At 36.2% G+C, this 72,089-nt stretch overlaps 3 protein-coding genes and 1 long non-coding RNA gene across 5 annotated transcripts in view; 2 read left to right on the forward strand and 2 right to left on the reverse strand.

The window, feature by feature from the left end:
• The first annotated feature begins 1,181 nt into the window (after positions 1–1,181).
• Positions 1,182–2,448, forward strand: LOC117336027. Its single transcript, XR_004534524.1, has 3 exons — positions 1,182–1,468; positions 1,533–1,564; positions 1,757–2,448. It is a non-coding gene; the product is annotated as an uncharacterized LOC117336027 (long non-coding RNA).
• Positions 2,449–2,869: 421 nt separating this feature from the next.
• Positions 2,870–38,569, reverse strand: LOC117336026. 2 transcript variants are annotated; one of them, XM_033896357.1, is made up of 14 exons: positions 38,251–38,569; positions 34,140–34,161; positions 26,324–26,395; positions 25,175–25,305; positions 24,941–25,043; positions 22,014–22,129; positions 21,589–21,661; positions 16,969–17,133; positions 16,664–16,711; positions 13,889–14,108; positions 10,283–10,425; positions 7,458–7,530; positions 5,938–6,124; positions 2,870–5,814 (listed from the first exon to the last, which is right to left on the reverse strand). In XM_033896357.1, exons 1-14 carry the CDS (start codon positions 38,304–38,306, stop codon positions 4,515–4,517), a joined length of 2,709 nt encoding a protein of 902 aa, XP_033752248.1. In that variant the 5' UTR covers positions 38,307–38,569; the 3' UTR covers positions 2,870–4,514. The 2 variants fall into 2 exon arrangements, with proteins under 2 accessions (XP_033752248.1, XP_033752249.1); XM_033896358.1 differs by lacking the exon at positions 16,664–16,711 and having other exon boundaries at positions 38,251–38,568.
• Positions 38,570–51,954: 13,385 nt separating this feature from the next.
• Positions 51,955–72,089, forward strand: part of LOC117336725 — a gene marked incomplete at its 3' end in the record, with an annotated part of 35,544 nt that continues 15,409 nt past the window's right edge. Inside the window, 7 exon segments of the mRNA XM_033897339.1 lie at positions 51,955–52,346; positions 61,829–62,016; positions 62,279–62,439; positions 65,022–65,173; positions 65,784–65,935; positions 69,390–69,537; positions 70,960–71,105. Coding sequence (XP_033753230.1) covers positions 52,289–52,346; positions 61,829–62,016; positions 62,279–62,439; positions 65,022–65,173; positions 65,784–65,935; positions 69,390–69,537; positions 70,960–71,105 — 1,005 coding nt within the window.
• Positions 62,989–64,133, reverse strand: LOC117336777. Its single transcript, XM_033897415.1, has 2 exons — positions 63,830–64,133; positions 62,989–63,342 (listed from the first exon to the last, which is right to left on the reverse strand). Exons 1-2 carry the CDS (start codon positions 63,984–63,986, stop codon positions 63,152–63,154), a joined length of 348 nt encoding a protein of 115 aa, XP_033753306.1. The 5' UTR covers positions 63,987–64,133; the 3' UTR covers positions 62,989–63,151.

The raw sequence follows: 72,089 nt of genomic DNA on the forward strand, positions 1-72,089 counted from the left end.
TCTACGTACTTCTACAGAGCCCATAATGCCTACAGCCATCGTTGTTTTACTGTGATAATAATTTTGCTTATATTTCTAACTATGCACATTGACATATTTATCATATCAAATATGATTTTAAAATAAAGGACTTACAAAGATGAATTGGATTTTGAAGTTTTAACTTTTAAATCATAAAATATTGAAACAGTAAGAATGAAGCTGATAGCTTTGAATAAACCTTGCTCTAGGTTTCATATGGTACGGAGGGTCTTTGGCCCACGTCATCAGATGGTTGGCTGTGTTAATCACCCTCCATCCATGGGCTGTCCATCTGTGAAAAATCTTTGTTACTGCTATTTCTCAGTAAGTACTGCATAGATTTTTTTTTTCTCAAATTATGTACGTTTGTTCACCTTGGTCCCCAATCATGCATGTTAAATTTCGAGACTAATCGGGAAAACAAAATGGGCAATAAGCAGTCAATTTGTATTTGACTATATAAGTATGTTACCACTTTTTCTCAGAAAGTCACTGAATGGCTCTTTCTCAAATTTCATAAATTACATAGTTTCACGGACTTGGTCCATAGTTGTGCATGTTCAATTTTTTAACTAATCGGAGAACAAAATAGCCGATTGGACACCATTTTGAATTTTGACAGTTCAAGATTGTTACTGCTATTTCCCTGAAAGTGCTTCATGCATCTTTCTTTAATTTCCTGTGTAGGTTTCCATTGGCCCCTAGTTGTAAATGGCAATTTAACTAAAAATTGATTTTAGCAATTTTTCAACTGAGAGGAAAACAAAATGCCTTTTCAGCTAGGTAGCCATCATTATTTTTGAGCCTGAGTATGAAAAGAACATAATTTACAGCCAATTTTGAGTCTTTTTATATAACAATGTACGTAATTGTAACTGTAAACACATCCCTTGCTGGGAGGCTGAGTGATCTTACTTCTTGGTGTGGCCTGTATTCCCAGTAACCAAGAGGCCCATTGGGCAAAAATATCATCAGACAGTTTAATCCCGGAGTTTCCTCTTGTCTAGTTGAACATTTTACTTAACCTTCAGACTTGAAAAACCATGCCTCCCAAACTAGATCCAGTTTGTCGATTGAGGTTCGCTCCTTCAGATATAATTGTTGAGAGTTCATAATGAACTTACAATGGTGACAAAGTTACAGAACACAAGTATCATTTTGAACGATTTATTTGCAAGTAACAAAAAACACAGAAACACTATCATAAACTGACTGTCAAAATTCTTAATAACAAAATATTTAATGTAAAAATTGTACTTGATTATATGGAATAAGTGAAAAAATTTACCTTAAAAAAAGTGAGCTAGATTATTCTCATAAAAATATCACAGTCGTTTAAATGGCACGCTCAACATCACAGAAACTAACAGCACATCAACAAATATATTAAGTAAACCTGTATCTTAAGGCACTTGTTCAGGTCATGGTTTGGTTACTGCAGGGTCAGGTCACACTGACGAGATACGACTATGTGTTTAGGTCACACTGACGAGATTGGACTATGTGTTTAGGTCACACTGACAAGTTTGGACTGTGTGTTTAGGTCACACTGACGAGATTGGACCGTGTGTTTAGGTCACACTGACGAGATTGGACCATGTGTTTAGGTCACACTGACGAGATTGGACTATGTGTTTAGGTCACACTGACGAGATTGGACTATGTGTTTAGGTAACACTGACAAGTTTGGACTGTGTGTTTAGGTCACACTGATGAGATTGGACCATGTGTTTAGGTCACACTGACAAGTTTGGACTGTGTGTTTAGGTCACACTGACAAGTTTGGACCGTGTGTTTAGGTCACACTGACAAGTTTGGACTGTGTGTTTAGGTCACACTGACGAGATTGGACTATGTGTTTAGGTCACACTGACGAAATTGGACTGTGTGTTTAGGTCACACTGACGAAATTGGACTATGTGTTTAGGTCACATGGACAAGTTTGGACCATATGCTGTGGCAAGTTCGACACAACCCTTAAGTGTGGTGGACATATATAGTCACATTTCTATTTCTTGCCGAGTAAAAAGTGATTTGACATGCTTAGAGTTGGAGAAACTTATATGATCTCTGCTCGATATGTGCCCAACATGCAGTTTACTCAAGTTCTTTTTGAGGGTTTTATATTTCATCCAAAATCATATCTTGGTCATATTAAATTCCAACCGGTTTGTAAGACATACCCAGATTAACCCCTTTGGGCTCTCTAGATAGTTTCACTCAAATAACTGGCCCCTAGGGGCAAATATGATAACATGACTGCGGTTCTCTTTAATTGAACATAGGAATGTTTCACCAGTTTTAACTTAGACTGATATTGTACCTTAACTTCAGTTCTTGGAAGTACAAAATAAACCACACTCTTTATTTATGTGGAGCCCTTTAGACGCTGGAATGTTCCATACCAGAACTGTTCTGAATATTTTAATGAAAATGAGTCATGCCGATTGGTCAGCTCAACCTGGAGATCTTTGGATAAGTGAGTTTAAACTTGAAGATCTTTGGATAAGCGAGTTTAAAGTTATCGCTTCACACATTCCATTGGACACACCATTGTCATACAATATACATGTATTACTGTAACAGCAAATTTTTGTGAACAAGACCTGAATAGTTAAATCTGTGTTTTATAATTAAAAGATTAAAAAAATAAAATTCATGATCTTAAAGGCACACAAGCAATGATAGCACCACCAAACTGCCTCATTTGGCACAAACACTATGATATTACACAAACACTATGATATTACACAAACACTATGATATTACACAAACACTATGATATTACACAAACACTATGATATTACACAAACACTATGATATTACACAAACACTATCAATAATGATATTACACAAACACTATGATATTACACAAACACTATGATATTACACAAACACTATGATATTACACAAACACTATGATATTACACAAACACAGGTCATGGTCTAAGCTTTGAAAGGCATCATTTATGATGGTATAGGAAAAACACTTCTCTTTACCATGAGTTAATGTCATATACATTAAAAAAAGATGTGTTTTAATCCTCATTTAAATTACAAGAGGTCTACTTTACATTCTGGATGATTTCTTATGGTTCAAGTAATCAAATCATTACTCTGGAACAGATAATTGTGGAAAAAATTATCAAGGGCAAAATAGTTGTTCAGAAATCAATTGGAAGTTACCTGTATATTGGAGTATACATTATATCATGGTCCCCGGATTGTTTGATTAAGTCAATGTATGACAAGCAGAATTTCAGATTTGAAAACGAATGCATATGTTTGTTGTTGGGTTTATACTATATTTAAAGTAGGAAATGAAAGCGGAACTAAATAACAAAGAATTTCAAACATGATCCTCTAAGAGTTGATGAAATGGTAAGTTTCTGCTTCAGTGTCTCCTGATAACAGTTTAAAAACCTGTGCTCTATATTGAGTGAAGTACCTATAGGTTGGAATGATTAGAATGTTGTTGGTAGTTTTTGACAAACATAATCAACAAATTCATCACAAATAATATAACATTAATACAATCAATAACTAACATTCCCAAACTTTTCCTTAATAATTAACATTTTGACGACATTCAACTGACTAAAAACACATCAGTATTTAAAATCTGATGAAGAAACAATGTCATATACCGGACATTTTCACTGAAAGGATGATATAACAAGCATTGATGAGCCCAAGCGTTTACAAGCACATGCATTTGATAAGCCCAGAGTTGAACAATTAAAAAAGCACTTGATGAACCTAGAGTTGAACAAGCACTTGATGAACCTAGAGTTGAACAAGCACTTGATGATGAGCCCAGATTTCAAAAAGCACTTGATGAACCTAGAGTTGAACAAGCACTTGATTAACCTGAAGTTGAACAAGCACTTGATTAACCTAGAGTTGAACAAGCACTTGATGATGAGCTCAGATTTCAAAAAGCACTTGATGAACCTAGAGTTGAACAAGCACTTGATGAACCTAGAGTCGAACAAGCACTTGATGAACCTCGAGTTGAACAAGCACCTGATGATGAGCCCAGTTTTGAACAAGCACTTGATGAACCTAGATTTGAACAAGCAGTTGATGAACCTAGATTTGAACAAGCACTTGATGAACCTAGAGTTGAACAAGCACTTGATGAACCTAGAGTTGAACAAGCACTTGCCGAGCCCAGAGTTGAACAAGCACTTGATGAGCCCAGATTTGAACAAGCACTTGCCGAGCCCAGATTGAACAAGCACTCAACACATGGTGTCTGATACTGATACCCCAGTGAATGTTTCTGTACTATGTTGGGAAAACTAACCTAATGAATATCCCTTCATACATTTACAATTACACAAAAGATTACAAAGTCACTCCCAGATTTGTAAAGCTGATAATTCTTCAAAAAATGATCAAATATACTTTTGACTGACAATAAATCAGTCCAGATATCCAAAGACAAAGATATATCATGTATGTTACTGTCAAAGCTATGACTAAAAACTTTAGGCTAAAGTTGAGATCAATTTCTTCATCAGATCTGTGGAGAGCAAGCCCTCACCTCGCTTCACAAGACGTCCAACTTTGGGATTTTTATTCATCACATTTGACATCTTGTCATCCTCTCTTGAATTTTTTACATTGTTTGAATAATAATAAGTCTCCCTTTTGTCACCAGACTTCTGGTTAGGGAGTGATGACATTTGGTTAGAGACTGAAGGTTTGCGGTTAGACTGAGGGACTGTGGATTTGTTTTGGGTAGACGGAACCTTCCTATCACCAGATTTGACAGTCTGCCGACCCCCTATCTCACCTCTAGACTTTGAGGAACTTCCATTTCTGACCGAGGATTCTGAGCTACTGTTTTGGACTAGATTCTGATTTGTTCTATTAAAGCTGGGCTGTTGTGATCGTCTTTGTCTTTTGATTCTCAATTCTTTTTCAAGCATATCACACGAAACTTGATCTTGATTTGGTTTCTTCTTCGCCTGTTTGGTCTTTGACTTGGTAAGAAGTGTCTGTTCGCTGAGTCGTTGTTTAAGAAGAGAAAGACTAGACTGGAGTTCGTAACTTTGGCGACGACCTATTCCGCTGTCTATAGATGTAGGAGTGTCACGGTCATCGGTGCCAGATTCATCCTCTACGTTGTAAACGTCCTCCCAGTATCGCACCTCCGAGATATTTTCCAGTAAAGATATGGTCCCCATCCCCCCAACACTGACAGGGCGAGGCTTGCTATGCTCCATGTGAGGAACTATTTCAATTGTAGCCTTCTTCAACTGACTGTCATTTTTGGTACTACTTTTCCTACTTGAGGTAGCTGAATGACTATGGCGCGGAGAATATTTTTTAGAGTCTGACTCAGCTTTAAAACCAATGGCCGAGGTATTCACCTTTTCTCTTTTAGATTTTAAACTGGTTAAATCCTTTGTGCTTGAAGTTGAACTCCTGTCATCAAAACTTGAGTATCCTGTGTCCACAGTTCTACAAGACTCTGCACTACTCAGATCAGTCTTACAAGACTCTGCAGGACTCAGATCTTTCTCTGCTGCTGTAAACTCCTTTGACTCGCTAGCATTGTTATTGGAATCAGAGTTGATTTTGACTGGAGCGGTAGAGGGACGTGACTCGTGAACTGTCATCTCTCCAGTCAGCTTGTCTGTGGGTTGATCGGTGAAGTCACCTTTGACCTTTTGCATTGCAGCCATCTTGGAAGTATTTTCCTGAAGACGTCCCTGACACGACAAAGATGTTTTCACACTGTGATTACTTCTTTTTGCCTTCATTTCATGCTGTATTCTGAATCTACAACATGGAAAAGTCAAGTGTGAGTCCACAATAATGCTCATCAACGAAGGTCTGAATAATTTCAACGAATATGATTACTACCATTTCAGGATCACTGAACTCAGCCTCTTAGATACATACCTTGCAGCAGACAGCTTGGTGTGGCAGACACTTGAGTCGGAGTGGGCTGACTTGGTGGCGGAATGTTCCGTCTGTCGTAGATGTAACAGATGAGACTCGGATTTCGGCCGCTCTTTCTTTATCTCCTCTTTCTTACATGATTTAGGTATTTCAGACTTTGGTCGAGGCTTGGGCACATTAGCATCTTCTGCAGGAAAAATGAAAAAAAAAAGATAAACATTGCTGTAGTATATAGATTACTGACAGGGCCCAGCAACGTGTCTATGTCTGTATGAACTTAAGCTTAACCCAAGTTTTACACTGATATGGAATTAAATGTAAACTTTATTTATCTTACAACGATTGTGAAGCAAGTTATATATCAACTTATATCAAACCCTCTTGTTGGCCAGGATGAGAATCTTAGAGTTGGAGGAAACCGGAGTACCTCGGAAATACCTATGAGGGCAGGCAGGCAGGTGACTCCATACCTTTTCAAGTCCGACTAAGGTGAAAGCCAAGTGTGTTACACATTGCCACCTGAGCACCCTTCTGATACTGAATTACTACTTATATGGTCCAAATATTACATCATATAAATTATCAATACGTTATGATAAACTAGATCAATTGAGGGATTCGTTCAAATGTGACCTTTGACCCTTTAATATTGAATGATATGGCAATCCAGATTCAGCAAGACAATTTGGCAAATTACAGTTCCCCACCAGATGTTAAATTACATGCCAAGAATGTATATACATGTATGATAAATTTGTAATAAATAAGAACTCCAGAGTCACAGTGACCTACTTTTGACACATGACACCAAGATGAACCCCTATCCCGAGTATGAAGCTCCAGTCAGTAAACTCCAGTTAATGTAAGGGATGAACAACATTGAGATGGGACTCATGTTGGTGGGTGTCTCGTCTAAAAAATGACGAGAGCAATGTTGCCAAATGCCTTTAGGGGCCATTCAGGATCAAGGAGGTCCACTTTCTCTGAATATTCATATTTTTCTTGTTTGTCAGCAAAAAGAATTTTACACCATCCATCCCTTGATATTTGACGAATTTATTACGATTTTTCGATGTCACATTGCAGCCTTGAGCAGAAATGTGCCGACATTATGACAACAATAAGACAACAGCTTGCCTTCTGATTCTACCTCCGCGTTGGCGTGTACCTCCCCAAACAAAGAGAACTAAATTTCAGGAGTATGCATGATAACTTCCATGGAAAGTGCAAGTCAGAACTCAGAAATTGCATATTGGGAGACTAATGAAAGCAACTTTTACCTTGAGAACTTTACAAACCCCTATTGCATATCTGCATTAATCACAGTACAATATCTTCATGCAAAATTTCAGATAATTTAGCCTTCTGTAACAGCCTTACATCAATGTGTTCGGACAGTAATTCCAGGTTCTGTTCTAGCAGACCTTGACCTTGACCTTAGAAACTCTTATACCCCTATTGCACATCTGCATATAACAGTGTATCAAAATGTGATATTCCAGAAAATCAATTTGACATACCTTGGTGTCTCTGTTTATGACCAGGGTAGTACACATCCATTGTATCATCCTTCATGATCTGGAATCTGCCGTCCTGTTAAATAGGTAATTAGTTAAAGAATGGTATTAAAAAACAGAAGAAATCTGTATATAAAATACTACTTATAATCAGAAAGATAATTTGCCTTAAATCTTTGTATTCTGTCTGAAGGAAGGTACGGTTACCACAATTCTAATTATACTTAGCTTTACCACAATCCTACCAATACTCAACTTTACCACAATCCTACCAATACCCAGCTTTACCGCAATCCTACCAATACTCAGTTTTACCACAATCCTACCAATACCCAGCTTTACCACAATCCTACCAATACCCAGCTTTACCACAATCCTACCAATACTCAGTTTTACCACAATCCTACCAATACTCAACTTTATCCGAATCCTACCAATACCCAGCTTTACCACAATCCTACCAATACCCAGTTTTACCACAATCCTACCAATACTCAGCTTTACCACAATCCTACCAATACTCAGCTTTACCACAATCCTACCAATACTCAACTTTACCACAATCCTACCAATACCCAGCTTTACCACAATCCTACCTAAATACCCAGCTTTACCACAATCCTACCTAAATACCCAGCTTTACCACAATCCTACCTAAATACCCAGCTTTACCACAATCCTACCTAAATACCCAGCTTTACCACAATCCTACCAATACCCAGCTTTACCACAATCCTACCAATACTCAGTTTTACCACAATCCTACCTAAATACCCAGCTTTACCACAATCCTACCAATACCCAGCTTTACCACAATCCTACCAATACTCAGTTTTACCACAATCCTACCTAAATACCCAGCTTTACCACAATCCTACCAATACTCAGCTTTACCACAATCCTACCAATACTCAGTTTTACCACAATCCTACCAATACCCAGCTTTACCACTTTCCTACCAATACTCAGCTTTTCCCCCAATCCTACCAATACTCAGTTTTATACCACAATCCTACCAATACTCAGCTTTACCACAATCCTACCAATACTTAATTTTATACCCCAATCCTACCAATACCCAGTTTTCCCCCAATCCTACCAATACTCAGCTTTACCACAATCCTACCAATACTCAGCTTTACCACAATCCTACCAATACTCAGCTTTACCACAATCCTACCAATACTCAGCTTTACCCCAATCCTACCAATACTCAGCTTTACCCAAATTCTACCAATACTCAGCTTTACTCCAATCCTACCAATACTCAGCTTTACCCCAATCCTACCAATACTCAGCTTTACCACAATCCTACCAATACTCAGCTTTACCCCAATCCTACCAATACTCAGCTTTACCACAATCCTACCAATACTCAGCTTTATACCACAATCCTACCAACACTCAGTTTTACCACAATCCTACCAATACCCAGCTTTACCACAATCCTACCAATACCCAGCTTTACCACAATCCTACCAATACTCAGCTTTACCACAATCCTACCAATACTCAGCTTTATACCACAATCCTACCAATACTCAGCTTTACCACAATCCTACCAATACTCAGCTTTACCACAATCCTACCAATACTCAGCTTTACCCCAATCCTACCAATACTCAGCTTTACCCCAATCCTACCAATACTCAGTTTTACCACAATCCTACCAATACTCAGCTTTATACCACAATCCTACCAACACTCAGTTTTACCACAATCCTACCAATACCCAGCGTTACTACAATCCTACCAATACCAAGCTTTACCACAATCCTACCAATACTCAGTTTTACCACAATCCTACCTAAATACCCAGCTTTACTACAATCCTACCAATACTCAGCTTTACCACAATCCTACCAATACTCAGCTTTACCACAATCCTACCAATACTCATGCAGCTTTACCCCAATCCTACCAATGCCCAACTTTACCACAATCCTACCAATACTCAGCTATACCACAATCCTACCAATACTCAGCTTTACCACAATCCTACCAATACCCAGCTTTACCACAATCCTACCAATACTCAGTTTTACCACAATCCTACCAATACCCAGCGTTACCACAATTAATTCTACCAATACTCAGCTTTACCACTTTCCTACCAATACTCAGCTTTACCCCAATCCTACCAATACCCAGCTTTACCACAATCCTACCAACACCCAGCTTTACCACAATCCTACCAATACTCAGCTTTACCACAATCCTACCAATACTCAGCTTTACCACAATCCTACCAATACTCAGTTTTACCACAATCCTACCAATACTCAGTTTTACCACAATCCTACCAATACCCAGCTTTACCCCAATCCAACCAATACTCAGTTTTATACCACAATCCTACCAATACCCAGCTTTACCACAATCCTACCAATACTCAGTTTTACCACATTCCTACCAATACTCAGCTTTACCCCAATCCAACCAATACTCAGTTTTATACCACAATCCTACCAATACTCAGCTTTACCACAATCCTACCAATACTCAATTTTATACCACAATCCTACCAATACTCAGTTTTACCACAATCCTACCAATACTCAGTTTTACCACAATCCTACCAATACCCAGCTTTACCACAATCCTACCAATACCCAGCTTTACCACAATCCTACCAATACTCAGCTTTACCACAATCCTACCAATACTTGACCCAATTAAGCACCACATAATGACCTCCAGACACTTGGACACACAGCGGACAATCTGAAGATAATCCATGGAGTACAGGTATATATCCTAGTAACATGATGTAAACCTTGACTAACTAATTCACACTCCTTAATGAAGTCACAATGACTACAACTCACAATGGTTTCCATGTCAAACTGTAAAACTTCAAACTTTTTTTGTGCGTCATGGAGATCGTCTTCAGTAATCCCACAAGGTTTCTCCACAGGCTCGGCCTCCACATACAGAGGGCGATCTGATGTATCAGTCATCGCAGTATCACCTACAATGTAAGTCATAATATCTTATATCTTTATTTCAATACAACATGCCTAAATGGATAGGCAAGGGCTAATTTACATAGAAGAGTGTATGTCTGGACAAAGTCTCAGCTAAGGGTTAGGGGTGAGGCCCAGGGCTGTACATGACTGAAATCCCTTGTCTGTTATAACTACCTGGTGTGTTATAACTACCTTGTCTGTTATAACTACCTGGACTGTTATAACTACCTGGACTGTTATAACTACCTGGTCTGTTATAACTACCTGGACTGTTATAACTACCTGGTCTGTTATAACTACCTGGACTGTTATAACTACTTAGACTGTTATAACTACCTGGTCTGTTATAACTACCTGGACTGTTATAACTACCTGGTCTGTTATAACTACCTGGTCTGTTATAACTACTTAGACTGTTATAACTACCTGGTCTGTTATAACTACCTGGACTGTTATAACTACCTGGACTGTTATAACTACCTGGTCTGTTATAACTACCTGGACTGTTATAACTACCTGGACTGTTATAACTACCTACACTGTTATAACTACCTGGTCTGTTATAACTACCTGGACTGTTATAACTACCTGGTCTGTTATAACTACCTGGACTGTTATAACTACCTGGTCTGTTATAACTACCTGGACTGTTATAACTACCTGGTCTGTTATAACTACCTGGTCTGTTATAACTACCTGGTCTGTTATAACTACCTGGACTGTTATAACTACCTGGATTGTTATAACTACCTGGACTGTTATAACTACCTGGTCTGTTATAACTACCTGGTCTGTTATAACTACCTTGTCTGTTATAATTACCTGGTCTGTTATAACTACTTGGTCTGTTATAACTACCTGGTCTGTTATAACTACCTGGACTGTTATAACTACCTGGACTGTTATAACTACCTGGACTGTTATAACTACCTGGTCTGTTATAACTACCTGGTCTGTTATAACTACCTTGTCTGTTATAATTACCTGGTCTGTTATAACTACCTGGACTGTTATAACTACCTGGTCTGTTATAACTACCTGGACTGTTATAACTACTTGGTCTGTTATAACTACCTGGTCTGTTATAACTACCTGGTCTGTTATAACTACCTGGACTGTTATAACTACCTGGTCTGTTATAACTACCTGGACTGTTATAACTACCTGGACTGTTATAACTACCTGGACAGTTATAACTACCTGGTGTGTTATAACTACCTGGTCTGTTATAACTACATGGACTGTTATAATTACCTGGACTGTTAATACTACCTGGACTGTTATAACTACCTGGTCTGTTATAACTACCTTGTCTGTTATAATTACCTGGTCTGTTATAACTACCTGGTCTGTTATAATTACCTGGACTGTTATAACTACCTGGTCTGTTATAACTACCTGGTCTGTTATAACTACCTGGTCTGTTATAACTACCTGGACTGTTATAACTACCTGGACTGTTATAACTACCTGGTCTGTTATAACTACCTGGTCTGTTATAACTACCTGGTCTGTTATAACTACCTGGTCTGTTATAACTACCTGGTCTGTTATAACTACCTGGACTGTTATAACTACCTGGTCTGTTATAACTACCTGGTCTGTTATAACTACCTGGACTGTTATAACTACCTGGACAGTTATAACTACCTGGTGTGTTATAACTACCTGGTCTGTTATAACTACATGGACTGTTATAACTACCTGGACTGTTATAATTACCTGGTCTGTTATACATGTAACTACCTGGTCTGTTATAACTACCTGGTCTGTTATAACTACCTGGACTGTTATAACTACCTGGTCTGTTATAACTACCTGGTCTGTTATAACTACCTGGTCTGTTATAACTACCTGGACTGTTATAACTACCTGGTCTGTTATAACTACCTGGTCTGTTATAACTACCCGGTCTGTTATAACTACCCGGACTGTTATAACTACCCGGACTGTTATAACTACCTGGTCTGTTATAACTACTTGGACTGTTATAACTACTTGGACTGTTATAACTACCTGGTCTGTTATAACTACCTGGACTGTTATAACTACCTGGTCTGTTATAACTACCTGGTCTGTTATAACTACCTGGTCTGTTATAACTACATGATCTGTTATAACTACCTGGTCTGTTATAACAACTTGGTCTGTTATAGACTGGTCATAACTACCTGGACTGTTATAACTACCTGGACTGTTATAACTACCTGGACTGTTATAACTACCTGGTCTGTTATAACTACCTGGACTGTTATAACTACCTGGACTGTAATAACTACCTGGTGTGTTATAACTACCTGGACTGTTATAACTACCTGGTCTGTTATAACAACTTGGTCTGTTATAGACTGGTCATAACTACCTGGACTGTTATAACTACCTGGACTGTTATAACTACCTGGACTGTTATAACTACCTGGTCTGTTATAACTACCTGGACTGTTATAACTACCTGGACTGTAATAACTACCTGGTGTGTTATAACTACCTGGACTGTTATAACTACCTGGTCTGTTATAACTACCTGGTCTGTTATAATTACCTGGTCTGTTATAATTACCTGGTCTGTTATAACTACCTGGACTGTTATAATTACCTGGTCTGTTATAACTACCTGGTGTGTTATAACTACCTGGTCTATTATAACTACCTGGTCTGTTATAACTACCTGGTGTGTTATAACTACCTGGTCTGTTATAACTACCTGGTCTGTTATAACTACCTGGTCTGTTATAACTACCTGGACTGTTATAACTACCTGGACTGTTATAACTACCTGACTGTTAGAACTCCTGGTCTGTTATAACTACCTGGACTGTTATAACTACTGGACTGTTATAACTTACCTGGATCTGTTATAACTACCTGGTCTGTTATAACTACCTGGACTGTTATAATTACCTGGTACTGTTATAACTTACCTGGTCTGTTATAACTACCTGGTCTGTTTATAACTACCTGGACTGTTATAACTTACTGGTCTGTTATAACTACCTGGTACTGTTATAAATTACCTGGTCTGTTATAACTACCTGGTCTGTTATAACTACCTGGTCTGTTATAACTACCTGGACTGTTATAACTACCTGGTCTGTTATAACTACCTGGTCTGTTATAACTACCTGGTCTGTTATAACTACCTGGTCTGTTATAACTACCTGGTCTGTTATAACTACCTGGTCTGTTATAACTACCTGGTCTGTTATAATTACCTGGTCTGTTATAACTACCTGGACTGTTATAATTACCTGGTCTGTTATAACTACCTGGTCTGTTATAATTACCTGGTCTGTTATAACTACCTGGTCTGTTATAACTACCTGGACTGGTTATAATTACCTGGTCTGTTATAACTACCTGGTCTGTTATAATTACCTGGTCTGTTATAATTACCTGGTCTGTTATAACTACCTGGTCTGTTATAACTACCTGGTCTGTTATAACTACCTGGTCTGTTATAATTACCTGGTCTGCCTGATTTGACTTTATCCTGGATCATCTGGTAGGCTGTTTGGGCCGAGAAATTGATGGCGGCTGGAGATGTATCCTTGGGTCTATACATTGATAGATCTGGCGCAGTGAGAGGACGTTCACGAATATAGCCTGCCTTAGCGCGGTACACCCCTCGCTGAGAATTGTTCACCTCTGACTTAAGGTGACGGTACAGTCGCTTCTGTCGTCGTGTCTGTTTGACAGAGAGGAACTTATAATACACAATACTTCTTTGTTAACATCTGATATGATTTACTGTATTAAAGCTTTAAAATACTTTATTATCACAATACTTTGGTCATTCTTAAAAAATATCGGGCATCATAAATGAAACATAAACTGTTTGAGACCACTAATCTTCACATTACATAACTAATTTTCTATTACATATAAAGACATTACCTTGTCAAAATTTCCTGAATCATGAAAACAAACAATTCTACGATTTCTAACTTTCATATCAAAGTAATTCATAATATTATATTTACATTTACACTGCAGCCCCACTATATAACTTTACCAAGCTCACTTGGAAGTTATGAGTCCATAACTTCCAAATCTTTATTATGACGTCATTATTATAGTGACGTCATAATTGTCACGTCGGCGATAACGAAAGATGGCTGTTGAAAAGGCTGTTCCGTCTTTGACGATAATAATTTGTTCATTCATTATCAGAGTAAAATTCCTGGATATAGTCTTTCAAATTCAGCGCTTCATTAAATTTGCCTTTGTCCAGTTGGCATTCATCAGCCCATAACTTCCAAATGAAAGCAGTTCAATGCTTAAACATCGACCGCGATATCAAATTATTTATAATATAACAGCAGTCATGCTATTAACTAGCTAGCTTATGATATAAAAGTGTTCATGCTATAAAATGATTTATTATATAACGGCGACATTGCTATCAAATAATTTGTTATACACATATAATCGTGCATGGTCATGCTATAAAATAATTAATCTTATGACAAGGATCTTCCATGCTATAAAAAATCTATGAAATAACAGCGGCAAGGCTATAAAATGATTTATTATCAAACAGCAACCATGCTATGAAATAGTTTATATAGCGGTGGCAATGCTATAAAATAATATATTATATAACAGTGGTCATGCTATGAAAGTGTCTGTTTGACAGAGAGGAATGTATAATACACAATACTTCTGTTATTCATTGGATAACAGTGGTCATGCTTTAAATAATTTATCATATGATACAAATATATCATGGGAAACTTGATGCGAGGTACTGGTAATCAATGTTCTATTGCCCGACGCCGAAGGTGGACTTCCGCTGGGCCAAATACAACCTGTTGCCTATCATAACCACAAATTTAAAATGCCAAAGTTTCAATGCAAAATGAAAATAAAAACAAAATAAACATTTCAATATTATCTGTCGTGAAAAATGACGTTCCCCTGCATGCTGCCACCAACAAACTGAAAAGCTTTCTTAGCGTAAAACCCTTCAGCCCTATTTTGCTCAATTGATACAAATGTGATTATAATAATCAATAAGTTTATGCCGGTGAATGCTAAACAGTTTATCATAATATAATATTATAACTACAGTTATAGACCTAAACTACTGACTAACCTCCTTGTAGACTTGATACTACAGTTATAATCTACTGACTAACCTCCTTGTAGACTTGATACTACAGTTATAATCTATTGACTAGTCTCCTTGTAGACTTGATACTACAGTTATAATCTACTGACTAGTCTCCTTGTAGACTTGATACTACAGTTATAATCTACTGACTAACCTCCTTGTAGACTTGATACTACAGTTATAATCTATTGACTAACCTCCTTGTAGACTTGATACTACAGTTATAATCTACTGACTAACCTCCTTGTAGACTTGGTACTACAGTTATAATCTACTGACTAACCTCCTTGTAGACTTGATACTACAGTTATAATCTACTGACTAGTCTCCTTGTAGACTTGATACTACAGTTATAATCTACTGACTAACCTCCTTGTAGACTTGATACTACAGTTATAATCTACTGACTAACCTCCTTGTAGACTTGATACTACAGTTATAATCTACTGACTAACCTCCTTGTAGACGTGATACTACAGTTATAATCTACTGACTAACCTCATTGTAGACGTGATACTACAGTTATAATCTACTGACTAGTCTCCTTGTAGACTTGATACTACAGTTATAATCTACTGACTAACCTCCTTGTAGACTTGATACTACAGTTATAATCTACTGACTAACCTCCTTGTAGACGTGATACTACAGTTATAATCTACTGACTAACCTCCTTGTAGACTTGATACTACAGTTATAATCTACTGACTAACCTCCTTGTAGACTTGATACTACAGTTATAATCTACCGACTAACCTCCTTGTAGACTTGATACTACAGTTGTAATCTACTGACTAACCTCCTTGTAAACTTGATACTACAGTTATAATCTACTGACTAACCTCCTTGTAGACTTGATACTACAGTTATAACCTACTGACTAACCTCCTTGTAGACTTGATACTACAGTTATAATCTACTGACTAACCTCCTTGTAGACTTGATACTACAGTTATAATCTATTGACTAGTCCCCTTGTAGACTTGATACTACAGTTATAATCTACTGACTAACCCCCTTGTAGACTTGATACTACAGTTATATACGTAATCTACACTAGCATCCCATACTACTAGGCGTCCCTCATAGCCATGCTTACTGCCGTTTAATGAATGCTACATTAATACCTGATGTGTCCATTCATGGAAGAGGTCCGACAAACTGCTATCCTGTATCTTAAGGAGAGATAGAGAATACATAAATCCTGTACATCAATCCTGTACATAAATCCTGTACATAAAACCCATAAAAAAAGCCTTGAAATGTCATGGTAAATCCATGATTATGATGATGACATTTTGAAAGAAAATCTTGAAGAAACAAGAAATCCAAGATTGATCTAATGGCCCCCACCATTGTCTTTAATTCTAATTGATCATTTTCTCTGAATTTTTCTTCTTTTGAGTAATTATCAATTAAACTGATGGCTCACCATGTTGATACGATCTTCAGCACACCTCACCGGAGGATCTTTAAACATATGGCTACTTCCAAGATGTTCTTTACCAAAGTCCCATTCCTCAAGGAGGTACTCATTATTCAACTTTTCTGCAAGGCGTTCATCATGGTGGGAAAGAAGCTTCTCAAAGTCCACAAGCTGTAAGGCATAAACAAACGTATTGGTGAGTCGGTCACATCACATCACAGTAATGTTATATACAACAAAACACATTACAGTAATGTTACATACAACACATTACAGTAATGTTACATACAACACATCACAGTAATGTTACATACAACACATCACACCACAGTAATGTTACATACAACACATCACAGTAATGTTACATACAACACATCACAGTAATGTTACATACAACACATCACAGTAATGTTACATACAACACATCACATCACAGTAATGTTACATACAACACATCACATCACAGTAATGTTATATACAACACATCACAGTAATGTTATATACAACACATCACAGTAATGTAACACACAACACATCACAGTAATGTTATATACAACACATCACAGTAATGTTATATACAACACATCACAGTAATGTAACATACAACACATCACAGTAATGTAACATACAACACATCACAGTAATGTTATAAACAACACATCACATCACAGTAATGTTACATATACAACACAACACATCACAGTAATGTTACATACAACACATCACAGTAATGTAACATACAACACAACACATCACAGTAATGTTATATACAACACATCACAGTAATGTTACATACAACACATCACATCACAGTAATGTTACATACAACACATCACAGTAATGTTACATACAACACATCACAGTAATGTTACATACAACACATCACATCACAGTAATGTTACATACAACACACCACAGTAATGTTACATACAACACATCACAGTAATGTTACATACATCACATCACAGTAATGTTACATACAACACATCACATCACAGTAATGTTACATACAACACATCACATCACAGTAATGTTACATACAACACATCACAGTAATGTAACATACAACACATCACAGTAATGTTACATACAACACATCACAGTAATGTTACCTACAACACATCACAGTAATGTTACATACAACACATCACAGTAATGTTACATACAACACATCACAGTAATGTTACATACAACACATCACAGTAATGTTACATACAACACATCACAGTAATGTTACATACAACACATCACAGTAATGTTATATACAACACATCACAGTAATGTTACATACAACACATCACAGTAATGTTATATACAACACATCACAGTAATGTTACATACAACACATCACATCAAAGTAATGTTATATACAACACATCACAGTAATGTTACATACAACACATCACAGTAATGTTATATACAACACATCACAGTAATGTTACATACAACACATCACAGTAATGTTACATACAACACATCACAGTAATGTTACATACAACACATCACAGTAATGTTACATACAACACATCACAGTAATGTTATATACAACACATCACAGTAATGTTACATACAACACATCACAGTAATGTTACATACAACACAACACAGTAATGTTACATACAACACATCACATCACAGTAATGTTACATACAACACATCACAGTAATGTTACATACAACACATCACAGTAATGTTACATACAACACATCACAGTAATGTTATATACAACACATCACAGTAATGTTACATACAACACATCACAGCAATGTTACATACAACACATCACATCACAGTAATGTTACATACAACACAACACAGTAATGTTACATACAACACATCACATCACAGTAATGTTACATACAACACATCACAGTAATGTTACATACAACACATCACAGTAATGTTATATACAACACATCACAGTAATGTTACATACAACACATCACAGTAATGTTACATACAACACAACACAGTAATGTTACATACAACACATCACATCACAGTAATGTTACATACATCACATCACAGTAATGTTACATACAACACACCACAATGATGTTACATACATCATATCACAGTAATATTACATACAACACATCACAGTAATGTTACATACAACACAACACAGTAATGTTATATACAACACATCACAGTAATGTTACATACAACACATCACAGTAATGTTACATACAACACATCACAGTAATGATACATACATCACATCACAGTAATGTTACATACAACAAAACACATCACAGTAATGTTACATACAACACATCACATCACAGTAATGTTACATACAACACATCACATCACAGTAATGTTACATACAACACATCACACCACAGTAATGTTACATACAACACATCACATCACAGTAATGTTACATACAACACATCACACCACAGTAATGTTACATACAACACATCACATCACAGTAATGTTACATACAACACATCACATCACAGTAATGTTACATACAACACATCACAGTAATGTTACATACAACACATCACAGTAATGTTACATACAACACATCACATCACAGTAATGTTACATACAACACATCACACCACAGTAATGTTACATACAACACATCACATCACAGTAATGTTACATACAACACATCACACCACAGTAATGTTACATACAACACATCACATCACAGTAATGTTACATACAACACATCACATCACAGTAATGTTACATACAACACATCACAGTAATGTTACATACAACACATCACAGTAATGTTACATACAACACATCACAGTAATGTTACATACAACACATCACATCACAGTAATGTTACATACAACACATCACATCACAGTAATGTTACATACAACACATCACAGTAATGTTACATACAACACATCACATCACAGTAATGTTACATACAACACATCACAGTAATGTTACATACAACACATCACAGCAATGTTATATACAACACATCACAGTAATGTTACATACAACACATCACATCACAGTAATGTTACATACAACACATCACATCACAGTAATGTTACATACAACAAAACACATTACAGTAATGTTACATACAACACATCACAGTAATGTTACATACAACACATCACAGTAATGTTACATACAACACATCACATCACAGTAATGTTATATACAACACATCACATCACAGTAATGTTACATACAACACATCACAGTAATGTTACATACAACACATCACACCACAGTAATGTTATATACAACACATCACAGCAATGTTACATACAACACATCACATCACAGTAATGTTACATACAACACATCACATCACAGTAATGTTACATACAACACATCACATCACAGTAATGTAACATACAACATCTATCCCCACATTATCATCACATACAATAAACCTTTATCCTTAAGTTTGATACTACTTACAAACAGGTGCTGCTTCCGAGGGGACTGTGTGTGATGAAATGTCCCCCACTTCATAGTTATTTCCCAAATTGTCAAATTCCAAAAATGTTCAAAGTTTCATTTATGAAAGATTGCAAATAAAACAACTGCTGTTTTAAATCCAGACCTGGTTTTGAAATAAATCACTATGCACTGGTAGAGTATTGGAACATGTGTATGTTACCACCGTCACACCGGCCGGGTCGGTACAATAGAAGGCCGTCAACACTCGCGACACAGTGCTAGTCCATCACACTCAGTGATAACATCAATGACGTCACCATACACAACACCATTATACTGAGGCCACAAATACCAAAATCATTATCATTTATATTGAATGTTTAACACCATATGGAACACTTTTGTACGTCATAATTGGTACAAACTTACTTGATTAGAAACCACTACAAGACGATCTGGCCAATAAAGGTTGGAGTACAATGTGTATTGACACTGAGGATCCAAACACTGACAGGACTATGATGACTAATCACTAATACTATAATACCCTTTGTAGACAAAACTAGACTAAGAATGTAGTACAACAGTCCAATAATGTACATACTATATATACAAAGAGAGCTCTTGGCACTCGCCTTGCATCATACTTTTGTAGACTGCAAAGGAATTGGAAGCATAGACACCTATTATGGGCAAGAGGTCCAGAGGGTCTGTATTGTTACCATTTGACCTTTAAATAATGTCAAGGTCATTGATGTGAGGGAACTTTATTTTCACCAGTCAAATGAACATGAAGAACACTTTTAACATCCCATCCCTGGAACTTTTTAGTAAAATTTCATGTGCAAGCATTGTTTTAAATTTATTGATAATAATGAATTTAATTATTACTTCAAATTTTAATTATGCTAATGCTAAACCTTCGTCAGCAACTGAAGTTGACCCTTAAGCTGAATATATTTTGCTTGAAGATTCATGCTGATGGTCAAGAAAATGTACCCAAGTATCACCGTTTTAAGTCTGATTGTTTTCCATTGCTCTGTCTATATAATACTATGACTATTGATCTTCAGGAGAAGAAGATTTAAAGAATTTTTTACCAATTGCTGTCCAACTGTAAACTAAGCCAGTGCACTCAAAACTTTTTATCTGCTCTCAACACAACAGAAAAATATTTCACTCAGCTCACATAACATTGTACTCTTTGGTATAACAGCCAAATTCAACACGTACCTTGAAAAGATCTCTGTCTTTTCCAGATGGAAATGCAATATCTTCAGGTGAGTAGTTTTCATAGTTTCCACACCTGCAAAAACAGTGTTTCTCAAAAATGTATTCGTACATAAATGTATACATTTACATATATGTCTCTTGGTTATTGTTTAATGAGTGCAGTATACACATTTGACCCCTGTGACCTTAAAAATGGGTCAAGGGTACTTATTTTAACAAACTTTCTTCATACCAGCATGCTTTGACCGAATACCAATGATCTGTATCTCTGAGTTATTGTGAAGTTGTCCAATGATTTTCCAAAAAACAAATTGACCCTGTGACTTTTGAAAGCATGTCAAGGTCAAACTTGGAAATTCTTCATTCCAGCGTACAACTGACATAATGTCATGACCATTTATGTTGGAGGTACAGTTAAGACATACCACATGACTAGATCTAGAAACTCGTAGAGCTGGATGCGGCCTCTCTCCTCCAACAGGTGGGTCATATGCTTCACCCTGTTAAGTAGCTTCATTGGAGCAATACTTCGACCACACATCTGAAATAAACAAAACACTTGTTATATGAAGAGTATAAAATAACTATAGCTACAACTGAACTTCTCGCTTACAAGTCTTACACTCAACCGATCGAGCTAAAGAGAAGATCTGTCTAGCCAAGCAGTATATTGCTGCTAGTATTTACCAGGGTTACATACTCCCCCTCCAGGAAAAAACTCGTCCTTGAGTTTCCAGGGGTAACAGCTATGTTTGTGGAGCAATCCTGAGTATTTTCCCCCCGAGTCCCTACATGGGCACCAATGTAACAGAGCGCATGATTAATTAAACTTAAATCACTGCCTCTGCTAGCGATCGAACCCGGGACCTCTGTCTTACTAGTCTTAGGCTCAACCGATCGAGCTAAAGAGAAGCGGTATATTGCGGCTAGTATTTACCAGGATTACATAAGACTGAAAGAGAAGATCTCTCCAGCCAAGCGGTATATTGCGGCTAGTATTTACCAGGGTTACATATAACTGTGTCCCTATTTCATTCAAGGATGCTCAATCCATATTTGATCAAAACGTCATACCTGTCTATCATAGTCTACAGGTAAAAACCAGTATAGAATCATGACAATGGGTGACAGACTGTTAACATGGACTGACAAAGACCGAACAAAACACCATATGATTTTGTATTGGCAAGGGTACATAAAAAAGAACAGGACATTTTAACCATAAATAAATCTTAAACATTTAAATGGACATTTCTATAATGTTTTCATGTTCATTGTCAGAAAACCATGTCAGGCTGAATATGACCGCTTCACATGTCTATAATATAGTTATCTCTCTATACACCCGGCGATAGGTGAATAGAAATCCAGGTCAATAAATACCCAGGACTTTAAATAAGTATTGTTAACTTTTGTTGAAATGAAAATATACCAAAGTTTTGTGTAGATGACAATTTATGTAGCTTACACCTGAGACCTTGGTTTAGAATTACCTCCCTTCTCATGTTTTATTTACCTATAATGGTTTGTCATAACATAGATTGAATCGTCACCTGATCCTTAGTTGTAATTATATAATTCTGTGTTAAGATGTGAACGTATCACATTAATCATATATATAACCACGCATAAGAAAATTAATGCTAATGTGAAAATTATGTTTGATTCTTTTTTTTTTTATGAATTTGAACAGATGTGCTTGGTTTTCCCTGGATTACACATTAGGCAGGGCCTATATCTTTAATCATACATTTGTAAAGATACAACTTTTGAATAATTAGCTCAGCAAATTATGGATCCTGTTTAGAAGGAAGATTTTACTGACTTTATTTCATTACATTTTCAACATTCACAATTATATATATAACAAAGTTCATTATTACGACTCCACTGGGGATCAAATTCAGAACCCAAGTGGCTTACTAAAATAGAATAGCTAGAATTACCTCAGGATAGTTTACCTAACATATCAGTGTTTACCTGAAGTGTGACACACCAGTGTTTACCTGAGGATATAGTTTACCTGGAGTGTAACATACCAGTGTTTACCTGAGGGTATAGTTTACCTGGAGTTTGACGTACCAGTGTTTACCTGAGGATATAGTTTACCTGGAGTGTAACATACCAGTGTCTACCTGATGGTATAGATTACCTGGAGTTTGACACACCAGTGTTTACCTGAGGGTATAGTTTACCTGGAGTTTGCCACCAGTGTTTACCTGAGGTTATAGTTTACCTGGAGTTTGACACACCAGTGTTTACCTGAGGGTATAGTTTTCCTGGAGTTTGACGTACCAGTGTTTACCTGAGGGTATAGTTTTCCTGGAGTTTGACACACCAGTGTTTACCTGAGGGTATAGTTTACCTGGAGTTTGGCATACCAGTGTTTACCTAAGTGTATAGTTTACCTGGAGTTTGACACACTAGTGTTTACCTGAGGGTATAGTTTACCTGGAGTTTGGCATACCAGTGTTTACCTGAGGGTATAGTTTACCTGGAGTTTGACACACCAGTGTTTACCTGAGGGTATAGTTTACCTGGAGTGTGATGTACATGTACCAGTGTTTACCTGAGGGTATAGTTTACCTGGAGTTTGACATACCAGTGTTTACCTGAGGGTATAGTTTACCTGGAATGTGACGTACCAGTGTTTACCTGAGGGTATAGTTTACCTGGAGTTTGACGTACCAGTGTTTACTTGAGGATATAGTTTACCTAGAATGTGACATACCAGTGTTTACCTGAGGGTATAGTTTACCTGGAGTTTGACACACCAGTGTTTACCTGAGGGTATAGTTTACCTGGAGTTTGACACACCAGTGTTTACCTGAGGGTATAGTTTACCTGGAGTTTGACACACCAGTGTTTACCTGAGGGTAAAAAAGTTTACCTGGAATGTGACGTACCAGTGTGTACCTGAGGGTATAGTTTACCTGGAGTTTGACACACCAGTGTTTACCTGAGGGTAAAAAAGTTTACCTGGAATGTGACGTACCAGTGTTTACCTGAGGGTATAGTTTACCTTGAGTTTGACATACCAGTGTTTACCTGGGGGTATAGTTTACCTGAAATATGACGTACCAGTGTGTACCTGAGGGTATAGTTTACCTGGAGTTTGACGTACCAGTGTTTACCTGAGGGTATAGTTTACCTGGAGTGTAACATAACAGTGTTTACCTGAGGGTATAGTTTACCTGGAGTTTGACGTACCAGTGTTTACCTGAGGGTATAGTTTACCTGGAGTTTGACACACCAGTGTTTACCTGAGGGTATAGTTTACCTGAAGTGTGACGTACCAGTGTTTACCTGAGGGTATAGTTTACCTGGAGTGTGATATTATACCAGTTATTACCTTGAGGGTGTTGAGTAGAGTCTGTTTCTCCAGATGAAGGCCCATCATATCAAAACCCTCATATGCTTGGTAGGCTATTCGTGTGTTGTACAAATCTTCAAACCTGTCAAATCAAATGAACAGAACTTATACTACAAACAATTTTCTTTACCTTCATAAAACTGATGAAAATAAGTTGAAATGCTCAAATGAACTCGAATTTTAACCAAACTGTAAATATAAGCCTAAACTTACGAAATAGCTCGGTGGTCAAGCAGGGCCACAGCCTTTCGAATGGCATTCATGTTCCACTCTGCTGTATGAAGGTTCTGTGTTCGATGAACAGCTCGCTCCAGAAGCCGATTATCCAACATTTTATACACTTCCTGTGAAGAAAGATAACTCTAGTTACTTCCACTACCTCACATCACAGGGAATTCCCTAGAGCTATATTTAGTATCAAGAAATGTTTATAGTAAACAAGACAACAAGAATACTTGATATTCACTTCCTGAGTAAGAGTATCCTGTAACTGCCACACATACTGATCAACTTTTTTTTTGACGGATAAACATATGCGTTATCCGTCAATGAAATTGCTTTACACATCAATAAGATTCATATGAATTTGTTTCAGACCCTGACAGAACTACTTTTAACTTGACCCTGAACTTTGACCTGAAGTGTAACATTAATGTAAACAAACGCGAGAAAATGTTGTGTCGTAATCCCAAAAAGTGAATTTGTCAGGAATAATTTGTATTTGTGTTAATTTCCATACATATATAAGTAAAATTGAACCCTGATTTACATGAACAGCCTGGAACTATTTTGCAACGACACATTTTCCTGCTCCAATTCACTCAGGGCCACTCATACCCAAGAAAGGTAAACAACAAGAGATCCTACAGGGATTTAATAGCTTTATATAACACAATATACCAGGAGCAACCTGCAATTTTTAAAATCCAAGATGGCCACCTGTCAGCCATGTTGCTTTCTGATCGGTCCCAAAATGCAATATGCACAACAAGAGACCAAGGGGAACCTTAATTGTGATATTTGAGAAAGATCCCTTCAAAACTTTCTGAGAAACAGCGATAACAAACTTCAATTATCAAAATCCAAGATGGCCGTCTGTCGGCCATGTTGTTTTCCAATCGTCCCAAAATGCAATATGCACAACAAGGGACCAAAAGGAACTTACATGTGAAATTTGAGAAAAATCCCTTAAGTGCTTTCTGATAAATAGCAATAACAAGAATTGTTTACAGAGGGACGGACGGACAGACGGACGGATGTACGGACGGACGGACGAACCACAAAAAGACGCAGGGCGATTTGAATATGTAGTTCACCATCTGATGATGGTGGGCTTAAAATTACATGCTATTGGACCCCTACCTTAATACAAAGTCCATGTTCTTCTTGTTCAATTTCATCTGCCAAGTTGTCTTTGAACAGGTCAATAGGAAACTGAAAAGACAATAAAATCAAATTAAATAGATTATGGCTATTGTAAAGAAGTCATTTAAAGGTTTTATGATATTTGATAACCCATGACCTTCAATGTAGATCAAGGTCATTCATTTGAACAATTTTGTAGCCCTTTACATATGTACCTCCTAATACTGCCCACCCTATATCAGGTCTCTGGGCCTCTTGGTAATTGAGCAGTCTTTTAAAGGTTTTAGCATATTTGACCCCAGCTGTGACCTTGAATGTACAGGTTAAGGTCATTCATGTGAACAAACCATTAATGACTGAATACTACAGGTACAATATCAGGGCCCGTTTGTTCGAATGTTCATTAAATTAAACCATCATTAAAGTATCATTAAGCCTTAATGATTCATTAAATATCTAATGATAGATTAGTTAATGAATCATTAAAAATGTGTTGTTGGAAAGGTCGTTTAAGGGATCATTAACAAATTAAGGTTTAATGAAGACTTAATGACAGATCAACAATTAAACCATCATTAACTGTAGGGATTCCCTCTTCCCATAATGCAACATGCGTAAACATCCTTGAGACAAGTAAATATCCAAGATCACAAAGATGGCAAGAGGAAAAAAATGAAACAAACATCTTGCGACCATGTTTGTGAATTTCCTTGTAAATCAATGATAATATGTTCGTGTAATGTTTCAATGATACAAGCTTTAATGGACATAGGAAAATTAAGTTGTTTAAGCTTTAGTTATTTTACAACAATAACGGAAAATGTTATAACATTTATATTAACCACTCATGTTGGTCCAGATGGAATCACGGAGATGTGTGGGAGGAGACCGGAGTATACGGGGGAAAGTACGTAGTCAGGAAGGGCAGGTATCCCTATTTACCTTTTCACATCAAATTGGGGAATCGAACCCCGGTCAGCATAGTAAAAGAACGAGTGCGATATCCACTATGCTATCCGTCCACCATAGATTACGATAACTCTGTTTAGATATAATTTATATATCTTATTGATTTTCATTTTTGCAAAATAATATTGTCAACTAGCCTCATCAACAAGAAAATATTTCAAAAACATGATTTCGTTCAGTATTACGAGAGATTAAGTTTGGTCTGTATACCTTCATTGTCACACATTGCCTGAACGTAACTGATGGAATGGCATCCCTGCCTATTGAGAAAAAGTCGGTCCGTTTCGAGTCGGAGCCTGAATACGAATCTGTGTTCCAGAAAAATAATACAAGGATACTAGCTAGTGATTGTACTTTCCAAATGCTATAATCTTGATTATCCTGCTAAATGTGAAAACTGCATGGGAAAATATTCGTAAGAATCCAGGTTCGAACATGTTATATACTTTTATGTTGCTACATTTTGTTAATGTACCTAAATTCTGTTTTGGAGAATGCTATCGCAGATCCCAGATATATATTTACATAATTATCATAATTTTTAGAAATTTAAGTGAATCGTGACATGACGTTATCTGCAAAATACCATTATGTGCTTGATAGTGACGTTTTCCCGCGGCACAACATTACAAATCAAGAAGGCTGTTTTAAATTTTGTAGTACATCATGGTCTTGGTGAATGTCTAGAGAAACTTTAGAAATTGAATGTTTTATCCGAAGAGAGAATGACATTCCACATATTCATACAGGTTATACCTTGCCTTTCCACTATAACTCAGACTGGCCTTTGCGTTTTCATGTTTACATGACAGAGGGTTATAATGACTTAAAATCAATTTTACGTTTTTATCGGGAGGTGTCTATTCCGCGTGTGGTTTTAAACATAATTCCATGCATCACAAAAATGGACCTTTTTTTTTTTAAACATACATGTACGTGTATATGTATTTGTTTTCTTCAAATCATCAAACATTAATCCATGTGTGCATACAGCAATTTATTTGTTTAGTAATTTATAATGGAAATTTTCATGGTGGAGCCAAGTAACCATTACAACTAAACAAGGACGGAAGAGAGGCAGCTTAGCACTTTGAAATATGCGGGGCCTAATTGTTGAAACGATACCCATGATGTTTTGATGGTCCATCTTCTGCCCTATCATGACACAAACCGAATAACACAGGAAACAGTATTCCGTTATACCTATCTACCATACTGAAGTACCGATGATAATTTATAGTCGTGTCTCTTACATCGATCAGCACCAACGTAACATCATAACTAAGTACATTGTACATAAAAGTGATGAAGGAAAACACATATATTCCCTGACTGACTATATCAATAGAAGTTACACAACGAGTGGTTGTTGGATATGGAATTTATTTCACACGAGTAAGTTATTTTTTTAAAGTTACAAAACACGCGAGCTTTAGCGATTGTCTTTTACAACTTTTAAAAAATATCTTACTCGTGTGAAATAAATTCCATATCCAACATTCACGAGTCCTGTGCCCTGTTTCTACTACAATAATATCGCTTGAATCAAAGGGAAACGTGGCCAAGTATAATTCCGCGTATGCAAATAAAGTGTATCAGTGATGTCTGGAACCCGGTGATGTGACGTCATTTGATTATTGATGAAGTCAATAACAATTGCAGCTTGGGTCAAAGTTTGAATTCTTGACCAATCAAAAGACCAGAAGGTCATATACCACATATATTCATCCAACAGTCGGCACATTTATACAATGGCTTGAGAGTGGAATAACACAGGGTATTGTGGTAGAAAGCAGAGTTACCATTTTAGTGATATTACATATAATATTATCTTAACAGACCGGGCGTTGTCCTTATTTATACATGTAGGTCTCTCCAGTTAATCTCTTAATACATCTGCTGTAAGAAAGTGTCTTCTCGACTAAACCAGTATCTCGCTCAGACTTTGATTTTCGGTATAATCATCTGACACAAAAAAATCTGGGATAGCTGACTGCGTTGTCTTCTAAGTACATCAAACATGATATTCATCGCCATTTTCAGCAATGATGGTTTATTAAAAATGATGCCCCCAACCATCTTTAAATATCGGTGATTTAATTAAGCTTTAATGAGCAGCTAATAATTGATTAGCATTAATGAACGTTTGTGCAACGTCATAATTTTGCCAATGACGTCATGTCATTTAATTCAGGTTTAAGGAAGGTTTAATTTATCATTATCTTTTAATGAACGTTGGAATAACCAGCCCCAGGACTATGGGCCTCCGATTATTGAGAAGAAATTGTTTATGTATTTTAGCATATTTGACCCTGTGACCTTTAATGAAGGTCAAGGTCATTCATTTGAACAAACTTGGTAGCCACTCGCCCCAGCAAGCTGCAGGCCCAATAGCAGATCTTCTAGGCCTCTTGTTATTGAAAAGAAGTGTTTTTTTAATTTTAGTATACTTGATTTTAGCACATTTGACCATTCATTTGGACCAAACTTGGAAGCCCTTTATCTCAGAAATACCTACAGACCCTATATCATAACCCTGGGCCCTTGATTACGGAGAAGAAGTTGTTTAAAGTAAAAAACTGACACCAGCAAGACGGTCGGACAAACGACAGACAGACAGACGACGTACGGTATGTATGACAGACGCTGTACTACCTTTGGACAGGTTAGCTAAAACCCAGATGAAAATCTAACCAAATGCATCTAAATATAGTATAGAAAACAGAATTTTCTTTGTAGAAGGTTAATTCTGATAGTCAGAACAAAGACTGTGTAGTTGAGTGACGATAAAAACAGGGACTTCAAACAACTGGTATCAAAGTCCATGATACTGAAATAACTTTATCAGTTGTATTTCTTACCAGCTTAACTTGTTGGAAATGTCTGCATACATAACATGATGACACATATGTATGATATTGACGAGATCTACTACGTATCTTAGTGACATGTACACAATAACTGGCCAGTGAGCTCGAGGCCAAAATAAAAATATAATTGGTGTGGCGTAACCCACCCGACCTAGAAAAAGTACCCCTACTCAGAAAATTTTATTGGGAAAAATAAAACTTTTTTTTTTAATGACTTAACCTTTCTGGATATTTATGTCCAGAAGTTCCTTTCCAAGTTTGAAAATACGTCTCGCAAACCCACATAAGTTAGGTGTATGTTTCTTTTGTTTAAGATCACAAAATAAATAATGATTTCTAAACAATTTATATTCTGGTTTGTTTTTGTATTGAAGGTTGAAAATCTGTTTTCAGAACTGAATAAAAAAAAAGTTCAGCACTACCTACCCACCATATGTTAAAAAAACCTGGTTGGGTTACACCAAACCAAGATATTTTTAAAGATGGCCTGACGAGTCAGCACCTCCTCAGATGCCAACAGATCAGTGATTTATAGGGTGTCCCTATACAATCTAAGTCACATTCATCTTATATTTGAAAATGTCTTTTTTTTTCAAAAGAACTTTGTAATGCAAATATTGAACTTTCTGCTTCCTTTTTAATAATTCAAGTCTTGTATAAATAGGATGAATGTTTGAGGAGATTTATAATACAAGTCGTGTAAGTGCCCTTATCCTCACCTGTTATCTGAGGCTGGTCACGTAGTCTTACACTGACTTCCAAATCTGAATTATATCTCTTATAATTCTATACAAATTTCATTTTGTATCAACATTTACTTTAATAAATAAGATAAGATTGTTCAACACTCCCCAGAGATCCCAGACTGATTTTATCATATCCACCATTGCACAAACTTTATTGGTTCTATACTGGCAGCTGAAGTTAAGGGAGTGTGGTGTATGTGGGGATTGTATGAGTGTTGTGTGTGTGGGGGGGATGTGGTAGTGTGGAAAGAGTGTGTTGGAAGTGTAGGAAGTGTGGAGAGTGTGGGGATGTGTGTTTGAGATGTGGGGGAGTATGGGGGGGGGGGGGGTTAGAGGGGTGTGTGAGTGTGGGGGGAGGGGAGATGGAAGGGAGTGTGGGGTATGGGAGTGTGGGGTATGGGGAGAGTGGGGTATGGGGAGAGTGGGGTGTGTATGGAGTGTGCTGTGTGTAGGGGATGTGGGGATGTGGAAGGAGTGTGCTGGAAGTGTATACGTAGGCAGTGTGGAGAGTGTGGAGAGTGTGGGGATGTGTGAGATGTGGGGAGAGTGTGGGTGTGTGATAAGTGATGTGGAGATTGTAGGTGTGTATGTGGGGGGATGGGGATGGAGAGAGTAGGTATGTGGGAAGTGCAGGGTGTGTGTGTGTGTGGGGGGGGGGTATGGGGGAGTGTGGGGAGAGATAGTGTAGGTTTGTTTGGAGTATGTGGAAAGTTTAAGGAGTGTGAGGGTGGGGTTATTGTATGTTAGGGGGTGATGTGGAGGTGATGTGGAGGTGATGTGGAGGAGTGTTGGGGATGATGTATGGGTGAGATGTGTGTGAGTGTGTGGGCGTTGTACGGTGGGGGTATGGGTGGTGAGTGTGTGTATGGAGATTGTAGGTGTGTGATGGGTGGTGTGGGGAGTGTAAGTGTGTGTGTGTGTGTGTGGGGGGGGGGGGGGGGGGGGGGGGGGGGGGGGGAGTGTGGGCATGTGGAAAATATAGGGATTGTCCAGATGTGTGGGGAGTGTGGGTGCATGAATGAAATAACATGAAAATGCATTCAACAACATTGTAAGATATATATACCTCATAACATATTCACAAATTTGTTTCCCCATTATAGTGAATGTTTTTTGTGGATATTTGCCTTTCAGCTCATGATCGATCAATAATCGATCATTGACCGTTTACGACATTGTGATGATTGATCACGAAGTTTAAAGAGATCCCCAACACTAGTTACACACGATAATGGATAAATGTACGGGTAGTTGATAATAATTGATCTCTATAATGTTAACCAAATATAACTGTCCCTATATAGTCGTCTCTATCAAAACAACAAGATTTCATAGTAAAGCTATTAAACGCTAGCTTGGTTGGGTTATGTATGTTTTACAACAGTTAAATTGATATATTGACCTTAGGTCACTACTGTTATTGCTGAGTTAAATGTCCAACACTGTTAAACAATGTGTACCTGTCCGATATGTCTCACCTGGATCTAGTGCTCACCTGTAATCTACAGTTTGATCCACAGGTAAAGTAAGGTCTCTGTATAATAGGCTTACAGAATCAGTGGAAATCCTGTCAGGTCGTAGGTTAATCCACTCAACTGACATGTATATATACAACAAGTATCAACACTGTTAGATATGGCCTTAAATAAAACCAGTCTAAAGCATACTGAACCAAACGTCCGCCCTCAAAATATACCACATCATTGATCGATGCATCACATTACGTTATTTTTATATTCTAAGGCGGTCTTCCATTTTGTGTTTGATATTAACTCCATTCAAACTTAAACATCAGAATTTTGATGACTGTATAACATGCAGCTCGTGATAATTTATAGATAGAGGGTCTTTGTACAACAATCCACGATTTATAATGGTTTTCTATATGTTTGAGAGATCTTTGTGCAATCATTCACGATTTTTTTTTTTTTCTTTTTCTTAAGATATATCTTTTCTTTTCTTACTTCTTGACTGTTATATTTAATTACACTTACATCTACTGTGAATGAATTATGTAGTAAAATGTTCTGCAATTCATAATGTTGTGTTTCAGTAAAACTAGGTGTAATTTTATTTAATTGAATTTATTGAATAGAATGCATGTCAAATTTCAAAATGGCCACTGGCAGCCATCTTTAATGTTCAATCAGGTTTAAGAAGTGACATGCAGAGCAAGGACTCCATATACTGAACACTTCCCTTAATATACAAGAAAACCCTAAGCTTTTGTTGGTCCCAATAAGACTTCAAAATCTGGTATCAAAATCCAAAATATCCACCTCAGATGGCCATCTGGAATATCAGGGGCCAGCCTCATCAATATCCCCTAATTCAAGGAAATTCCTTAACTAAAAAGGGATTTCCTTAAATTTAGGAACAATTGATGAAACAAAGGCGTGAGCCAACTCAAAACCTTAAACTCACATGAGTAAGGTGTCAAAAAGATCCTTTTGGCAGTTCCTTTAACAATACTATTAACAGGAATTTTTATGTCAGGGATATAGGCAGACGAAAAGTCAGATGAAATTGCTATCACTTGATGACGATAAGAAGTGGTACGTATCAAGATCTGATTTTAAAAGGATTTTCTCATACAAACAGTACATATTAGATGCCAGAGGATCTTACCTTTATCTTTATTGGTGTTATGTAATTTGATCTTTTTACATTTTTCTTTGCAAATAATACACCTCTTATGAATGTACTTTATTTTGTTATTAGAAAGATTAAGCAACTCTTCATGTACCTGTAGAAGGGGATTCCCCAGAATTTTATGTGCATGATGTCATTGATTTATGTGGCTTTGCATCAGGTACATGAAGCAACAACTTGTAGCACTGTGACTACAAATAGGTCCAAAAGTGTAGACAATTATGCTTGAATGACAGATTTTTGCAATGAAATTTTCTGTAGATTAAGTTTTTGAGCACCTTATTAACAGCCAGGGTCATTTAAGGACGTGCCAGGTTTTTGGAGGTGGAGGAAAGCTGGAGTACCCGGAGAAAAACCACCGGCCTACGGTCAGTATCTTGCAACTGCCCCACGTACGTTTGGAACTCACAACCCAGAGGTGGAGGGCTAGTAATAAAGTGTCGGGACACCTTAACCACTCGGCTACCGCAGCCCCTTGAATTGTCATACTTGGTATAATATAGCATGTATCCTTAAAAAAGGTGATTCATCACTATCAGGTCAAGGTCAAGGTCACATCTTTATTATAACACTTACCCCTAAGGCTCTGGCAAGGCACCTGTAAAAACAAAGAATTAAGTTCAAATTACATCAACTGCTTCACATCATTGTTCATAACTATAATATACGGGGTGTCACATCATTGTACACTACTATATACTATAATATACGGGGTGTCACATCATTGTACACTACTATATACTATAATATACGGGGTGTCACATCATTGTACACTACTATATACTATAATATACGGGGTGTCACATCATTGTACACTACTATATACTATAATATACGGGGTGTCACATCATTGTACACTACTATATACTATAATATACAGGGTGTCACATCATTGTACACTACTATATACTATAATATACAGGGTGTCACATCATTGTACACTACTATATACTATAATATACGGGGTGTCACATCATTGTACACTACTATATACTATAATATACAGGGTGTCACATCATTGTACACTACTATAATATACGGGGTGTCACATCATTGTACACTACTATAATATACAGGGTGTCACATCATTGTACACTACTATAATATACGGGGTGTCACATCATTGTACACTACTATATACTATAATATACGGGGTGTCACATCATTGTACACTACTATATACTATAATATACAGGGTGTCACATCATTGTACACTACTATATACTATAATATACAGGGTGTCACATCATTGTACACTACTATATACTATAATATACGGGGTGTCACATCATTGTACACTACTATAATATACAGGGTGTCACATCATTGTACACTACTATAATATACGGGGTGTCACATCATTGTACACTACTATATACTATAATATACAGGGTGTCACATCATTGTACACTACTATATACTATAATATACGGGGTGTCACATAGTGTTGGGTAATCGGTTGAACAAGGCAACCGATGATCGGTTGTAATCAGATGATCTTGGTAACCGATTATACGATTATAATCGGTTGTTATTGATTAGTCTGTTTGAAATTAAAAATGCAAACAAAACTGAGCCAGAGAAGGCAACTGGCACTTCCTTATTCATTTGCTATTTATATCTATGCGTCAAAAAATGTCTAATGCCATTAAAACATCCTATTGAAATTAAAAATTAACAAACTAGTGTTTATAAAACTTGACAAATTTATTATGACAAGAAAATACACACACGATTGCAGCTTGTAAGTTAACACTTATTGTCATATAATGTTTTGTTTTGATTTGATGAAACATACACTGATACTGCGTGTATATACATTTAAATAAATATGTTTCAGTAATATCATGGTTCACTGAGCTATGAGTATCAACTAGACAACTACATTGCCTCATTTCAATACTGAAGGGCTTTTATATATATAAAGATGCCATACTCATGTGAATAAAGAATATTGAATTTTAATTGATTAGTGTCTTAAGAAATATAATTAGTTAACAATTAGGATAAAAATTCTGATGGCATTATATGTATATAAACATAGGGACCCGATTAATCGATTATGCAAAACATGATCGATGATCGTAATCGGTTGACAATAATCAACCGTTAATCGATCATTCCCGATCATCGACACATCACTAGTGTCACATCATTGTACACTACTATAATATACAGGGTGTCACATCATTGTACACTACTATAATATACGGGGTGTCACATCATTGTACACTACTATATACTATAATATACGGGGTGTCACATCATTGTACACTACTATATACTATAATATACAGGGTGTCACATCATTGTACACTACTATAATATACGGGGTGTCACATCATTGTACACTACTATATACTATAATATACGGGGTGTCACATCATTGTACACTACTATATACTATAATATACGGGGTGTCACATCATTGTACACTACTATATACTATAATATACAGGGTGTCACATCATTGTACACTACTATATACTATAATATACAGGGTGTCACATCATTGTACACTACTATAATATACGGGGTGTCACATCATTGTACACTACTATATACTATAATATACGGGGTGTCACATCATTGTACACTACTATATACTATAATATACGGGGTGTCACATCATTGTACACTACTATATACTATAATATACAGGGTGTCACATCATTGTACACTACTATATACTATAATATACAGGGTGTCACATCATTGTACACTACTATAATATACGGGGTGTCACATCATTGTACACTACTATATACTATAATATACAGGGTGTCACATCATTGTACACTACTATATACTATAATATACGGGGTGTCACATCATTGTACACTACTATATACTATAATATACAGGGTGTCACATCATTGTACACTACTATATACTATAATATACAGGGTGTCACATCATTGTACACTACTATATACTATAATATACAGGGTGTCACATCATTGTACACTACTATATACTATAATATACAGGGTGTCACATCATTGTACACTACTATATACTATAATATACAGGGTGTCACATCATTGTACACTACTATATACTATAATATACAGGGTGTCACATCATTGTACACTACTATATACTATAATATACAGGGTGTCACATCATTGTACACTACTATAATATACAGGGTGTCACATCATTGTACACTACTATATATACTATAATATACAGGGTGTCACATCATTGTACACTACTATAATATACGGGGTGTCACATCATTGTACACTACTATATACTATAATATACGGGGTGTCACATCATTGTACACTACTATATACTATAATATACGGGGTGTCACATCATTGTACACTACTATATACTATAATATACGGGGTGTCACATCATTGTACACTACTATATACTATAATATACGGGGTGTCACATCATTGTACACTACTATAATATACGGGGTGTCACATCATTGTACACTACTATAATATACGGGGTGTCACATCATTGTACACTACTATAATATACAGGGTGTCACATCATTGTACACTACTATATACTATAATATACGGGGTGTCACATCATTGTACACTACTATAATATACGGGGTGTCACATCATTGTACACTACTATATACTATAATATACGGGGTGTCACATCATTGTACAGTACTATAATATACGGGGTGTCACATCATTGTACACTACTATAATATACGGGGTGTCACATCATTGTACACTACTATATACTATAATATACGGGGTGTCACATCATTGTACACTACTATATACTATAATATACAGGGTGTCACATCATTGTACACTACTATATACTATGATATACGGGGTGTCACATCATTGTACACTACTATATACTATAATATACAGGGTGTCACATCATTGTACACTACTATATACTATAATATACGGGGTGTCACATCATTGTACACTACTATATACTATAATATACAGGGTATCACATCATTGTACACTACTATATACTATAATATACAGGGTGTCACATCATTGTACACTACTATATACTATAATATACGGGGTGTCACATCATTGTACACTACTATATACTATAATATACGGGGTGTCACATCATTGTACACTACTATAATATACGGGGTGTCACATCATTGTACACTACTATATACTATAATATACGGGGTGTCACATCATTGTACACTACTATATACTATAATATACAGGGTGTCACATCATTGTACACTACTATATACTATAATATACAGGGTGTCACATCATTGTACACTACTATATACTATAATATACGGGGTGTCACATCATTATGGGGTAGACTGATCCCCCTCTCGATGTTGTACCGACGTACCTGTATCTGACGTGACGTACCTGTATCTGAGTACCTGTATCTGACGTGACGTACCTGTATATGAGTACCTGTATCTGACGTGACGTACCTGTATCTGACGTACCTGTATCACCTGTACCTGACGTATCTGTACCTGACGTAGCTGTATCTGACGTACCTGTACCTGACGTACCTGTATCTGACGTGACGTACCTGTATCTGACGTACCTGTATCCACGATAAACACTGTTGACAGCTAGTGATAAACTTTGTATGTATCTACTTTCAAGTCAAGCTCAGTGTGTGTAAACAAACCACGTGAAATTGTACTTTTCGTACAAAATGTACATATAACCGACCAGAATGAAAATAAACTTACCCTTGTTCATCCCAGGTAAAAAATCCACGGAATTGTGGATATTCTAGGTGAAACATGCTTCACCTGCTGCAGCCCAGGTAATCCACACACCAACGAAAGTATTATGGCTGTTCCCTTTCACTCCCCCGTACAAGCTGCCACACACATGTTGAAAAGCGATAAAATATACCTCAATATAAATCCATTCGTCGTTATGTACTGGGGTCCCGACCTATATTTGTTGTGTACACACTTTCTTCAATGCACACTGCAAACGTTGTATTGTAAAATTGTGTCGTCATTCTTTAGGAGACATTAGGCAGAGAACTCAATATAGGATATTATATTGAAGTATCTGGTTAGGTAGACCTTTCTGTTAAATAACTCTCGACTGTGGTGGATTGGTATAATCGTTTAGAATAACAACCGTGATTAGCTTAGTGATCGTCTGTCTGTGACAGACTTGAAACGAGCATACGTCATTTGTGTTGTAAAGCTATCAAATTAATATATATCTAATTTCATTTCAGTACAATGGTGTTTCAATCTCAGATATGTAATAAATTGGTTGGGACTTTTGATAACGATCTGATTGTTGAGTCTGACAGCTGGCGATCTGCTCCCTTCGTATACACCGGTAGTATAAAATATAAATTGTATCAAAATCCGACTTGTAGATAAAGAGATATGTTATAATTATTGATCGAGATCGATACAAATGTTGAATTGTAGGGGGTGTATTATGGCCTGGACAGCAGTGCGATAATGTGATCTCGGACGTACGTATTTAATTACTTACTGAACTGCGACAATATTAAACTGACACCATATACAATATAACGTACATGGTCCCGGCCTGTATACTATTTCTATGAGTAAAAACCATTTTCTTTGATCATCCATAGCTATATATATATATACATACCACAGACAGATTTCATGTAGATTTAAATTCGTTAGATTTAAATGTAGATTTAAATTCGTTAAAATTGATATAGTAACTTTCAATTGATTCATTATTTCATAATTTCAGTTCTGATCAACAATGCCGTTTTAAACACGTTCGTTACAGCTTTATTTGTTTAACGGGTTTATGTCCGCTATTACGGCCTTAAACGGCCTTTCAACTGTCGCGGAATAGTTATAGGAACGGATAGATTTTACACCGGTATATAACTTGTCAGTCCATATGGGGTAGATCATTAGAAAAGTACATCAATAATCATCATTTTTACCTGAGCTATGATATTTAGTTATCAGATTTGACAATCGGATACTGTTAACTACATATTTCAGGTTGTCCAGTTTTCTGGAATAATTAATGGATTTAAAAAATAAAAACAAAGTTTTAGTGGTAATTCAGGTATAAATGGTCCAAAGTCACGTGACCATTTCCCAAATAGCGATGTATGGTAAGAAAGATCCAGAAATACGGCCGCAATAGAGGTGACATTATTAACTAATGTAAAATAATTATGGTAAAAGTCGTGATATAGAGACTATAATCAGAAAGAAACAGACCGTACAACCGTACAAACCAGTAATTTACCACTGTTAAATTGATCATTATGTTTACATGCATTTTTGGAGGGGGGGGGGGGGGGGGGGGGGGGGCTGTTCACGTTTACAATTAAACTTCAGAGCAATTGCTCTAGTGAGTGTTTTCAAAAACAACTTTAGCCAAATGCATACCACAAGTTCATGTCTAGTCTTATATTTTAAAAAAAATCAGAAATACCTATATATGTCAATATATATGGGTATTTCTGGCTATTTTTTAATACCAGACTAGACATACCCCTGTGCCTACACAGTAACTTCAGAGGGAATTCCTATATGAAAGAGGAACAACTCCGACGCCACATTAAATCAGTCTCAGAAAGAGAAGTTTGACATTAAGGCAGCTCTAGGGTAATAAAAAGTTCCAATATAAGCATAAATGGAAACCAGTTTCATAAGTCCCGTATTACTTTTTGGGGTGCCGTAGATCGTGAGTTCGAGGCCCGATCAGGACACGGGTCATTAAGTTGTCTTCCTTCGTGTTACTTTGTTATATATTAAATAATTAGCACAATACATCATATGCACTATGTACGGAAGAGCATTAGGGCCATGAAGCAAAAAAAATAAATTCATTTTTTCGTGTTAATAACTCGAAATTTCGAGATAATAACTCGAAATTTCGACTTAATAACTCGAAATTTCGAGATACTAACTCGAAATTTCGACTTAATAACTCGAAATTTCGAATTTCGAGTTATTAACACGAAAAAATGAATTTATTTTTTTTTGCTTCATGGCCCTAATGCTCTTCCGTAACTATGTGTTGGTGATCTGAAGATAAAAAATTGAATTTCCTGTCGTAGTTGCACCAATGAATCAGAAAGTTCGACCTTCCAATGTTGATGCTGGTCAGATGCTGGTCAATGTTGATGCTGGTCAATGTTCAGTTCTGGCTCTCGCACACTGTTGTGGGAAACCGTTTGATATCTTGGCTGGTTGATGCTTTAAAAAGAAAATATGTCCAAAAGGTCTAATGATTGAAATGAGTGTTTATAATTTTGTTTTAATCAAGCTTTTGCTGCAGTCTAGTTAAATTAGACTTGTAATTTTCACGCCTCAACGATACACTGTAATATTGCAGTGTATTGTAGAGTATCTTAGAGGAGCGAAAATTGAAAGTCTTATTTTAATCAGATTGGTTTTTGCTGTCAAAATGATCTTTTATTTCATTGTAACTATCCAAGCGTGATTTCTGCTTTTAGTAGTTCCCTCCATTTTGTAACATATATATTTGTATAGTAAATAAATATACTGATTTGCATCAGTTTAAGAGGAATTATGCAAAATGTGTTCGTAAATTCAAATTTTAGTCAATCATTTTTCAAATCATATATCACATTACACACATTTCAGAGCTCTCAAGTTACGCGGAGTTATTTCCCTTTACACAGTCAAATACTACTGAATGTCAGTACATGTACAACTGTACAAGCCCACGCTTGATTGCACTCCGCTATACGCTAGTGCATGTTGCGCAGTGGACCGTGGATAACGTCAATGTATCACGCGTACCGTGCATAATTTCAACTTCATTATATTATTGTATTAATTATTTACAGTTAATTATTGACATTCTACAGGCTGTAGTGCTGACAAAGTTAGGGAGGTTGTAAATAGTTATGGGTAGAGACACGGACCAGTTCCAGTGTCCGCCATAGATCTGTCAGGATAACCCTGAGACTAGAGAACACTTGTCCAGAAAAGGAGACGATCAGTAGGTAGTATAATGTACTTTAATGTAAATATTACACACGGAATAAACCTTTTTTTCCAAAAACAATATGGCATATGAATAAGATTTGATAAAAAAACATTTTGTTTGGAGTATAAGAAATTGGAATAAATGTATTTCATAAAAATGTCAATGCTGCAATCATTTTCATTTTCAGTTTAGAAAGGGTCTGTGTCAGGGCGACCCGATAGCGCCACATGTTTTTATCCCCTATGCAGAAATCTTAGATATCAGATTGCAAAATAATAATAGTAATACAAACATAGGAGTTATTTAAGTGGATACCTATTTAGCTTTAAATGGCTATACTATCTGGGTATCCAAAACAGAGGTACCTGTAGTCTGGATTGGCAGTGAAGAAAACAGTGATGACACATTCCTCCCGAAACTTAACCTGCAATGGGGAGGACAAGCACTTACACGTTTAGGGATCGAGTTTCATGCTAACTTGCATAAGATACAAAAAACTTATTTTGATAAAATGGAAGTAATTGAATGAGACCCGGAAAAGAAGAAATTTAACTCCAATTGGTAGAATCCATGTTATTAAATCACTTCTCATTTCACAATTCAATCATCTATTTATAGCACTTCCAAACCCGGGTGTGCATTTTCTTTCAAAACTTTTTTTTTTTTTTTGAAATCTGGAACAGCAAAACAAACAACGCTTAAAGAGAAGTTATTTCAATATGTTTTACATAAAAGCATTCATAGACTCCTAAGAAGTATCTTGGATCAGATGGCCTTTTTTCAATCCCCAGCCAGTGTTTGGTTCGATACTCCCTATCCATGTCGGTTTGGGTTTCGTGGGAAGCTGTGCTGTTATATGGTTGTGTCCTTGGGCAGGACACTCTAACCTCGTTGCTCTGGATGAAATTCAGCTGAATAAATATGTTAATATAGATTTGTTAGCCAACTGTGGCGATTGACTATGTACAAAAATGGGTTGATGTTTTAAAGCTTGGGATAGTCTGAATTTTTACTTTAAAAAATATAGCCGTGTGAAATATCAAGCTGCAATATATTAATGAAGCAAGGCTGATCAAGTATTTAATCAAGGTAATTTATATAATTCATTAACTATTTTGTGTTTAATTTTATGAGATACCTTACATAAGATATAGGGTGCGAGTTAAATACAGGATCAAAATTGCTCAACGACAACTTAGTCTGTAATACAGGGTCCTACACGGAAAAATACAAATTCAAACATTGATTTTATTGAGTATTTTCCAACACGACCTACACCGGGGTCCATTTACAGACCTCAAATTTATAATTAAATATCACAAAAACATGTATAACTAATAAAGTATAAGGCATATTAACATGAGACTGTCTAAGGTTCAACAAGCCGAATTTAAAATCCCGTTTACACAATAATAACATGCGAAAACATAGATAATCATAGATCAGTAGATTCGTTGGAGTCTGTAGTTTTCGTTTTCAATAAAGGTACATAGTTCTGTAAATAGTATTGTAATTTTATTTCGTATATAAAATAACATTTTCTAACATGTTCCCTATTCTCCATAGAGCCAACCCCACCCCCCATTTAAACATTACTATTGATTTTTTGATATGCATATGTTTATATATTTGTTTTCTTTGCATATGAATGTTATGCAAGTTATTACTGAACACTGAATCTATCCATCTCAATTTCATCTTCGTAAGGGGCGTGTTGAACCTCAATACAAGGCGATGAAATAAAGTGAGATACCAAATTCACGAAATCGAAACTGAACCTTTCCCGTCCAATAAAAATGCAATGAATTGTAATTGTGTAATTTTAAACGTTTTACATACTACCAGGATAACTGTGTGTTTTCAAAAGAAATATTTTTTATTTATGCATTGACATTGTAAGTTTTCAATTTCCAAACACGACTACATTGATTTTTTCAGTTATCCAAATCATTCTCGTATACTCTCTCAATAGTGATGCATACTTATTCTGTCCGTCTTTAAAGCGCACTTGCCCCCCTCGTTTTTCTGTCATGGTAAATTGAGCAAGGGAATGTCTTGTCTGAAATGTCACTATACCCAAGGAGTTTGTGATGTGATAGCGGTTATCTCCCTTTGTCCGTTTAACACTGGACTTGTTTTTCAGACCAATATGGTCACTGTTTTTTTCTAGGCCAGAAAAAACCCAACAAAAACAAAACTGGGATCTGTCATTCCATCCAAATATATGCACGATGTGAACCGTGAATTGGGAACTGTTGCCTAGGGGACAGAAAACAAACCGAACAAAATAAATCTGCATTAATCAAAATTTAAGAAAATATATTTTTTTACCCAATGCCTTATTTTGCGAAACCTCGTTTTCAGCCAAGTTGTGGTGAGTACTGAACGAGGAAGGTCAGATGTCCTATAAAGTTTGAGGTAACCCACTGTTTATTTGGTAAAGAACATGCGCGATAACGCCTGGCCAGAGGTTAGGAAAAGGCCGCTCTTAAAAAATATCTATTAGATTTTAGACGGAAATAAAAATTCTAATTGTAACCATATTCAACAGACCCCCCCCCCCCCCCCCCCTCGCTTCGTCAAGATACCCTGATACTGAAAGTGACGTCATAGCAATGATCATATCAAGGCGGTATGAGGACCAGGAACCTTGTTCTAAACTTATTTTAGTTTTCAGTTTTCATCCTTCCTTACACATCTACAATTCCGGAAAATCTCATTTTTTTAACATTAAGTGTAAGTTTCCATTTATCATTATATTTTAACAAAGCATTCAATAATGATTGCAAGGCAATTTATTGGTGTATCTTCTATTAGAATCGAGTCGTCAGCGTACATAAATAAAAAAAAAATATTAGTTATCATTCCAAATTCAACAAATTGACAACTTTCATTTACGAAATTCATTTCAGTCATTTAAAAAAAGGCTGTATGAAATCGGCGAGAGAATGTCCCCTTAAAAGAGACCGATTTTATTGGGAACTAATCTGAGATATATCCGTTATATCTGACACCAGGTTTAACATTATCGTACAAAGATTTTATTATTTTTAACAACTTTCCCTGTACTCCTTGTTTTATTCGTTTACGCCATAGACTACCTCTATCGATGAGATCAAACGCTTTCTTAAAATCTACATTTGGATAAATCATCAATATATCATGATTGTGGCTTATTTACGGGTTTTTGGCAATGACGTCATCGCAGTGTGGCCTGTATTATGTACACTCTGTATATGTTTATTTTTTGAAAGGACACTTTAGATATTCGTGCTTTGTTTTCCGTGTCCAATTTTCGAAATTTATCAAGTTCAATAACAACAATTATATATATATATATATATATGTTAGTTTATGCGGACAAATCGGTTTGTCAGTTTTTAAATGCAATATTTCAAAAATATATCTTGACGGACCTGCTGATGTTAATACAGGCCTTTGAAGTCTTTGTCAGGGCTTGTCTGGAAACAATATAAAATCACCAGGTCCGTCTTTATTTTAATAAACGAACAAAACTGGTCCTACTGGTCCAACCGTTTGGACCGCAAGAAAGAAATCAGCCCAGACCATACTACACTGGAATACCCAAATGTCACGTCCCTGTGTGTCGTATACGTTATTTATAATCAATGAACGTCTCAATAATTATGCAGATAATATTGAACTCATACTTAAAAAACCCAGCAGCATTCAACTATTGATCATAAACATGTATTTTAACTTTATTCTTTAATTGAACTTTCTAAATAGTTTAAAAGACGGTATGTTTTTTGCTTTCATCGACTTTGAGAACGTGTTCGACATTGTCTGGAGAATAGGAGGACTGTGGAACAAATTGATTTTAAGTAACATAATGATGTTTTAAGGTAATGATTAACTTTCACAACGAAATTATGGTCAGTCTATAATACTCTTAAGTGTAATTCTGGGGTTAGACAAGGGAACAACTTATCCACATATTTGTTTCCTATCTTTTTAAATGATTTCGAACATTTTATGATATCACATGCTTGCAGAGGCCTTTCTAATTTGGTGGGAAAACTAAAGACCGAGTAACTTTACCTCAAGTTACGCAAATAAACTTGTACATATATTCTTTATCTCTGATTGTGTACGTTCAAATTCGGGACTGATTATATAATATGCTAGTAAATAAAGGTGAAATTCAATTTCAGTCGCTGTATCCAATACTTCCTGTATTATTTCTGTATGTTCAATCACTGTATCCAATACTTCCTGTATTTTTTCTGTATGTCCAGTCACTGTATCCAATACTTCCTGTATCATTTCTGTATGTCCAGTCCCTGTATCCAATACTTCCTGTATTATTTCTGTATGTTCAGTCACTGTATCCAATACTTCCTGTATTATTTCTGTATGTTCAGTCACTGTATCCAATACTTCCTGTATTATTTCTGTATGTTCAGTCGCTGTATCCAATACTTCCTGTATTATTTCTGTATGTTCAGTCACTGTATCCAATACTTCCTGTATTATTTCTGTATGTCCAGTCACTGTATCCAATACTTCCTGTATTATTTCTGTATGTCCAGTCGCTGTATCCAATACTTCCTGTATTATTTCTGTATGTCCAGTCCCTGTATCCAATACTTCCTGTATTTTTTTCTGTATGTCCAGTCACTGTATCCAATACTTCCTGTATCATTTCTGTATGTCCAGTCCCTGTATCCAATACTTCCTGTATTATTTCTGTATGTTCAGTCCCTGTATCCAATACTTCATGTATTATTTCTGTCTGTTCAGTCCCTGTATCCAATACTTCCTGTATTATTTCTGTATGTTCAGTCCCTGTATCCAATACTTCCTGTATTATTTCTGTATGTTCAGTCACTGTATCCAATACTTCCTGTATTATTTCTGTATGTTCAGTCACTGTATCCAATACTTCCTGTATTATTTCTGTATGTTCAGTCACTGTATCCAATACTTCCTGTATTATTTCTGTATGTTCAGTCGCTGTATCCAATACCTCCTGTATTATTTCTGTATGTCCAGTCCCTGTATCCAATACTTCCTGTATTATTTCTGTCTGTTCAGTCCCTGTATCCAATACTTCCTGTATTATTTCTGTATGTTCAGTCACTGTATCCAATACTTCCTGTATTATTTCTGTATGTTCAGTCACTGTATCCAATACTTCCTGTATTATTTCTGTATGTTCAGTCGCTGTATCCAATACCTCCTGTATTATTTCTGTATGTTCAGTCGCTGTATCCATTACTTCCTGTATTATTTCTGTATGTTCAGTCCCTGTATCCAATACTTCCTGTATTATTTCTGTATCTTCAGTCCCTGTATCCAATACTTCCGGTATTAATTCTGTATGTCCAGTCCCTGTATCCAGTACTTCCTGTATTATTTCTGTATATCCAGTCCCTGTATCCAATACTTCCTGTATTTTTTCTGTATGTTCAGTCACTGTATCCAATACTTCCTGTATTATTTCTGTATGTTCAGTCACTGTATCCAATACTTCCTGTATTATTTCTGTATGTTCAGTCGCTGTATCCAATACCTCCTGTATTATTTCTGTATGTCCAGTCCCTGTATCCAATACTTCCTGTATTATTTCTGTATGTTCAGTCACTGTATCCAATACTTCCTGTATTATTTCTGTATGTTCATTCCCTGTATCCAATACTTCCTGTATTATTTCTGTATGTTCAGTCACTGTATCCAATACTTCCTGTATTATTTCTGTATGTTCAGTCGCTGTATCCAATACCTCCTGTATTATTTCTGTATGTCCAGTCCCTGTATCCAATACTTCCTGTATTATTTCTGTATGTTCAGTCACTGTATCCAATACTTCCTGTATTATTTCTGTATGTTCATTCCCTGTATCCAATACTTCCTGTATTATTTCTGTATGTTCAGTCACTGTATCCAATACTTCCTGTATTATTTCTGTATGTCCAGTCACTGTATCCAATACTTCCTGTATTATTTCTGAATGTTCAGTCACTGTATCCAATACTTCATGTATTATTTCTGTATGTTCAGTCGCTGTATCCAATACTTCCTGTATTATTTCTGTATGTTCAGTCACTGTATCCAATATTTCCTGTATTATTTCTGTATGTTCAGTTGCTGTATCCAATACTTCCTGTATTATTTCTGTATATCCAGTCGCTGTATCCAATACTTCCTGTATTATTTCTGTATGTTCAGTCACTGTATCCAATACTTCCTGTATTATTTCTGTATGTCCAGTCACTGTATCCAATACTTCCTGTATTATTTCTGTATGTTCAGTAGCTGTATCCAGTACTTCCTGTATTATTTCTGTATGTTCAGTCGCTGTATCCGGTACTTCCTGTATTATTTCTGTATGTTCAGTCGCTGTATCCAATACTTCCTGTATTATTTCTGTATGTTCAGTCGCTGTATCCAATACTTCCTGTATTATTTCTGTATGTCCAGTCACTGTATCCAGTGGCGTTGTAGGTTAAACATCATTGTGGTACCGTGGTGTTGTTATAGGTTAAACATCATTGTGGTACCGTGGTAATGTTATAGGTTAAACATCATTGTGGTACCGTGGTGACGTTATAGGTTAAACATCATTGTGGTACCGTGGTGATGTTATAGGTTAAACATCATTGTGGTACCGTGGTGATGTTGTAGGTTAAACATCATTGTGGTACCGTGGTGATGTTGTAGGTTAAACATCATTGTGGTACCGTGGTGGTGTTATAGATTAAATGTCATTGTGGTACCCTCTTTTTTATCTACATGTGAAAAATGATTTTATAAAATGTCATAATTTTACTGCACAATCTTGCACCCCTTTCTACCGTGTCCTGTATTCACTTGTTATGTGTTAGTAAATTTAATTAACAGCGAGGTCGTTTATTTAGTATAACATTGATATCCCTGTTGTATTTGTGGCAAGGAAACAGTAGATATTGAACAATAACGACAATAATCTCATATACAGTTTAAATGTCATGTGTCTTAACAAGCAACTCAAGTGGTCAAATGTTTCTTCAACAATGTACATTGTTTCGATATTTCATATATGAACGACATTATACAAATATTTGACTGTTTTAAATACATACACCGTATTTACTTCTGTCCACTTAAACCCAGACAACCTGTTGTTAGATACCTTTCTGAGTAAATAATCAATCCATCAAGCATTCCTGCCAATTTTCACGTGTCCCCTTATAAATGTCAAGACATCATCGATTTTTTTTTCATACGAACATAACAAAACACAACCAATATTAAACGTACAACACGTCACCATTTCAAATTCTTGACACTTCTATTGATCAAACTCTCCGTCATGTCAGACAGCATATTGATGACATTTCACATCATTAAGGTTTGTATCAACATACACTATTATACAGGACCTAGTTTGGTTATAATTGTATAAGTAACCACGATAAACAAAAACCTTTAACTTTCCACACTCCGCTCAAGTCTCCTTTCGGCTAGATGCATTCCCACTACACGGGCAAAATGTCGTCATGTCAATTCACGTCAAAGTTGGGTCGATTTCATGTGAAAATGTTCAGGTCAAATTGACCTAAACAGAGCAAAGATGTCAATCCATGCCAAGAAATTGACCCCAACAAGAATTTGACCTCAACAAGAAATTGACCTCAACAAGAAATTGACCCCACAAGAAATTGACCACAACAAGAACTTGATCTCAACAAGAAATTGACCCAACAAGAACTTGACCTCAACAAGAAATTGACCTCAACAAGAAACTGACCAAAACAAGAAATTAACCCCAACAAGAAATTCATCTGAACTCAACATCAAAATAAATCATGTCAAATTCAGGTGAATTTCAGGTCAAATTCAGATCAATTTCAGGTCATTTTGATAGATGGATTCGTAGCCTCAACAAACACAAAGCTATTGAAACGTGTCAATGTTTTAATTGAAATTCAACATACCACAATCTATCTTCTCTTATGCAGTTACACGGCTCACTATATTATACAGACAAGTCAAGAAAGTCCATGTAGTAACATTTTAGGTTTCCACATACGGGCAGTTTTACAAAATAGACAACTCTTCATTTAATGGGGGTACATTTTCGGTTTAATCCTAAAAAATGATTATCACAAATAATGATCATGAGTAGCTTCAGGAATAAAACATTCATGTACCAGATTAGAAAGACAAGTCTTTATACAACCATAGCCCAGACAGACATTGTGTATACTCTGGACCAGCGCAACTCTTCATTCTGACGTGGCATACAGGGAAACGGCAATCTTCGGGGACTAAAGATCACCAGCAGAGTGTACCGCCCAGCAATCTCAAAGCACTGTACAAAGCACATACTTTGGAATACAAAATTACAGACAGATACAATGTATGACAGAATGATGACAATGCATCATACAGTTATTTCCTCCTTTCAGAATCCGTCAGTGGTCAAGGTCAAGGTCAAGGTCAAGCGTGTTGTTCTTTCAGCTGATTTTGGTCTTCGTTAAATCAAGTTAGTTCTTGACCGCTATATTCACTACTATTCTTCCTCTCACACTATCATTGATGGTTGTAGTTTTTCCTAAGAATGAATATTTCTAAAGTTCTGACATTTTTTAAGATGTTATTACTATAACAATTCATTTCTTTGAATTACGTGTCCGTAAGACAAGTCCCCTGGGAGTTCTGGGCGATTTTCAGTTAGAAATATCGGCATTCTCTGCTTTCCTATATTCTCTTTCTTAGAAAAGTGCCGGGAACCTTTAATCAATGGAATAGTAACACGATTAATTAGACCATCATGTTTACATATGATCGCTAATTTACAAATACTGTTCAAAGACGTAGAATCGATTCTTTAAAATCATGCCTTGTCTCAAGGCCTGCCAATAAGTAATAATTCGTTCAATACGAGTTTTATTGTAATAAATCGATAATTGTCGCGACATTTGGACGCTGATATTGTTGTTCTAATTCATTACCAACCGTTCCAACAAAGGACCGAATATGTTCTACTATTAACCGGGAAATTTCGTTTCATTAGTTTGTTTCATGCTGCTGAATTTTAATGACGCTGATGTAAGGTGCAAAAGTCTATAGAACAGCGTAACAAAAGTTTACACTTTAATTGTAGAATCGCTGAAGGTTTTGTTTAGAAAAGAACAAATTACAGACATACAAACGCAGCCGTATTTCTAACATGAAATCAATAGAAAGAGGAACAAAGAAACATTGATAGGAGAATAAGACAGCGGTGATACTGTGTAGTTAGTAATACTCGCGGGGGATTTAATTTCGCGGTAATTAGATATTGCCCGAAAATATATAACCCGCGAATAATTATACAAAAATGCATAAACGTGTTCCTTTTTTTTTACTATGGAATCGATTTAGAGACGATTTACCGTGAAATTTGATTCCCGAAAACTAGTTACGAATTACTGGGGCAATCGCAAAATCGCGAAATATAAGCCCTCTGAAATTAATATAAATGCAGTAACTCCGCTCTCTCGATGAACAGTGATAACATTTCATTAATTCATTTAAATGATGATGATGATGATGATGATGATGATGATGATGATGATGATGATGATATCTTGAGTAAATGATCAAATAGCTGGTCTAAGTTATTGTTAATGAAAGCTGTTGTTCCCCATTCACCAGTACGTATTCCGTACAAACCTGAGACGCGTAAAATAAATCTATACATTTCTTTGGCCAATACATCTCTTAGCATTAATGATCATGTCCGACATACACCTAGGTATAAACGGAGGTTTATGAACAAAGAACTCAAACACAGACTGAAGTTATACGACTATTTATTATACTAATACATTGGGCTAAAGGGCTATAACAGCTGTGGTGCTTAACTCTCTCTTGTAGATGACCTGGCCAATATAATTATAATAGATACATTTACACTAAAACTGAATTTAAGCTAGCGTAGACTGTATATGTAGCTATATATATAGAAAAGCTGTTCCTGTTGGCCAGGCCATGTAACTGAGTCGAGTGAACTTATTAGTAGATATAAACGAATTCTTGGGGGACTTACGAATTACAAATGATGTAAAATGCCCAAATTGAAGATGGACCACAGCTGAAATACCCCCAAGAATAGAATAAAATGGGAGGACAGATCATGTTATTAATTAGTCTGATAAATGTACACATTTTCATTAGTTTTTTAAAATTAGTTATATTCATTAGTTCGTTAAACTTAATAATATTTGGTCTTGACCAATAGTATTTGTCTATATATAACATTCTATGAGCAGATAACGCTGTACATTCAAGTAAATAATGAAATCCATCACCAATTTATTGACTTTTACAATGTGGACATTTTCTTTCCTATGCGAGACTTGCACGCCTCCGTAGATATACGATACCCGGTAAGCTACCCTTAGAATCAATACATATTCTGCAGACTAGTAGGCTGAGATATATCGTCACTTACAAGGGTTCGGTTCGCATGTACCAAGGGCTACCCGTGTTGAACTGAGGATTCTATAAGCTCCGCTTAAACTGGAGTTTGACCATTCCGTTTAAACTGGAGTTTGACCATTCCGTTTCAACTGGAGTTTGACCGTTCCGCTTTAACTGGTGTTTATGATCACCCCGCTTAAACTGGTGTTTGTGAGCACTCCGCTTAAACTGAAGTTTGACCACTCCGCTTAAACTGAAGTTTGACCACTCCGCTTTAACTGGAGCTTGTGACCACTCCGATAAACTTGAGTTTCTCGCCATTCCACTTAAACAGAAGTTTCTGATAATCGGATTTGGGAAAAGGGATTAGACACCGCCGACATGTTGTCCGTGTCGACTCTATTACAGTTTTATCTGTTTTCCATGGCAACAGCACCAGGTAAGTCGTAAAATACTAAGTGACTTAATACTTCTTATTGGTAATATTTTTTCAGTGTGAATACATACATGAAATATTTACGATTATGGTCGTGCGTTAGTTACATGTTATATTTGTGTTTTTGTTGATTTATGTTATATCAATGAATTTAGGGGACGGATGTGTGGAAGCTTAGATAGCGACCACAAATTAATTTAGTCTTGGTCAATTTTCTATAGTGTAAAAACATGATAGAGAATATTGAATGGTTTTTCATTGAATATAACATATTTTTCACGAGTATGACGGAATATCAATATGTTTTTCAGGAGTGAAAAACGGTATATTTCTGTCATTCGAGTGAAATATATGTTATATTCAACGGAAAACCATGCGATTTTCTTTTTGTTTCATTTTTAATGACGTTATGCTTGACGGCGTGACGTCGTCATTTTGCATAAGCTGCTCTTACTTGGTAATTTTTGCTTGTAAAATTGTTGTCAAATTGGTCTTTTATCAAAATCTGCAACGTACGTTATTGTATAATACATTCGCTTCATTTGGGTCCGAACAAAAACAAAGCGACGGATTTCAGTGCGGTGAATTGAAAGTACCGGCCTGATTGGTCAAAAACAAAAGATATATGTCATCACTGTCATCATAGTTAGAAAATGATGTAGGTTTTTTATCAAGATGAACGTTCCTTATATTTCACTGATAAAAATGTAATAAAACACAAAACGCGTAAGCATGTGTGTTCTATAACCTATTCTAAAGCCACCAATCTCACAGGAGTGTACAACGGATGTATACACAGGTGTTCAGCACCTTTAAATAAAAAAGGTGTAATATTTAAATACCGAATAATGAATTAAAACCGAATAACTCGACAAGCTGCTGGCCGAGTGTTAGTGTCAAGTTAGAAAATTCCAAATCGTCCTAAACTTATAAAAGAGATGTGTACTACCCCATAATCTTATCACTGTGTTTCTTTTGACAGCAGAGTTATTCAATATTCCCTTTTAATGCGCGAGATATGAAGTCACGTGGCCTTCTACCAGCGATTTTAAAAGTAGTTTCGTGCAATCTAATTTGGCTTATTTTATTCGTATCGCGTAACTACATATGAATTAAATTAATGCCTTATCCTAAGGAACCAGTTATAAGATTCGAGGGGAGGTCGGATACCTCATAGTACGGTCAGACGAAACAGCAATACTGCCATCTTGAAAGATGGCCGTACTTTTAATGTTCAACATAACAGCCTGAAGTTGGTTCCGAGTTCCGTTTAAGAAAATCGGAACTAGGAATTACATATGTAGTTTCCAAATTCCTTAAAGAAAATATTCTACGTACTTTATCTCAATATGAGACCCGAATCTGAAAAAGAAATGATATGTCAACGAGTGTAAGGACACTTATCAGTCAGGTATAAACTTGTTCTCAGTTCCGTTTAAAAGAAATGAAACTAGAAACCAGTTCCGAGTTCCGTTTAAGTAAAACTAAAACGGAACTACAATGTATTAGCTTTACGGGTTTTGGTCCCAGTTCCGAGTTCCGTTTTACTTAAACGGAACTCGAAACTCGGAACCAACTTCAGGCTCCCGTTGAATACAGTCTCCATTTAAATGTACCTCTATGCACGTTTCTTGATTTTCTTTTAAACAGTATGTACCGCCAAAATATAAGAAATAGGAGAAAAAAAAGATTAAAAAAATAAATGGGGCCAATGGCATTGTATGCCCAGCCTGTGAAATTCGTGTCTTGAGCGTGGACACAAATATAGAGCTAAAGACTTACGATAAACACCTGGTTAAAATGTTTCCGAATGGCGAGGTTGATCCGAAAGAGTGGTATAATTGTTTACATTGCTTATATATAGCCATGTGTTATAACTAGTATGTATGTGTGGTCGGTATATGGCCATTTATGTTATTGGCATAATGTAAGTTTCCATTATTTATTTCATCTGTCAATCTCACCGGCATGTTTTTATTTACATAAACAAATACACACTGATTTTGAATGTGTAGTTATTTACCTTACTCGATTAAATCTATCGATTCTATGTGATTAGGAAATGTTGTAGTGTTGACTTTCCACCTCGTTTGACAGTTATACACACCGATGACAATAGGACTACTTTGTCCTGTGCCGTATTAGTAAAACTCGTAAATGTTATATATTCCTGCCCCTACTAATGAGTGTGCGCGTTTATGTAAATTACATCACAGGCAGATTGAAGTATTCTGCTGTCGTCATTAATATTTTATATAACATCAACATCGCTGATTAAATTCTGTTAATCAAACATGTCTCCCAGATTAGTATCATGTTTTACAATGTATACACGAATCACGAGATTTGAAAGTGATTGGAGGGACAATGAGGGTGGCTCCCAATGAGATGATTAGTTGATACAAATCCCATCGTGTGAAAAAATTACCATATGAAATATCGGTCAGCTAGTTCGAGGTATTGTCGTACTTGACCAATATTATGAAGTTGATTAAAATGCATTGAATGATAGCTAACACAAAACCTATGTCGATTGAGCGCTCACAGAATGTGAACATCGCCTCCTCGACTTCCGGAACGGTACATAGGCATATCGCTTCCTCGACGTCCGGAACGGTACAGGGGCCTATCACCTCGACTTCCGGAACGGTATAAGGGCCAATCGCCTCCTGACTTCGTCACAATAAATATTCATATGACCCTGACTGTTAGTGATACTCCTGACTGTTGGTATTCCCTTGACACCCGTCCTCATATGACTCTGACTGTTGGTATCCCTCTAGACACCCGTCCTCATATAACCCTGACTGTTGGTTGCCCTCTACACACCCGTCCTCATATGACCCTGGCTGTTGGTGTCCCCCTAGACACCCGTCCTCATATGACTCTGACTGTTGGTGTCCCCTAGACACCCGTCCTCATATAACCCTGACTTTTGGTTGCCCTCTACACACCCGTCCTCATATGACCCTGACTGTTGGTGACCCTCTACACACCCGTCCTCATATGACCCTGACTGTTGGTATCCCTCTAGACACCCGTCCTCATATAACCCTGACTGTTGGTGACCCTCTAGACACTCGTCCTCATATGACCCTGACTGTTGGTGTCCCCTAGACACTCGTCATCATATGAACCTGACTGTTGGTGTCCCCTAGACACCCGTCCTCATACGACCCTGACTGTTGATGGCTCCTTGACACCTGTCCTCATATGACCCTGTCTGTTGGTATCCCCTAGACACCAGTCCTCTTATGACCCTGACTGTTGATGGCTCCTTGACACCTGTCCTCGTATGACCCTGTCTGTTGGTATCCCCTAGACACCCGTCCTCATATGACCCTGTCTGTTGGTATCCCCTAGACACCCGTCCTCATATGGCCCTGACTGTTGGTATCCCCTAGACATCCATCCTCATATGACCCTGACTGTTGGTATCCCCCTTGACACCAGTCCTCATATGACCCTGTCTGTTGGTGTCCCCTAGACATCCATCCTCATATGACCCTGTCTGTTGGTGTCCCCTAGACATCCATCCTCATATAACCCTGACTGTTGGTATCCCCCTTGACACCAGTCCTCATATGACCCTGACTGTTGGTGTCCCCTAGACACTCGTCATCATATGACCCTGTCTGTTGGTGTCCCCTAGACATCCATCCTCATATAACCCTGACTGTTGGTATTCCCTTGACACCTGCCCTCACATGACCCCGACTGTTGACGGCTCCTTGACACCTGTCCTCATATGATCCTTACCGTCAGTGTCTCCTTGGCAACCGTTCCCACGTGACTATTGCAGTTACAAATAGCTTCAGACAAATTGTACTGACTCTCATTACATTTATTCATTCTCTTGTATTTATTTTAAGCAATCGTTTGATATTGCTGAGTGATAATATCTGCTAGTGCACTTAAATTCCCGAGGTTTTCCGCTACACTGAATGCCACTTAATTTCTGATACCTACCAGGGGCGTAGCTGGGCCCTTGATTAAGTGGATTCACGAGCGTCGTAGGCGCGAGTCCGAAAGTTTTGGAAAGTTTTGAAGTTTTGAAAATATCAAGATGGACCATTCTTGAAGCCACAAAAACATTAACATAGCTACTAGCGTCACAGATTTATTTCCATTTTGCTGTTAGTATAATTCATAATTGTGTGAAAAAGGGATATTTTGATTCCCAAATCACTCAAAATATATCATTATATAGTCGGTGTATCTGTAACAAGAATTAAAAGATGTGTACGAAAAGAAAAGAAAAAAAAAGATGGAGTTCAAACAAAGTCGATGGTCCGGCTTTTCCCACAGTAAACTTTAATTTTCATTTCTGTTCCCGACGTGTCAGTGTCACTAGAATCTATATGGTTCCACTCTGCATACAAGGTGCATTTGACTTCATATTGATACACATTTTTTTTATGAAAAGTTAAATGGATTCGCCTGCGTACTTGCGTACTGGCAGCTACGCGCATATGGAGGGTTAAAAGGGACATAAGTCAAACATACTATTTTCAATCTTTTTTCTTACTTTTTTTTACTTTTCTAATTGCAACTTCTCATTATTTGTCATTACTGATTTATTTCTCACAATTTTAATGCTTCATTTTACGTTATTACTTTTTTGAATTCAAAACTCTTTATTTTAACATTTTATCTTCAATTGTGCATTTTATCATTTTTTTTTTTTTACTGTTGTTAAGATTTTATATTTAAACTTTAAAGTTTGAATAAAACTGTATTGTTCTCCAATTTTACAACTTGTAAAATAACTATTTTTGCTAAAACATGTTACATGAAAGATGAAAACTAAAAATGAAGAGAGAAAGAAAGGGGAAAAAGTAAGAAATAGAAAGTTAGAATTATGTCCCAAAAAACCCTTGTGCAATTTTTCATCTTCATTCTATCGCCAGAGGGTGCTCAAATCAATCGCTTCGGAAGTAAGGATTACTCCCTACAGCAGCCATGGCAACAGTGACTCTCAAATTCCTACTAATGCCCGACTGAAACACTTCATCATTGACTGGATTAAGCTTTGGCCCTAAATTATACACTCACTGCTTTTTATCCTTAATATTCGAAATAATATCAATATTATATCCTCAGATGATAAAATCCTAGTTAAAAAAAGTGTTTACGACACCGAGCCCGTTTTTTCGTGTCTGCTCCGGTTGAATGGCACAGGCAGTAGGCCAAGAGCTCGAAGTACTAGACTGGTTTTCGTAGTTTCGCATATCATACAGCAATCTAATTAAAACCTAGATGGTCATTCTCACTATGTTATGAGCAACGTGTAGTGATAATGACCATTTAGATTTTAATTAGATTGATCATACAGCGCCCGTACTGCCAGTTCCAAGACTTCGGATATAACGGTTAGACTTCCATCAACCGATGATTTTGCCGAATATTGATTCAATAGACTATAGGCTATGAAATTGTAAATTTCATTTCGGGACTTCCCCATAGTTCAAAGTCAGTATCAAGCGTCTTTGTCAGTGGTCCGTGTCAAGCAAATTGGGAGATTGTCTAATTTTTTTATTCGAAAACTTCTTCAGTAGTGTTGGGAATCACTAATAAGTTCATTATCAATCATCATCATATCGATAATTGATCGATCATGAATATAACTTTAGGGAAATATCTTATTACCCATGTAATTATCAAGAACAGGTGAGCGAGTTATCTCCCTTTTTCTATCACAGATGAAAATTAAGTAATTAGCAAGTTTTAAATTATTTATGTGAATTTGACCAATAATTCATGTAAAGGAAGCTTAATAATGCATAATAAATCATATTTTTATTTTTAAATAACTTTTTCAACCTTTTATCAGGTAGCAGTGTACACCAGTTTAATTGCCCTGGAGTTTCTGAAAATTAAGTGGCAAATTATCTCTTATTCTTATATATATTTGCTTTATTTGTTAGCTTTGTTTATCACCCTTTGAATAGCCAGCTGAGTCAGTTTGAGGCAGGGTCTCCTTGTAGTAGTTAGTGACTACCTCTGAACAACATGCAGGAGACCTGTCTGTCCACAAGCCATCCAGGAAATGGAGCTTACCAAGCAAAATAAATATATTTTTTTTTCAAATAAATGATTTAAACTTCTTGTAAGGTAGCAGTGTAGACCAGTTTGCCAAGATTCTAAAAAATAAGTAGCATCTTTAAGTCTGAGGCTGGGTCTCCTTGTAGTAGTTGGTGACTACCTGACTGAACAACATACAAGAGGCCCATTGCATGCCATCCAGAACAAAAAGGGTAAAGTGGTCTTGTCCAAAGACATAACCATGACAGTACATACCGGACTGATTGTCAGCTTCCATTTTCTTCTGCAGGATAACTGTTCAAACTATACTTCTTCTATATATATAATACTAATATACTTGGTGTATTTGGTTTAACGTCCTATTAACCGCTAAGTTCATTTAAGGACGTGTCAAGTTTAGAGGTGGAGGAAAGCCGGAGTACCAGGAGAAACACTACTGGCCTACGGTCAGTACCATGGCCAGTTAACTTCCAACGTAGGTTTCGAACTAGCAACCCAGAGGTGGATAGCTAGTGATATTAAGTGTCATGACACCTTAACCACTCGGCCACCGCGGCCCCTCAATAATAAATAATTAACTATCTTACAGTGGCAATAGTACAATAGTAAAAAGAAGTGAAAATTGTGGAAAATTTGTTTCTTAATATCTAAATGGCTTGAAATTGAGAGAGTACTTCTACAAAATGAAATGAAAACCATATTTTATGCAAAGTCTCAAAAACATTTTAATGAATTTTTTTTTTAAGTAGAACAGAGGATAATTACTTGCGGTCTAAGGCCTGCAATTTCAGTACCTGTTTAAAACTTTTTAATTTTTATTTGTTACAGTTGCAATTGTAAAAGATGTGAAAATAAAAGAAAATGGTGTTATCCCAATATCAAAATAGTTTGATATTGAGAAAATAGTTCTACAATATGAAATTAAAACCAGATTTTATATAAAGTTTCAAAATCCTGAATTGGTTTCTTCAGTAGAATATAGAGGGAAATTAACTGCAGTCTTTGGCCAACAATTTGTAACACCCTTCCTAATGTAAATGTTTGCATATGTTGGTGTTGGCCTAAAAAAAGAAACATATAAACTATTTAAATGTACACTAGTCCTACTGTAGTGCTGCTGTATTTCACCTGTGTGGAGATGACATTATGAAGAAGACTATCTTGTAGAATGGTGGTCATTGTTTGAATTTGTCAAATAATTTTCTATGATACCTTTATATAAGTAAAGTTTAAATTCAAAAGATAAAAAAAATAACTACTTTGTTCCCCAACATTGAATTTAACATAGTGCAACACAGTAAATACATAATAGTTCCAAAAACTTAAGTATAAATTTGTCAGAATTGGTGTCTTGCACATTGTTTTCTTTGGTATATGTAAGCGAAAGGTTGAAATATGTTGGAATGATATTTAAAGCAAAGATATTTCAAAATTTACCACTTGCTACCTATGTGCAGATGAAATTTTTGAGAAAAACTATTTTGTAAAATAGTGATAACAAAATATTAGCAATTCTTTAATTTTGACAAGTAGTTTTCTATTATACCTTTTGTAATAAGTTGAAACTGATTACAAATTCAAAAGACAAAACTACAACATGGTTCCACCTCCTTAATTAGTTAATTGACTTATGTGATATAACAATCAACATAATTTTAGTAAAATTTTCTCAGAACAGGTTTCTCGCACATGGTTTTCTTTGGCACATGTAAGCAAAGGGTTGAAATATGTTGATATGGAATTGATAATAAAGCAACTTATATTTATAGATATTTGAAAATTTACTAATTCATGAAATTTCAAAGTAAACTATTTTGTAAAATTGTGATAGCTAAAACCTCATGGTGACTCTTTGATTTTGTCAAATAATTTTCTATCTGATAATTTTTTGTAATAAACTGAAATTGATTTAATTTTAAAAGATAAAAAAAAATGCATGACATCTTTCTATACACCCAAAGCAACATAATTTTTCCTAATGCAACATAATAATTGACAATATTTTAGTTTAAAATTTGTCAGAACAGCTTTCTTGCATATTGCTTATTGCTTTCTTTGGTGCATAAAAGTGAAGGGTTTAAATATATTTGAAAACTTATTAAATTTATTAATCAATGCATCAGATGATATAATTTGACACTGTCAAAATTTAAAGCATTAGGCCCTAGAACATATCTATATTTCATTAAGAATTTGAGAAAAAAACTTCTATTACTGAAAAAGAATTATTTAATATACTGCTAGTGTGTACTGAAGTACATGTACAGTATACGTAGTTCCTTGAAAGTTCGTGTCATCGTACTTAGCTAATGTGTACGAGATATGATTCTCGAAATGTCGTTGCTCCACAACATAAACAAATATCAGCTGATCAAGACATCAAAGCATAAACTAACGACACAGTAATTTCATTAAACAAACAAACAACAAAGACATTTTAAAAATATTACATATTTAAACGTCGCCTGTCTCTAAAACGTGAATGAACACGTAACATTTACACTAGACCTAGGAAACCTACGACTCCATAAGAGATTAGATTTGTTATCGAAAAGATGAACGTTGGTCTAGCTGATTGACCCACTTCCGTCACAAAAGTTGAGCGATGTCGTAAAACGACACGGAAAAATCGTCAAAAAGAAACATTTTATGGGTACACAAACGGTGTCTCAATACTAATAATTACATATCTAATAAGCACAATGCCTAGGATTTAACCGTTTTGATAAAATCATAATATGAAGTTACCAGTCGGTGGTTGATGGGGAGCGCCCCGTGATTATATATTTATGTTTAGATTTTACTGCCCCCTGGTGTTAGAATAGTTGGGGAAAATGCATCAAGGGTTTTTTGGGACATAATTCTGAAACACTTACATTGTTGTTGTGAAACAAAATATACTTAAATAACCAAATAGGAAAAGAAGAAAATGCGATATTAAACCACTAAATTTGAAAACCATAAAACTATCAAGCAGAAACTGAAAAAATGACATATTAAATCAAAGTTTTTGTTCACAAAATAGAAATAGCCGACTAATATTTAAAATTGTTAAACACAATTTTACTTAGTTTATAGCATCAGTCTGCAGCAATAGGAATATAAAACAAAGAAACACAAACTATCTAACGCTGAATAAAAGAAATTTAATATCAACACTTATCACGATGTAAAAATAAAGAAATGAAAAAATAAAAGATAAAGGAACAATAATCAAAACAATAAGTTAAATGGTTAAACAAACAAGAAAAGTTAAACATATAATTATGTCCCTTTTAACCCTCCATACGCGCATGCCTACCCGTTTAGAATATTCATGTATTCCATGTTCTTTAAAAAATACTTAGTATCCTGTATGGAAAAAAAGAAAATCATTAAACTTTTGGTTTAAAGCACAATGATGTTATATGCATTTTCTTATCATCAACATAACTCTCTAGCATTTACAGAAGAACGAGTCCTGTTACTGGTGAGGGCAGGAAATGACGTCAACATAGAATCCATTTGGAATCAGACTGGATCGAGTTATCCCACTGACCTTGACCCGCTCATGACCGCTCGTGACTTGATTCCTTTGACCTTGGTCAGAAGCACACTGATAGATGATTGGGACAACCCCCCAGACAAGGTACCTATCATTTCACCAAGTCTATAAATATATCATTACAGTCTTTTAATGTATGTAGCTCATTAATTTTAACCTTACACATTGTTGTATGTCAAGATTTGTCTTTGCACTCTTGTGGATAGTTTTAAATACTTGTTTTTGTCGAGCTCTTTTTATTTCGATTTTAAAAAGTATTGAATAGAAAGCACACATCTGATTAGTCAACATAGATATTTCTTCCTCATAGCTGTATCAGTGTTGGATTGGGTGTTCCGTTTTACAGATTCACATCAGAACATTAAATAGCCAAGGCGACGTTTTGTGGGAGATGGCGTTTCAGGTTCCTTTAGGGACTGGTCCGACATTGCGGAGCTTACTCATAGAGAGTAACATCATATCATCCTCGTCCCCGGTGACGGCTTCCACAGCCGAAATCAGCTGGAGGTAATACTACAGTAAAATATAAACTCTTGTTAGCTTCGAGGTACACATCTTTAAACTTTTACAATGATAATAGACAACATAAATTGTGTGTGTATGTAAATTGTGTGTGTATGTAAATTACGTGTTTTAAATCTATTTATGATATATATTTTTTGGTATGGTTGAAGTTATTTAACCACCTGGGCCCAGTTCCCAGATAGCATGACTACGTTGGGCCAACGTTGGCCCACAGATGTTGACTACGTAGGGCCAATGTTGGCAAACTACGTTGGCCCAATGTAATTTTGCTCATCGGCCCATCGTTGGCCCAACGTGTTGGCCCATCGTTGGACCAACATTGTAAGTCAGATAGCCAATGTTGGCCCATCGTTGGACCAACATTGTATGTCAGATAGCCAACGTTGGCCCATCGTTGGTTTCAAGTGTGTATTTCCAACTATTGGTTTCACCTTCATAGGCCCAACATTGGCCCAACGTAACAAACAGTAGATAAAGTGATGCTTATGTGTAATGCTGGCAACATAAAAATTAATCAGTTGTCATATTGGCAAGTGCTTTACAATTTATTTGTATATAATGACAATACAGTGATTAAATGTACATTATTCTCTTTTACAATCAACAGTTTTAAATACAGTATGTTATGTATCATTATAAAGAGTCAAAACTGATAAATGATTATCAGATGTTAATTTTAGTTATCTGTCCCAGATCAGTCCTGTTCGGAATTGTCATTAAGCACAGCATTGTTAGTTGCAGTAGCTGCCTGTTGTGTCCTATTTTGTTCCTCTCTCCTTTTCCTGCCACCATCGCGATCACAAGCAAATCTGAACCAATCTTTTGCAATTGCTGCAATTTCCGAATCTGTTGCTGTCGCACACAGGCGGTTCTTCCTTACTGTAGCTGTTGGAATAAATAAACAATATATCAAATCTACACAGAATGTAAAAATCAAGCGGCACAGATGGCCTGAATCGCTAACCTGGACATTTCTGCAGTTATGGCATTATGGCATTAAAGTAATTTACATTATTATATATAGATTATATATATATATGAAATTTGTCAAGTAGTAATAACGACAGTACAGACAAGTATTTTCGAGGCAATCTGCCCCTTTATCAAGAAACAAGGGAATTACAAACGATCTGACATTGAACATGGAACAGCTACACACATTTTGTAGATAAATATACTTAGTATATATGTGTGTGTGTGTAAGAAATGAAAAATAAATTCTGAAAACTTTATAACCCTGATATCTAGCAAGCAAAAGTGTACGTACAGTAGTGTACGTACGGCAGGTGGTCTTGTGGAATTAATTAATATACTAAAATTACTTCAGGAATTGAAACATATAATTAAAAAGCAAATCATATAGCCTACTTACATTGTCTTTTGATCAAAGAAATGCTCTCTTTCTTCTTCGTGATTAATCCAAATATCTTCTGTGTAAGTCGAAATAGCATGTGTACTGTGTACAACCAGTTGAACAGCTCGATCAAGGTCCCTGATAAGAATGTAACATCTGCAGGCAGCTTGACCATCCCTAGTATCAGATGTCACGGTTACCAAGGGAACTGGTCCGACCCTTGCTGTGAGAAGCGCTGACCCAGTTTTGTGGGCAGTAAACATGCATAGAAAATGGTATCCTTAAACCGGCCACTAAAATATTTACCAAAAAATTTATGTCCTTGTTCCTGTTTTACTACAGTATAAAAGACTTTAATTGATGATTAGTTATTCTCACGCAAACAATACATTTTAATATATAGTGATTTTGAAAAAAAAAATCACTATTAAAAAATCTTATGAAGTGTATTTTTAAAAATGATTGATAATATATATATCAACTTTGATTACAGATAATCACTTTTGTTTGAATTTGTTGTAAACCTGCTTGGGCTTACAACATCGGGTCAACGTAGGACCAACGTTGGACCAACCTAGGTAATTTAGCACTGAAATGTACTACAGGGGGCTAATGTTGGGCCAACGTAGTGTTCCCAACTTATCTTCACTTGCTGTCGAGTAAAACAAGTTGTTGTTGGGCCAACGTCGGGCCAACGTTGTATGACCAACGCCAACCATTGGCCAACCGTACAACCATATGCCAACGTTGGCCCAACATAGTCATGCTATCTGGGTTGTTCAAAAGGTGAAAAAGGTGATTAGCTTAATATTAATGAAAACTGCATTTCTCATTTGTTGCAAAACCTGTGAGTATATCATCTTTAAACTATGCCAGTTGGAAGAGAATTAAGAATTACAGAATTTCATAAAGTTTTGTCAAGTTAGTTCTAACTTCTACCAGAAATTATTATATTAGGATTTGAAAAATGTTGTTAACATATGTGATTAGCCTAATCACGTTTTGAACAACTGGTCCCTGAAGTCAGGGATTACATTTTCAACCAAATCACCAAATATCAACTGGATTTGCACATGAAATTTTTGCTACTACGATCTCTAAGACAGCCATTTGTCAAGATGTCTATTTAATATAGATATGAAACATATAACGAGAATAACACTGCATAAAACTACATAATCATATTAATCGAGGTGTTTGTTAACCTCAGTAAACCGTCATACCAACTTCATATCGGGAGTACAACTGGTACCGATGTGGCTTGGCTGGGAGTTTGGGATGGCCCCTCGGGACAGAGTCAGAACCAGTATCCGGTTTTCCTGGTACCACGATTTCCGGACGTCCCACCGACACTGGCGGCAGGCAAGTATTCATAGTGGAAATAGAGGTTACACAACGAGTGATTGTGTAACCTTTATGTTCCTGTGACTATTCATGTCTACAATTTGTTCAAAGAATCGCCGTCGTCTAGCGCCAAAATCTGCGTTGGTTATCAGACGTCTACAATCTGAGGTTTTACTTAGTTTAAACAATATTTTATTCATTAATCAAAATAATCAATACATATACAAATATTTTTATGAGATGGAAAAACAAGCTTAGAGCTTATGTTAATTCCTTTCCCATTTTTCATACAAAGGCAAATATAAATCTTCGAACTGGAACACCTTACATCAATATGAAATGAAATAATGATATTTATTGGTTACAATTAAAACCAATAGACATATATGCGTACATGTGGTGACTAGAATTAATAGTAGAAATAAACAAGGTTTTACTTGTTTACAGATAGTCTATTTGTCTAACATAAACATCCGTGAAATGCACTTCGGCAGATGGTCGAACCCATCTTAGTTTAAAATTTTAAACAGGGATAATTTTTACACGTAGTATATAGATAAGGAAGAGAAAACCTACAGGGTTATGTAGCATTAAGTTTTAATATAGCAATGTTTTCTTCCCTTTTCAGAAACCTCAATGAATGCCGCATACACATACGAAGGCTGTTGGTCATTCAGCGCCATGACCAAGATATATGCCATAGAGGACATCCAGGGCATGACTCTGCTGCAATGCGCTTTCCATTGCAGAGCACTCTCACATCCGCGAATGTTTCTAGAGGTACGTATTTAAAGTATGCATGCTCCTAGACAAAGATAAACATGGACTGACTACTATGGTGTTCCGTTAGGGGCAAATTTCCAATATCGCTCTTTTGCTTCTTCGACCTAAACGCGAAGGAGCGAAAACACGATGGCGAAGGAGCGATGGCATTTCGCTCCTTCGCCATCGTATTTTCGCTCCTTCGTCCATCGGTCCTTCCGAAGATCACGTGACATGAATACGATGGACATCAAAAGGATTATGACCAGCCCGAGACTCTCGAGTGACAAATCATTGTCTAGACGATATAAATACATAGATCGTAATGACAGCCTTTAACTGTACCGTCAATATGGATACGGCTTGGGTGATAATACCACTCATTTGAAGATTATAATATGTAAAAAGTGTCTAGTTTTTTTTGCCCCGGATATGACGCGACAGGTGGCGTTACTGTTCAAGATGAAGTATTTGATTGGCAAATGTAGCAGTAAATGCAAAATGCAGATATGCAGTTAAAAGCGAAACGAAGTTAAGATTGAATGCAAGCTGAATAAGTGGATGTATCTTTTCAAATGACACATTAATAAAATTATATTCCTGATTCAAATGCAGTCTTATTATTACCAAAAACGATTCAACCTGATATAATTTTGTTATCCGTTCTGAAACGCATTATAGTTCGTTAATTATTTTAAAGATACAATTAGTATTTCTTCTTATCATTTGATACCGATAACGATCTTCGTTATAAGAGTGGTGTTTTTAAGCAGAAGTGAAACGGTGTCAAAAATGACAGAAATATGTTCGCCTTTTAAACGTAGTTTCACTTTGAAGTAGGTCAGTCGAACTGACGCACGTGCTAAGATTCCAAAATACAGCTGTTTTCCGTCACTGCCGTATACAGCAAACATATATACGGTGGGTGTATTCCGACAATGCGGTGGCAGTTGCAGGATAAAAACATTATTATGTACATGTGTGTTGTGTATTTGACATCGTCAATATAATGGCGGGTCGAACAATGTGCGCCGAGTCCCGATGGGAAACCTATTTCTAGTAAAGGACATGCCATTACACTAATGAAATGGTTGTATCTAGGTTTTGCTGCCTTAGAAAGTATAAATCTGGTTTTAGTTGGCAAGATAGACGATTGTGTCTATGGAACGTCATAACTGTCATATACGGCAGACAAAATACTTCATGAATATGAATTGATGTTTTCCTCAAATCATTTGATTCAGTCATATTATTTGAGTCAGTCATTATATAATATGATGTCATCGTTTTATTATTTGGTTTCACCAATATATTACTTTTATGATTATAGTATTTAGTTTCAACATTATATAATATTCTTTATTCAGTACATGGAATGATATAATCGTTATATTTAAGAAATAATTAACGATGGTTCGTGTATTGTTGCAGGATATACAACGAGGACGAGGATATTTTGCAATTAATTGATAACAAAGGCCGCAGGCCTGAGTTATTAATTAAAATTGCAAAATATCCGAGCCCGAGTTGTATATCCTGCAACAATACACGAGTCAAAGTTGATTATTTCTATTCTACCATGTACTGTTTAGTTCTGAGATCGACCTCTTTCTAATAGAAAAACAGCAAGGAAACCCCGAGAAAACCTTGCAATTTATTTCTTGTTGATGAAATATACAGGCAATACAGTACTACGATCAAGAGCATCTATCATATGGCATCGATTTTGAAAATTAAAAAAAAAGGGATAAAAAAAAAGAAAAAGAAAAAGGAGGGGCCTCCGTAGGATTCGAACTCACGTCGTGATAAAAAATTATTGAAAGACTAACCCATTAGCCCACTCGGCTATAGTAACCTTTTATAACACGAGCGTGTATTATTGGCACGAGCGTGGGTTATTGGAAAATAATACATGGTTTTAAACCAATCAAAACTGGCGTTACATAGCAAACATGGTAGAATAATCGATACCACCTCGTCATTATCAGTGCCCTACCGATGTAACCGGATGGAACTATAGATTTCCTTCCCATCCATTCGTCCGTACTCACTTAGATATACTTGTGGGGTGAACTAAAGATTCATTCCGTGCAAATATCTTCGTCGCATATAGGAGATGTAATTTAATGTAATTTTGTGTTTGCCCCATAATTCATCATTAAACCTGTGCTTTTTAGTGACGGAATGAACGGAAATTAAATGTGATGTCCATAGCTCATTGAAACTTGTGCGTTGCACCCCACAAGTTCACAGACAAAAGACTACACCTCATTAGTCAATTTTGTCTGTATTTCCGTTCGTCTGTCAGTCTGTCCACTCAATTTTCCACACTTTTCCCAGCCATGCTTCAAAGTTATTGTTGGTGAAAGTTGGTATGTAACTTCAGTAGGAGTAGCTACAGATCAGGTGTGTGTTTCAGGATTTTGGGGTCAAGGTCAATGTCACTGTTTCTGTTTTAGCGATGGCTGGTAGGGGACATGTACTGCTTTAGCAATACCCAGCATGCTTGAATTATTCACAAACATCATGATATGATTACAACATACCATTTTATGATACGACTCTGACAAGCGTCTTCACGAATCCGAAATAAACGGGGCGTTATACCCAGAGTTGTCCTTCCTTACTAAGTGAAAAGAACGACAACTCTTGGGAAGAGATGGCACTTCGTTCGTCTAAAAAGGCGACAGTTCATGACAGAAAAACACCTTATGAAAAGTTCCGTTAAGTTGTCGTTAACAGGCGGGTTATAAATCGGTTTTGTCGTTACAGATGTAGAATATATTGATTTTGTCGCTACAGATGATGTATAAACTAATTGTGTCGTTACATATGGGATATAAATTGATTTTGTCGTTACAGACGTAGTACAACTTGATTTTGTCGTTACAGATGTAGAATATATTGATTTTGTCGTTACAGATTGGTTATACATTGATTTTGTCGTTACAGATGGGGTATACATTGATTTTGTCGTTACAGACGGGGTATACATTGATTTTGTCGTTACAGATGGGGTATTATTTGATTTTGTAGTAAACTGATTTGTCATTTCAGATGGGGTATAAATTGATTTTGTAGTAAACTGATTTGTCATTTCAGATGGGGTATCAATTGATTTTGTAGTAAACTGATTTGTCATTTCAGATGGGGTATACATTGATTTTGTCGCTACAGATGTAGAATATATTGATTTTGTCGCTACAGATGATGTATAAACTAATTGTGTCGTTACATATGGGATATAAATTGATTTTGTCGTTACATATGGGATATAAATTGATTTTGTCGTTACAGATGGGACATAAATTGATTTTGTCGTTACAGATGGGGTATAAACTGATTTTGTCGTTACAGATGGGTATTATTTGATTGTATCATTATAGATGGAGAATAAATTGATTTTTTTTTTCGTTACTGATAGAGTTTAATTTTTTTTTCATTTTGTCGTAAACTAATTTTGTCGTTACAGATGGGGTATAAATGTCATTGCGGTGATTTTATTTCCTCGCCGACTGGTAGAGATGACAGTCAGTGTAGCCTCCCGTGTAATGGGGATCCCTCTAACACTAACACCTGCGGGGGTAACTCCAACATGTTTGCTACCTATCCTGTACCAGGTAAATTAAAATACGTTAATATCTCGGATGTCTTTTGTACAATCTTTTGAGATTGCAGGTGGTAGTCACTGCTGAGAGGTTTATAGTAGCATGCTTGTCACTTTTGAATTAATTTGAATAGTGACACGGTATAGAATACACACGTGTGCTTCACGTTCTTTTGAATTTTGATATTAAATATCATGTATTTCACAATTTATTCAAATGATGAATGTTGCCAAATCCCCTGGTCCGACATTACTTTAAGTCGCTTACAATGATTAGCGTAACTAGGTCTTTGTGACCTACTTAATTTTTTTTTAGCTATCGTGCTCCGTCGTGCTCCGTCGTGCTCCGCCGTGCGCCGTCCGACTTTTGCTTTCAAAACGCTACTCCTCCTTAAACCCAAAACGGATTACAACCAAATTTGGCGTGGAACATCATTGAGGAGAGCGATCATATTTTATATAAATGAAGCTGGTCCGGCCTCTGGGGACAGAGAGGTGGGAAAAAAAGGGGGAACTTTGGTATATTATTGCTTTAAAACTCTACTTCTTCTGAAACATTGGGTGAATTAGAGCCGAACTTGGTGCGACACATTACTGTTGGGAGGGCGATCATGTTTTGTATAAATGAGACCGGTGTGACCCATGGGGCCCGAGTGTCGGGGCCCCAAAAGGGGAACTTTGCTGTAATCTTGCTTTAAACACTACTCCTCCTTAATGCCTTCATGAACAACACCAACATTTAATCCGAAAAATGATTGGGGAGAGCAATCATAATTTATATAAATGAAGCTGGTCCTACCGCTGGGGACAGAGGGATGAGGCTCCAAAACAGTAACTTGGCTGAAATTTTGCTTTAAGATGCTACTCTTCCTTTAAGCCGAAATGGATAAAAACCAAATTTGATCTGAAACATAGCTGGCTGGGAACAGACAATTTATGGTAATGGGTGCTGGTTTGAGCACTTCAGATTGCATTGAGGGGCGTGTCCCTGCTGTAAGTGTTTGTCAGATGACCGTTTTGGCCCATGGGCCTCTTGTTTAACTATTTTTTAAGTATGATTCTTCTTGAAGATAAACTACAAAAACCTACTTTTTTTCAATCCAATATTGATTTGGTATGAACTTAAACAATGAAATTTGATCCCATCTGACTTTTTGAGCCCACAAGAAATCTGATGTTTGAATAGCATGCTTATCACTTAATATTAAGCCTTATACTATTCACTTTAATATGAATCTAAGTGTAGATTTTATTTGCATTTAGTTTTCGTTCTTCTGCAGTCTGCTTCCTTTCGTCCTCCAATTTTCAGTTTGAAGCCGTCAAAATGTATAAAATATCAAACTGTTTTCTAAGTTACGTGATAGACACATCTTAAAGTGATTTCATTTCATATTGGATTTTTTTTTTTAAATATCCCCTATGTATACTGTTATAGCGGCCGTCTCTACCCAGTACGTATACGAGGGGTGCTGGAGGACTGCCAGTCTAGACTCACAGACTTACCTCGACAAACCGTACATGACAGTCACCTTGTGTAACAGTGTATGTTCTCCGAGGAACAAAGCTTTAACAATCATACAGGTAGGATTTCATTGTTTGTGACATTTTAAATATATAAATATCTCAATTATCAACTCTTAAGTTCTACGGAATTATTGGTTAATTATCATGCTACGTATTGAGCTAAATCAATATTTAAAATAGTTATAATGATATAACAAATTCAAAAGCAAAACAACAAATAAAAACCGCCACAACAACAACAAAAAAACACAAAAAAATCAAACAAACAAAAAAAACAAAAAAAAACAAAAACAAAAACCAAACAAAAAAAAAAACAAAAAAAAAACGAAAAAAAAACAAAAAAACAAACAAAACAAGAACAAATAAAAAATGCAGAAAGTTCCTTGAAATTACTGAAGGAAATTACGCTTTGTCTAATTGAATGAGTTTAACTGTTCTCTATAAACACGATTCATTATCGGAGGAGGACCCCACTACCTAACTAGAATCTACGGCCTATTTGCCTTTATTATCAAACTTTTTCCATATTTGTTGCGGAAATCATTCAGGTTAATTTTCAATCCAAAAAGCCTAATTTATCGTTTTTTATGTTGGATACAATATTCATATCCCGATTGTCAGTATCTATGATGTATGTAGAAATGTTTTTGGAGTGACTTTCATCATCTCTTCCAATGAACATAACAAAGAGCACTGAACACACTTTATTTTAGGAATTTGTTATAATGACAATGTCCCAATCCGTCTAATTGATCCATTCATCCCGCTGACACTCCCTTTCCGATGGGATAAGAATTGATGGGTCGCTTTGTCTTGGATCCTGGACCTGGATATACTCCGATAGCTGTACGAAATTACCCTGGACATATTGACCCTTTAATCTGCATTTCCTTCCTTACAGTGTATCTTAAATTATTCTTTTTAAAATCCACTTCTTTTCTTAGCTGATCTGTTCAATCTCGCTGGATTCCTTTATTTGTCATCCTCTTTATAGGTACCGGAATACAACGAAATGGAAATGATGTCTTATAATCGACGGTG

The sequence above is a fragment of the Pecten maximus genome, chromosome 10, assembly GCF_902652985.1.
Source record: "Pecten maximus chromosome 10, xPecMax1.1, whole genome shotgun sequence".
Lineage (NCBI taxonomy): Eukaryota > Metazoa > Mollusca > Bivalvia > Pectinida > Pectinidae > Pecten > Pecten maximus.

Excerpts from the sequence above, each read along its gene's own strand:
- LOC117336026 (XM_033896357.1), bottom strand. The coding sequence starts at position 38,306 with ATGTTTCACCTAGAATATCCACAATTCCGTGGATTTTTTACCTGGGAT. Across the intron at positions 26,396-34,139 it reads GCCTTGCCAGAGCCTTAGGG|TTTCCTATTGACCTGTTCAA; the intron begins GTAAGTGTTATA and ends TTGTCTTTTCAG. Across the intron at positions 10,426-13,888 it reads AGTCAAATCAGGCAGACCAG|GTGATACTGCGATGACTGAT; the intron begins GTAATTATAACA and ends CTTACATTGTAG.
- LOC117336777 (XM_033897415.1), bottom strand. The coding sequence starts at position 63,986 with ATGGTCAAGCTGCCTGCAGATGTTACATTCTTATCAGGGACCTTGATC. Across the intron at positions 63,343-63,829 it reads TTCTTTGATCAAAAGACAAT|CTACAGTAAGGAAGAACCGC; the intron begins GTAAGTAGGCTA and ends TTATTCCAACAG.